General features: G+C 31.0%; 7 protein-coding genes and 1 non-coding gene across 13 annotated transcripts in view; 7 read left to right on the forward strand and 1 right to left on the reverse strand.

The window, feature by feature from the left end:
* Positions 1-495, forward strand: part of LOC108341919 (WAT1-related protein At1g68170) — a 3720-nt gene extending 3225 nt beyond the window's left edge. The window contains exon 7 of the mRNA XM_017579603.2: positions 55-495. Coding sequence (XP_017435092.1) covers positions 55-271 — 217 coding nt within the window. The 3' untranslated portion in view covers positions 272-495. The remainder of the gene's footprint in view (positions 1-54) is intronic.
* Positions 496-5679: 5184 nt separating this feature from the next.
* On the forward strand, positions 5680-7948 carry LOC108342672 (WAT1-related protein At1g25270). Of its 2 annotated transcripts, none has more exons than XM_017580465.2 (7): positions 5680-5926; positions 6033-6095; positions 6189-6305; positions 6389-6638; positions 6763-6921; positions 7199-7350; positions 7445-7948. In XM_017580465.2, exons 1-7 carry the CDS (start codon positions 5733-5735, stop codon positions 7728-7730), a joined length of 1221 nt encoding a protein of 406 aa, XP_017435954.1. In that variant the 5' UTR covers positions 5680-5732; the 3' UTR covers positions 7731-7948. The 2 variants fall into 2 exon arrangements, with proteins under 2 accessions (XP_017435954.1, XP_052735271.1); XM_052879311.1 differs by having other exon boundaries at positions 7577-7948.
* Positions 7949-26270: 18322 nt separating this feature from the next.
* On the forward strand, positions 26271-28441 carry LOC108340940 (WAT1-related protein At1g68170). Its single transcript, XM_017578516.2, has 7 exons — positions 26271-26520; positions 26655-26717; positions 26841-26957; positions 27061-27322; positions 27400-27558; positions 27644-27795; positions 27891-28441. The coding sequence occupies exons 1-7, from the start codon at positions 26318-26320 to the stop codon at positions 28129-28131; spliced, it is 1197 nt and encodes a 398-aa protein (XP_017434005.1). The 5' UTR covers positions 26271-26317; the 3' UTR covers positions 28132-28441.
* A 2234-nt stretch (positions 28442-30675) lies between these two features.
* On the forward strand, positions 30676-30749 carry TRNAV-CAC (transfer RNA valine (anticodon CAC)). Its single transcript has one exon. It is a non-coding gene; the product is annotated as a tRNA-Val (tRNA).
* A 7851-nt stretch (positions 30750-38600) lies between these two features.
* On the forward strand, positions 38601-42199 carry LOC108343217 (tubby-like F-box protein 8). Of its 2 annotated transcripts, none has more exons than XM_017581346.2 (6): positions 38601-38881; positions 39180-39247; positions 39800-40231; positions 40340-40427; positions 40902-41034; positions 41202-42199. In XM_017581346.2, the coding sequence occupies exons 3-6, from the start codon at positions 39884-39886 to the stop codon at positions 41914-41916; spliced, it is 1284 nt and encodes a 427-aa protein (XP_017436835.1). In that variant the 5' UTR covers positions 38601-38881; positions 39180-39247; positions 39800-39883; the 3' UTR covers positions 41917-42199. The 2 variants fall into 2 exon arrangements, with proteins under 2 accessions (XP_017436835.1, XP_017436836.1); XM_017581347.2 differs by having other exon boundaries at positions 38608-38881; positions 39883-40231.
* Positions 42200-46045: 3846 nt separating this feature from the next.
* LOC108342107 (protein ROH1) lies at positions 46046-48208 on the forward strand. 4 transcript variants are annotated; one of them, XM_017579813.2, is made up of 2 exons: positions 46046-46167; positions 46620-48208. In XM_017579813.2, exon 2 carries the CDS (start codon positions 46748-46750, stop codon positions 47897-47899), a length of 1152 nt encoding a protein of 383 aa, XP_017435302.1. In that variant the 5' UTR covers positions 46046-46167; positions 46620-46747; the 3' UTR covers positions 47900-48208. The 4 variants fall into 4 exon arrangements, with proteins under 4 accessions (XP_017435302.1, XP_017435300.1, XP_017435299.1 ...); XM_017579811.2 differs by having other exon boundaries at positions 46056-46167; positions 46616-48208; XM_017579810.2 differs by having other exon boundaries at positions 46068-46246; positions 46616-48208.
* Positions 48209-49256: 1048 nt separating this feature from the next.
* Positions 49257-55904, reverse strand: LOC108341158 (uncharacterized). Its single transcript, XM_017578812.2, has 15 exons — positions 55367-55904; positions 55186-55271; positions 54089-54243; positions 53062-53123; positions 52746-52940; positions 52586-52640; positions 52191-52406; positions 52019-52101; positions 51668-51863; positions 51483-51542; positions 51148-51393; positions 50292-50550; positions 49996-50201; positions 49859-49909; positions 49257-49778 (listed from the first exon to the last, which is right to left on the reverse strand). Exons 1-15 carry the CDS (start codon positions 55549-55551, stop codon positions 49488-49490), a joined length of 2346 nt encoding a protein of 781 aa, XP_017434301.1. The 5' UTR covers positions 55552-55904; the 3' UTR covers positions 49257-49487.
* A 14634-nt stretch (positions 55905-70538) lies between these two features.
* Positions 70539-72089, forward strand: part of LOC108342285 (bidirectional sugar transporter N3) — a 1683-nt gene continuing 132 nt past the window's right edge. The window contains exons 1-6 of the mRNA XM_017580036.2: positions 70539-70725; positions 70952-70988; positions 71071-71284; positions 71398-71559; positions 71643-71762; positions 71836-72089. The exon at positions 71836-72089 is cut by the window's right edge and continues 132 nt beyond it. Coding sequence (XP_017435525.1) covers positions 70674-70725; positions 70952-70988; positions 71071-71284; positions 71398-71559; positions 71643-71762; positions 71836-72089 — 839 coding nt within the window. The 5' untranslated portion in view covers positions 70539-70673. The remainder of the gene's footprint in view (positions 70726-70951; positions 70989-71070; positions 71285-71397; positions 71560-71642; positions 71763-71835) is intronic.

The raw sequence follows: 72089 nt of genomic DNA on the forward strand, positions 1-72089 counted from the left end.
CTGGCATATAGATGGTAATGGCTTCCTTTAACTATTTAGTTTTGTTGGTTTCAGCATAATTGGATCAGTGATGATTATTTGCGGATTATACGTGGTTCTGTGGGGTAAAAGCAAAGAGATGAAGAAGAATCAACCGGTTCCATCAGAAAGCGCCCATAAATTAGACACAGTAGAAATAATGGTCAAACCTCGAGTAGAAGAAAAGAGCAACAATAGCAATAGCCTGGTGAATGCAGTAAATGCGGTTGGGGAAAATGGAGAGAAGAAGTAATATCTCAGAAGAACTAAACATCCCTTAATCCAAGGCATTTACTATACAAGTAATGTAGATAGCTTGCCATTCTTTTCTAATTGCCCCCAACATGCTATGGCCATTTTTTTTTTGTAGTGTTGGAGAAGGTGAGGCATGGCTAATTATAATTTCATTTCTCTTGCTCCTTCATTTTCTATATACAAAACTTAAAAATGGCTCTGCTTAGGCTATTTCTAGTATCATTTCAATATTTTTCTTAAAGTTAGCTCAAATAACTTATTAACATGCTCTGCTCTAATCACAATATCCTTTATATGTTACAGTAATGGAATCGCTTGAGACGTTTTATTTCAACTACTATTTGTCTCTTTCCACTATAATCTGACACGTATTATGCTTTCTCAAAGCCTCGATTAGTGCCTAGGCTTTTGATCATTTCCTTATTTTTGATGTTTCACAACAAATACCCCATTAGGGAAGTGTACAAGAAACAACTTCATATGCAATTGATTCCGAATTAAATGTACTATTCGTTTTTATTACCTTTCTCTGATCGCCAATGATTTTTATATTTTTTCACTTATGTTCACCCTCTGTATAAACAAATAGATAAATGATAAATTACATCATTGATCTCCAAGATGGCTGCAATTTGTTTTGCTCACTCTGATGGAAAGAGGGCTTGGAGTTGTTTCTTGGATAATTTTAGGAATTAACATTATTGCTGTGGTACATTCCAAAATCTCACATTCTTTAACAGTTAAAATCAAAAGTCTTTAAAAGTCCAAATCATTCATAAATGGTCTTTTCAGTCTAACAAGTTAGGCTTATGGCTGTTTTGACGAGATCACATAAAAAGAAAGATTAAGCTTTTGGGATTGTCTGTGACAGAAGAAAACGTACAGAAAAAAACGTAATGCTTTTAATAATTACTACTTATGAAGGGATGAATTGACTATGATTACATATACTATCTTTTCCTCTGGCCTTTGTGCTTTTGACATTGAGCTAGTGAAACTGTATACAGTTAAAAGGGTAACAGTCAATAAGTCTGATTCATTCCTATATAGTTAATTGATTTGATTTGGATTAAAGTGTCTTTGATGCAAAATATGTTGTAACTGGTGTTTTGGCTTTGGTACGGGAAAAGAGACATAAAATATCTTTGATTGTGGATAAGGATGTCATGTGTCTCTCGGTCTTTGATTGTTTTGAGCATTGAGGTGATGATAAAAAGCGAGCACATCAACATTTTGCAGCCTAACGCCAATAAGTGTGAAAAAAGGAAGATGAGGAAGCTCTTTACTTTGTGTCTTCACTATTTTTCCCAATTTGATTGATTGATGTGTGAGTGTTTCTTTGTTGGATGCGTGCCACTAAATAACCAAGCCATTTCGGAATTAACGTTACCAACACAACAACGCGATTTCTTTTGTCATATGAAAGTTGAGATCAAATGAAAATGTTAAATAACAATTGAATAAATGTTAAATAACTAAAAAATAAAAATATCAAATTTAAAAAATAATTATGAAACTAATAATCAAATAAAAGTTTATTAAATTATCTAATAAATTGAAAGTATTTTAGTAATTTAAAACAAAAACAAATATGAGAACTATATACATATTCCTATTCTTATACTTAATTTAAAAAATTAAATATTATCATATTCGTATTTATATCTCTAATCATGGAAATTTCCGTCAAAATTGTAACTATTTCAAACTATAACCACATAAGTGAGTTCAAACTATACCTATTAAAACAAATTCATTTGTCTTTCCTAAAAGAAAATATAAAGAGAGAAAAATCAAATAATACTTTATGAATAACTATATTTATAGAATTTAAAATATATTCAAACCTTAAAATTTTGATATACATGATCATAAAAATAATGTTATATGATTCAAGGGATAAATTGATAAATTTTGAAAGTAATTTTAAAGTAATTGGTGTATTAAAGATTGGTGAAGTTTGTTTGATCTTATAACTTAAATAATTCAATGACCGAAAAATAAAATCCACGAAATATCAAAATTGAGTATTAAACAATAAAATTAAATTTATTTCAAATAAAATATTTAGAAAAACAAACTAAGAGCTATATTTTTTATTTGGAAGGAAAAATGTAATGACGTGGATAGTCGCGGTAGATGGAGTTTGGAATGAAGAATAATATACAGCAAACGTCCAAACACAGCCTAATGGAATGCCTGCGCGGGTTAAGCCTCCTTTAGTTGAATATATATATATATATATATATATATATATATATATATATATATATATATATATATATATATATATATATATATATATATATATATATATATATATATATATATATATAACGGTTATTAATTTCATCTCCACCCACTTCTTTTTCATATCCTAACCCCTATAATATAATATATAATTTACAATACATTTTTAATTCATATTCTTTTTATTTGGATTTCAACGTGAATTTGTGACAAATTTTTAACGATGATTTTATTTTTTTATGTTGAAAAGGAATATTTTTGTTGTTGAGAAAAAGAAAATTAAAAAAAATTGAAGTTAGTAAGAAAATTAAAATTTTTAAATAATAGTATGTATTAAAATTTATGATAGAATATGAAAGTATATATTTCTTAAAAAACACTAGTAATATTTATAGGATAAACATAAAACTCATATTCATAGTATAATAATATTTATATGGAAAATATAATAACATTATAGTAAGTAATAACTAAATAATAATTAGCATATTAAATTAAAGAAATTTAGTTATAATATATAAATAAATTATCTAAATAAGTTTAAATTTGAATTGTTTCATAATTAAAATATTTAAAAGATCTTATTAGACTATTTTTTTAATATATCTATTAAAATCACATTAAATTTCTACAATTTTCACCAAAGCCTGCTTCTTACCATTTGCTTCGATGCTGCAACTATTTGAAAACTATGGAAGATATACACATTCATGAATTGGTAGTTGTTAAAGTAACTAAAACTAAAAATATAGGGCGAATCTCAGTGGTGGTAGTGGCTGCGTTTGTGGTGTGGTGCATGGAGAGTAGTCAAAAACATCCATCATGCCCTTTTTCTCATTACCAATTAGCCACATGCAAGAGGCAGATAGAAGAATCAAGTCCAATTTAAAGTTAAAAATACACAACAGAGGAAGTAGTTGTTTCAATTTTGATTTCTGCTTTCTCGTTGCTATCCCACTAAAATATTGTAAGAAATTCCAACACACGTATAAATCTCCATACTAATAAGATATTGTTCGTTTTAAATCAATAAATATCAAAATAACTTACTATCACAACAAACATGATACTGTGAAAACATGTGTAAAAAGGTACTTTAGAACAGTGATTAAATTAAGGAATCTACGTGCTCAAAGACATGGCTGTGCGTAATTATTCCATCGCACTGCTATATAAACACTATAAAATAAAACATTTCTATGTGCCCACGAAGATGGGGATAAAAGGAAAACGGAATTGTCTTTTAACACTAAATAGATTCTCAGTAGTGGAGCCCAAGGAATTTGCTTCAACTTTTAATTCTTCTTTTCGTTTTGACAAGTTTGTTTTTTCTATTTTATAAATTAGTTTTATAAAATTAAATTAAATTTATATTTATTTTCTAATATAATATGTGATATGTTGATTCTATCGTATGTATGAGAGACACAAACATGACGTAAAAATGATTAAGAAAATGAGTTTTTTTTTTGTCAATTATACTTATCATTTCATAACTCTCTGTTTAGTTTTTCTAACACTAAATTATTTTTTAAAAAAACATGATATCTTTTCGTTCTATATTGTTGTGCAATGATCAATGTAAACAGCTTGTTGTGGATTTAATGTTAAATAATCTAAGTTATCAAGATATTGCAAAACAATGGGAACGCACTAATTTTATGGAACTTGTATTACACCAAAAGGAAAACTAGTCCTATACACAGATGTGACACTAAATTATGTTATTTATTTTCTTATGACAAAATTCTTTTTTATATAACTCCTTCAAATTAAATTTTAATAACAAATTATTTAGCAAAAGGAATAAGTTTCATTGACTTGCAACCGGAAATATTTATTAATCGTTTTGAATTTAACAAATGGTTGTGATAATTGGTATATTAAAGATATATTTAACAAATTTATCTATTATTATATTTTTTTTTGTAAACTTGTGTATACATTTTTTTTTTATCTTTTTAACTTGTGAATAAAAATGTTAAGTATCTTTTTTATACATTAGTACGACCGTGCTGATACAGGTAGAGTAACAAATACGGCAATTGCTTTTAAGACAAATTTAAGTAGTTTTAGATAGTTTAACAATTTTTAATTATAAAATTCACTTTTATAATTCACATAGTAAATATTTACATGTGCAACTTCATTTCTAAGATGAAATTTTATATCAAAGTTTTTATAATGAAACTCTAATTTTTATTGAAAAGTAACATTGAAATCACCCAAAAGAATAGTTTATTTTTAGAAATAAACATAAAAAACATTTAAATATATACATGTAATTTTTGCTTCGCGTTGCGATTATACTCTTGTTTAGACATATTGCCATGAATCCAAAAGTACGTATCAAGAATCGTTAATCTGTACAGAATTAAATATTTTAAAAAATTGTATAGAATTAAAACAGTTGTAGTAACTCTTTTAGGGAAAAATTATTAAATTTGACCATCCACTTTTTGTTTTATTTAACTGTAAATAATAATTACAAAATATTAAATTAAGTAATTTAATTAAAAAATAAATTAAATTATTGAATAAAATATTAATAAAAAGGGTTATGGAATGGAAGTATATATTCTAAAGAGTGTTAACTTAACACATTCTAACTTTCAAAATTATCACTTCAAAGAAAAGGAAAATTATATATAATTTGACACTCACCTTTATCTTTTTATATTATGTGACTATCTTACTATATATATTACAAGAAAAAAATTATTATTTAACTACCATTTAATAATTTTTGAAGGAATAAAATTATTTTATCAAAAAATTAACTTTTGTATTTGTAAAAAAAGAAAAAATAATAATATTAGTATTAAATGATAATATATGGCATACGCCCGAAATATTAAAGTCAGGAATGTCCCTGCTCCTAGTCTCGTAGCACCATGTCTAAACATAATCCTGTGAACTGTGCTATCTGACGTACATGCAAACACCATTAAACCTTAGTTTGACTTAACCTTTAACGCCATGAAACCAACATGAAATGCACTTGATGTAGCAAATTGACTATAACTCGCGGTGCTTCCTTGAATTTGCAGATCTCAGTGTTTTCCACCCACCATTTTTTTATATATAAACAATCCATGGTTAAGCTATAAATAACTCCATACCGCTTTCTATGTTCTTCAATCGCAAACCCTTTTGCACAAGTGTTAGTATAACAGTTGGTGACTGTGAGAGATTGCACTGTGTGAGCAATGAGAGATATAGGGAAAGTAGTGCATGGGTTGAAACCAGCCCTGCTGATGTTGATGGTGCAGATTGCATTTGCTTCCGTGAACGTGCTCTACAAACTTGCCATAAATGATGGAATGAGCGTGAGAATAATCACTGCCTACCGTCTCATTTTCGCTGCAGCTTCTACAGTTCCTCTTGCTCTTATTTTTGAAAGGTATCCATAGCCCCACAAGCTACTTACACAAATCATTGCATGTTTATGTCTTTGTCATTCTTTACGTGACATTGTTAAAATGGTTTTACTTTCCTACTCTTTGCAGGAAAAACATACGAACGCTGACTTGGAGGGTGATTTTAAAGTCATTTTTCTGTGGACTATTCGGGTAATTATAATTACGTACACTCATCACCCTCGATTTTAAAGCTTTCAACATTATTCATGTACGTTCTCACATGATGATGCAATAACGTGACAGGGGAAGTCTATTCCAAAACCTTTATTTCGAGTCCTTGAAATTGATTTCAGCAACATTTGCTTCTGCTGTTTTTAATCTCATTCCTGCCGTCACTTTTATCTTGGCCGTCACTTGCGGGTACGTATTACTCTTCAACATATTAAGATATTATTCAATGTTCGTATTACTGATAAATTAACATTCTTTTTTAATTTCCTTAGTTTCGAAAAACTAAATTTCCAAAGGGCAGCTGGTAAGGCTAAGGTGTTGGGAACGATAACAGGCGTTGTCGGGGCAATGATGCTGACCTTTCTCAAAGGTGTAGAAATCAACATCTGGACCTCCCACATTAACCTTTTGCATAAAAAGGGTACCACAGAAACGCTAAATGGTGACTCTGGAAGTAAATTGCTAGGAGTTTTTTGTGGTCTTGGAAGCTGCTTATGTTTTGCATTATGGCTCATTATTCAGGTGAGCTTAAGGATTAATCACCAACCACTTAAATTCGTCACTACAGATACAATTGAAACTAATCTGTCTGGTTAGTGGCAGTGTTGTGGTTATAACTGATTATAATATATATATGATACTTCAGGCTCAGATGAGTAAAGAGTTTCCAGGCCATCACTCAAGTACAGCTCTGATGTCAACAATGGGGGCAATTCAAGCCACTGTTTTTGCCCTGTGTATTGAGAAGGATTGGAGCCAATGGAGGTTGGGTTGGAACATTAGGCTTCTAGCTTCAGCATATTCGGTATGCTAAATACACAATTAACAATTAATTAGCGTATTAGTTTGGTGAAGTAATAAATTAATATATGGTTGACAATGTTGTAAAATTGTTGACAAAATCATTGAAACATTTAGTTTCATTGTCCTTAAGAACAGTTTCATTGTTCTTAACAACTTATCTTTAGTATATTATGCAAATTTTAACTTATAAAACACTAAATCAAGAACTGTAATTTTATTGTTCTTAAGAATTTATTGTGCAAATTCTAATAGATAAAACACTGTTGGTGTTTTTGCAGGGAATTGTGGCTTCTGGAATAATGGTTGTTGTGATAGCATGGTGTGTAAGGATGAGGGGTCCATTGTATGCATCTGTTTTCAATCCTCTACTGCTAGTGCTTGTGGCAGTTGCTGGTTCCTTGATGTTGGATGAGAAGCTATACGTAGGAAGGTATATATATATATGTACCAAAACATTGATATTCCATATAATGATGATTAAGTTTAGTTTATGATCTTGATTTTTTTCAAACATGTTTAATTAGTGTGATGGGAGCAGTGCTAATTGTGATGGGATTGTACATGGTGCTGTGGGGTAAGAGCAAGGAAATGAAAAGAGTGAGTGACTTAGAAACTACTCCAGAAATTGAAGAAATTGAGGTTGTTGTGACGTGTAGGGCAACAGAGGATGATAAAAGCAACGACAAGTACAACTGTAGTGAGAGGAACATTATTGAGAAGTGTAATGATAATGCATCAAAAAGCAGAGATGAAGGACAAGACAACGAAAGTAATGGGAAAGAAGATATGGGTAGCTCTGGGAAGCCTTGAAGACCTAAAAAGTACAACGAAGAATATAGAATGACAGAGGGTACATAGTTGGATGCAAAGCTAACTCATCTTTTTCCATTGCTGCCACCTTCAAAAGGGAAAGATTTGATAGTTTACCCACAAAACTTTATTCATAACCACTTCTGATAATTTCAATCTAAGCAAACATTTATTCTGCTTTTGAAATAATTTCAATCTAATGCAACTTTGGAACTGGATGAAGTACGTTTTCAATGCCATGCAAATTTACGTTTTGACACAGTTTGCTGTTATAAGTGGACACAAACAATCCTTTGGATCGCTTTTTGTTGTCATTAGAGGTGACTTTTGGGTTTTTTCTCTCTTCTTCTAGGCCCACATCGATTAAAATGACCGCAGAAAAAAAATATAAAATATATTTAATTTAATTTGATTTGTTTTAATTTTACTCAAATTATAATTGATCACGAAAATTGGGTTCGAAGATATTCATTTCTCTATTTTATTTTATTTTATTCTTTTACTTTTCTTTTATTAATGTATATATGAATTTTTTTTCTTTCTGCTTTTCATTTGGTTTCTATTCTTTTAATAATAAATGCTACCGTTATCTAATTAGAATTGGATTTAGTGTAAATTTATTTCTAAAATATTTGTAATCATAGTTATTTAGTGTTTGAGGATTTACCGGTTTTATCAGTTTAGAAATACTATTATCTTTAGTTTTGATTTTGGTAGTTTCTTTACTAGGCTTATTGAAAATTTGTTATAATTTCTACTTTTAGCTATTACTATGAATCCAAACAATTGCTATATAGCTATATAAGAAAAACCACCTTAAAATATGAGTGGCTGTGGATTTTATATGATGATGGAGTATATTGTTGTTAAAATTGTTAGAAATGTGTTTGATACGTTTTGGTGGATGGAATTAATTTTGAATTCGGTAAAGATCGAGTTAAAACCATATTGTTCAACTTTTTTGCTGATCAAAATAGTATCCATTAAAAACTTGATAGAGTTGTAAAAAAATTCAGAAAGTCTAAGATAGTTTTGAATAAACATGTGTTTCATTTTACTATTTATGTTTTTTTATCTAAATGAATGTAGTGAGCATAATTATTCACAAAAAAATATATATTGTTAAATTTGATATATAGTTACAATTTAATTAATTTCATTCTTACATTTAATTAAATATTCTGACTATATCCATTTTTTTTTCTGTTTTTAATAATGATTTTCAAAGTTGTTTATAAGTAATTTATTTAAATATATTGAAATCTAAACCAGATAAAAAGAATTATTTTATTTTAGAATTAAATATATTTGTAGTATTTGAACTTACGTTAATTCTAAATTTTGATATATTTTTTTCAAACTTTTAAAATAAATAAATATAATTTTTTAACTCAATTTATTTTTTAAATTTAGAGTTATATTTATTTTTTTTAAGTCTAAAACTAAAATATATTAAAGTTTTGGATATTAAACAAATTTTATTTTCGAAATTAAAACTATATTTTAGGTAAAGAGGTTAAGTTAATATATTCTTCCTACTTTTTCATCTGTACTTCTTATTATATTTTAATTATTTTAACATTGGCATATAGAAAAAAAATATCTACAAAGTTCACAATTAATTATTTAAATAAATTAAATATATTTTTAAAAAATTTAATGGCTTTTCAATTTTATAAAATAAATACCTTGTAATTAGTCATCTTTGTATTTTAATATTTATTCATTCTTTTTATATTTTTTGAAAATGTTTTACAAAGACGTTGAAGATTAATATAAGAAAAACTTGACTCAAATAACCTAACGGACCAATTTAAATCAATTAACGGAACTTATATATTAATCTAATCATATATAAGAACTTTGTTCTTATTATTGTCATATCAAAACTTTTAAAAAAAGTAGGTCGAATCTGTCACCAATAATTTGATTTAAAGCAAACAAATTGAGTATAGGACAACAGAAGAAATTTGAATAGAAAAAAAAAGGGAGAAAGTGCCTCTTATAAGGTAATATATACGGAAAAAGAAGACAAACAAAATTATATTATTTATAATTTTTTCTTTCTTTCTCTTCCGACCAAAATACAAAGGTATCATATCCTTTTTATCATCCCTAACTTTAGAGGACCATCTATTTTACTTCCTTTTCATGTACATAAATATTGCAAGAGTTGGCACAATATGCAACTTACATTGTGCTACTTTTAAAATGTGTTTTCAAAGAATAATGTTAGATGCCTAGCTATCAATATGATTAAATTTATGGAAAGAAAAAATATATATCTGGCTTCCAAATAAACAAGATAATATTCCAATTTCAATTTGTCACACCAAATGATAAGATTGTTTAAATATTTCATTTGAAAGTTTGTAATTTGTCAATAATTTATTACTCTTTATCTTTAATTGTAATTATTTTACTACTGAAAATAGAAAATAGTAATGAAATCATTAATGTAATAAAAAATATTTCGAATAAACATAATTACATTTCGTTTAGGTGTAAATTCATGTATTTGTTATTTTATATGAATGAATATAATCTACTTTCATAATTGATTTTCAATAATATTATGCATAAAATTAAAGCTGTCAAAACGGGTAATCCGGCTCGATCCGGCCCGACCCATCACGGGTTGGTCATTTGTGAGTCAATCTAACCTGTCTCATTTATTAGCAAGCTAAACAAATTTGAACCCGGCTCGACCCACCACTGCGAGTTAAACGGGTTGGTTCATTGGCTCACTTAACTATAAGGCTTTGAGAGCTACTCCCTCCACCACCCCAATTGCTCCCTACACCTCTCCATATTTTTTCTTATTCCAAAAATATCCTAGGTTAAAATTTTTTAACTTTTACCATTTAACTTTATTTACCTTTTTTAAAACCTAATTCTATAGCCCACACCCCTTCACTTTTCTCTTTCTCTGATTACACACAAACTTCACCCCCTCACTTTCTCTCTTCTTCACACAGAGAGCCCCCACCCCTCCTTTCTCTCTTCCTCTCTTCTTCGCACACACAAAACCCCCACCCCCTCTATCTTTCTCTTTGTTTATTCTTCCCTTGCACATTTTTGTGGTTACAACATTCTTCTTTTTGTATACATGCTCTGTTAATGGATGTATGTGGTGTGTTGTGTAAGAGGAAGAAGCAGAGAAACGTGAAGACTTGAACGGATGTGGGAAATCCATTCAGCTTCAACGGATCTTGAGATCCGTCCACGGATGTCGAGATCCGTTGAAGACTGACCCGATTTCCCACATTTGTTAAAATCTTCTCGTTTCAACTCTTTTAATTTTTTTTGTTTTTCCTTTATTAATTTTTTTTGTAGATTTTAATTTCTTAACATTGTAAATGTTTATTTATGTAGATTTTACATAATTTAATAATTTTTGTAATATTTTGTATATATAAAAAAATTGTTAAAAAATAAAACAAATCGTTGAAAAAGAAAAGTGGAAGGGTGAGGGCTGCAAAATTAGGGTTTTAAAAAAGTGAGGGAGTGGGAGATACATTGTTCAACGGATCTTGATTTAAAACTTTTAATTGTAGGGCAAAATAGAAATGGAGAGGTGCAGGGAGCAACCTGTGGTGATGGAGGGAGTAACCCTCTAAGGCTTTTTTAAAATAAAAAAATTATAATTTTTTTTAATTCAAATCTAAATAAATTTCACTCTAAAAGGATGTTAAACTTTAAAGACAATTCAGAATAAAAAAAAATCGTACAATTGGCGTAATCCAAAAACAAGCACAAAAGTCAAACAAAATAAGATTTTAATATTGATAATTTTTGTATCACTTGTCCGTTTGTAATATTAGAGTCTTGAATAGATAAATCTATAATATATTTCTCTCTTAAAACATCTTTTTTTTTTATCTCCATCTATAATATAATAAAAAAATGCTAACTAATAATATTGAAACAAAAAATAATAAATAATTAAATTAAATTAGGTGCGTTGGTGAGTCAACCCGACTTACCACGGGTTCAACCCGGTGAGCCACTAGTACAAAAACAACGTATAACGTAACGCGTTCAACATCAAACCATTGAATAGCCAACGTTAAAAATGATCGGTGACATTTTTGTAAATAAATGCAATTATTAAACGTCGTTTAGAATTGTAATTCGACGTAAAAGGATATAAAACGTCGAATGTTCCAGCGTTAGACGTTAAAAGGTTAGTGAATTCAATAAAAATTTAAGGGGAAGATTGAAAATTCAGATGTGTTGGGTTTGAAAAAATGTAATTTTTTTATGCGGGTTAGTTTTCAACCCGGTTCACTTAGAATCCGGCTTTCAACCCGGTTCACTTAGAATCCGACTCACTAGTACAAAAATTGCGTACAACGTCGAATATTTTGAGCTTTTAACGGCGAATAAATTTCAGTTTTTGGTCTTTTATAAAGCAGAAATTATGATAAATTATACTATAATCAATAAAATTTATATTTTTACTTTGAAAATAATAATACATTAAAATTAATTTATAAATATCTGAGTAAGTTAAAATTTTAAAAAATAGAAACTTAAAAGTATAATATTGTGAGGAGAAGTAAAATTAATATTGCAAAGAAGTAACTATTGATTATATAAGCAAAATTATAAAAAAAAATTATGTGGAACTATTTTATTTGCAAAATAAGGATAACTGCATTACTTAAATTAATTGAATACACACCAAAAATAATGTATGTATTTAATTGTAAAATATTAATTTATTATTTTAATTACTTTAATTAAGATGCTTTATATTTAGAGGCAAAGTAGTTGTAATTAGGACTGAAAAAAAAAACTAAAAAATATTAGGTATATAAAACTAACAAACAATTTTTTCTGAAAAAACCAAGTAAAATATATATTAACTTATCCATGAAACGTGTTTAATATTTTGTACAACTTCTAAATCCCTTATTTTAAAAAATAATTAAATTCAATATAATAACATGAAATAAATATATAGAGATGTAGAAAATGTTATCATGAGATTAAGCCTGTCTTATATTAAAACACGGCACAATTTACAAAACTAAGACTACTTAAAAAACATAGTATACACACGTATATATACACACTCATTCTAAATTACTACTTAAAATGCTACTAAAATAAATTTATATACAATTAGATCATGTAAGGTATGTTCATAAAAGTTTATATATATATATATATATATTCATAAAATATGATAGATATACATGACATTTAATTATTTGACTTATAGGCTAATGATTGATAATTTATTAGTGGAATGGTAGCTATGTTAGGAACATGAATGGTCCATTGGTGATACAATTTGCTCCCTCTTTTATAGCATGTATTATGCAATTGTTGTTGCATAATGAATAATAGGAGCTTATGGTTTGTTACTAACCAACTCTTCAACAATAGTTTCCTTGTCTCTCATAATTGTTTTCTTTCAAGTCCAATGGTCTAAAGCACCTTTTTCTTTTTAAGACTAATTATCTTTTTTTTAAGGGATAAGGAAGGATCACAAATTTCAATTTGAATGATAAGTTTAAAAAGAAAAATTATGTGAACAGGATGATAAATTAAATTATATTTGTAGGTATTATTTGTATCTGTTAATGTTTTTTAACGAGAAATCTTCACATTAATTGATTATTAAAAAATATAAATAATATTTGATATTTTAAATTAAGTATGTAAAGAATCGTTTAAAAAAAAAAAAAAAAAAAAAAAATAGAAGACAAGGGAGGAAGCAACGAGCGCTGCCACAAGGGACAGCAAACGTTGCTTCCCCTTAAAAACAAAACAAAAAGAAAGAAAAAAAACAAGGAAAGGAAAGAGAAGAAGGGGAGAATAAAGAGTAGGGTAGGGGTTCAGTTTTAGGAGGAATTTCTTGCTGCAAAACTGAGAGAAAGGTGAGGTGAGCTGCTGTTGAAGCTGCAAGGAGACTTTGGTGGTGCATTTGGAAGAGTTGAAGAGTTGCTGGAAGTTCTGGGAGAGAAGAAGAGGAGAAATTTTGGGAGTTGGAAGTGATTCAAGGAGATCTTCAAGAGGTAAGGGGAGCTAGATCTTTTGTTTAATTGTTGTAATAGATTGAATTTGATGCAAATATGAGGATTTAGAGATGAAATTGGAGTTACTGGGTTTCTGGAAAACCAGATGTGATTCTGCAGAATTCTGCAGAAACACGTTCGTCCAAAAATGGGGTTCGACCATTTAGGGGTCGGCCAAATTATGAACGTTCGGTATCTTTCTGAACGTTCGCACCAAATTCAGAACGTTCGGTTTTTGTTCTGAACGTTCGTCCTCGTAGCTCGGTTTGCGCGTTCGTCCGAGTGTTCAGCGTTCGTCTTCGGCCTGTTGCTGAACGTTCGTCCAAAGAAGTGTTCGGCTTAAGCGTTCGTCCAAAGTGTTCCGTTTGAGCGTTCGGTTTGTAGGAGTTAGTTAGCGTTCGTCCTTGTTGAGTTTTAATGATATTAGGGTTCGGTCTTAGTAGATTTTGTTTCTGTATGTGTAAATAGTCAGCGTTCGGTCTTGTTCTGTTGAGCATTCGGTTGTAGTTTAAATTCTCATTTTGAGCGTTCGGTCTTGGTTTCAATCTGATTGTGAGCGTTCGGCCTTAATTCGATTTCCAATCTTAAACGTTCGTCCATATGGTGTTCGGCCTTGATATTTAAGCGCTAGGTCAAATAGTGTTTAATTCAATAGGGTATTCAATGGTTTAGCGTTCGACCCTGTAGCGTTTAATCTCATAGCGTTCGGCCCAAGTACTAGATCTCAGCGTTCGGTCTAAGTTCTCTATTTCAGTGTTCGATCTTAAGTAGTATTCTTAAGATTTAATCTTGAACGTTCGGTTTTGATGTATTAGTGTGCGTTCGGTTTTAAATTCAGAATCCTTAATTTAGATCTGGAACGTTCGGTTGTAAATTGATATTCGTAAGGTTGGATCATGAACGTTCGGTCTTAGTGTACTAGAAATTGTAGCGTTCGTTCTTTTAGGATTCGGATTTAGCGTTCGTCCAATATGGTGTTCGATAAAATAGCGTTCGGCCTAAGTACTCGATCCCAGCGTTCGGCCTAAGTATCAATCTTAGCGTTCGTTCTTAAAGTGCTTTCGGTGAAATAGCGTTCGTCCTAAGTATCAATCTTAGCGTTCGTTCTTAAAGTGCTTTCGGTGAAATAGCGTTCGTCCTAAGTATCAATCCCAGCGTTCGACCTAATGGTGTGATCAGTGAAATAGCGTTCGGCCTGTTAGTAAGTAGCGTTCGGCCTGATAGTATAGGGTTTGATATCGTCCGTCCAAATAGCGTTCGGCCTATTGATTGGTTATTAGCGTTCGTCCGATGTTTGGCAATTAGCGTTCGTCCATTTGGCAATTAGCGTTCGTCCGTGGTGTTCACTTAATAGCGTTCGTCCTGGGTGGTGAATAGTGCTCGTCCAAATAGTATTTTACAAATAAGTTGGATTCCGAGTTCCTTTGCTCTTGGGTTGAATTATGTGTACCAATGGTTGGAATATTGTCTGTGACGTGATTTATTTGAAATATGTGAATGTATGAAATATGTCAGGATTTGTTGTGTTAATATGGCGGTATCTGATTATTCATAATTGTGGTTAAGTTTGAGAGTAACAATATGATTCATGGACGTAATTCCATGATCCTCAAGGAGAGGATACATGGTGGTGTTTTGGGGGGTTGTATAAAATGATTACATGGTAGCTCAGTTTTGGGGGTCATCCTGAAACTCCAATGGTCTTTCTTCTCAGGTAGAGAGGATTGAACATGTGGTGAGGAGTAGCAGGAGGTCCTAGTCTTGGGTGCTTCCATATGACCCAAGGTGAGTGATAACGGATTAACCTCGTGATTGTGGCCGGGCGGGAGTGCCCAAAGTTTCACCAGGCGGGAGTGCCAGAGCGGGAGTGCTCAAGTTCCATAAAGCCACCACGAGTGCAAGACCCGCCATAGCTCGGTAATCATTCTAGTCCGGACGAGTCGGTCTATAAAGCAACGAGTCAGGGTATCAAGTAACAAGTCTTGTGATGTCAGTTTAACATGTTTGGATGAATGTTTACATGTCATGGGAGTGTGTGAAATATAAATGATTGCATGAATTAACTGAGCTGTATGTATAATATGCTTTTATATCTAGCTCACCCTTGCATTGTTTGTGTTGTGTGCTGTTTGGGTATGTTTCTTTGGCGATGATCATCCACTTGGATGGGAGCAGATGGTGGAGAGGAAACTTTGGGAGCAGCTCTTGAAGGAGACGGCAGTGCTGCAGCGTAGATTTACTAGTTTTTATTTCGTGAACTCGATTAATTACATTTGGTGTAATTTAAGTTTTAAATTTTCCGTAATTTCCATGGGAGATTCCAATAATCGTATTGTCAATTCCGCACTATTTATTAAGGATGACTGTAATCCTTAATTACTCTTGACTGCTTTCCTGTATTATGCATGATGACGTCCTTATTATATATGCATGATGTATATATTTGGGACGTTACAAAGTATGACGATGAATATGTATATATATGCGTATTTTTATCTTCTTTATAAATTATTAAAATATTTATAATTTATGAAGTAATCTAAATTTATATATATATATATATATATATATATATATATATATATATATATATATATATATATATATATATATTTTGATTTATTTTATATTTATAATTTAGATTTTCAAAATATTTTTTTAACACAATTTTAATTATATTTTTTTCATTGAATCAAATATATTAAAATGATTAAACTTATGTTATTTATTTTATTTAATTCTTAATTTTTGTTTCATACCCTTGTTTCGATAAAATAATTTTCAAAATCTATCATGAATATGAATGATAAATCTAAAACGTATGTTTTCTTTTTGTCATACTCTTAATTTTATATTTTTTTTTGTGTAATTTAGTTTTTTGAAGAAATTTATTAGTTTTTTATGATGTAGAATATAGATTTTATGATTCTTTGCACAATTCTTTTTGTTTTTTAATTCATTCAAATAAGTATAATTTACTGTAATTGTATAAAGACCCTTCATTATAATATAATATTTTATTTCTATATTTTTTTATCAATATCTGGAATAAATTAAAATTCAAAAAATGAAATATTTATGTTTGAATTTGAATTGTTGTTATTAATATTTGTTTTACAATTTTATCAAAGTGATGTATTATAATATTTATTAGTATAGAAGAAGAGATCTTGTTAGAGTTAAGAGAAAACCAATAAAAAAGAGTTTGAAATATTTTTAAACTTTATTATTTGTTTTTTTATGATTTTTTTTAAAATAATTTTCAACTTGTCTTTCTTTCTATTTTCTTAAAACAATGAGTATCAAGATTAAGATTATAAGTATCAAATCCAAAATTTTCACAACAATAAACTCTCTCAATATATTTAAAAACTGTATTAATTAAAATTTAGAATAATAGAAAAATAGAAACGTAGTTATACATGTTACATGGTGAGAATAAAAATTAGACAAAACTTTCTTATTGATTATTTGACGAGGACTATAATTTACTTTGAGAATAAAGATAAGATAATGAAATTCACCTCCATTTAACCAACTTGTCATCATCTTTAACAAAAGAATAATGATATTTTGATAACATTTTAACATTATCTACGTGTCATTCTTTGATTGGTCCAAAATTACTTCACAATCAATAATAATAACCATGAACACCAACATTGACCAATCACAGAATGACACGTAGATGGTGTTAAAATGTTGTAAAAAAAATAGTCAAAGTATCATTATCCTTAACAAAATGCGTGAAAAGTGAATGAAAATTCACAATGTTATACTTTTTTTCTCTCTTTCAAAATCAATATAACCTACAAATTCATCACACCTTACAATTCACCACAAATGTGCACCATCACCATCATACTACCCAAGTGCACAACTCAATGTTATTTTCATTGAACAAGTCATCCATAAAAAAAAAAAAAATAGAAGGAGAAGGAAAGAAGTTACACCACCTCGTACAATCGCCACCATACCCCGTCATTGTCGCGCTGTCAGAGCACCTGTAATTGAAGAACAAAACTAAAAGAGTTGGGTATAATGAGGAATTAAAACGGGAAAGTATTTAAGAGATTGTTACTTAACAACCAAGTTCTTGCTTAATTGTACAGCCAATGAGAGAAAGAAAGATTGAAAAGGACATCATAAAGAGAGAGATGATTTTTAGTTTTAACTCTCAAATTATGCAACTTCTAGGAAATTATATTAGTGAAACTTTTTATATATTAGGAAAAAAATAAAAGAAAATTATATCTTTAAGAATAATTTTATACACTGTTTAAAGTTTACTATTTATAATAACTGTTAAATTTATTAGAAAATACGTTTATCATATAAATATAATATTAATAAAATTTGAATCTAATTACATAAAAAATTAACATTATTTTTTATTGAATATTTTAAAAAATTGAAAACAACATAATAAAGAGCGAAATAGTTTTTAATTTTAACTCTCAAATTATACAACATTTAGAAAATATTTATTGAAACTTTGTATGATATTCTATTTTTTCATTTTTATCTAATAATACTTGAATTTTCTATAATAATTTCATAATAAGTGATCACATATATTTATTTTAGTGAATTGTTATCTTGAGAAGAAAACGTTTTTAAAAGCTAGATAAACTTAAAAGGTAGCAAATGAGAAACACATGTAATCCTTATAAAAGGTAAAAACAACTTTTGACTTAGTTCATTACATTTTTATAGTTATTCTACAAGCGAAGAATTTTTGTTTCACGTAGTTCTTTAAATTTTCATTTTCACATTGAAAAATGGTCATATACATTTTAAAATTTTGTTACTTTATGTGTTTTATTTATTTTCATTTGTTCATTTCAAGTTAAACAAAGTAAAATCAAGTTATCTGTTTATTAGGATTTTAAGTGTAAGTCTAAGTTTTACATTAAATAAAAATGAGAAAGTAGAACATCATAACGTCGAAGATTCATAGGTTTGCACCTCATTTATATATTACAATTTGGCCTTATCTCTAGTCGATGTGGGACTTCCAACACACCCCCTTCACGCCGAGGTATAGACATCTCATGCGTGATAGTAGAAATTGGGTGGTCCAATAGCGGCCCGCTTACGGGTGGAAGAGAAGAATAGAATGCGGTTTGCACCTCATTTATATATTATCATTTGGCCTTATCTCTAGTCGATGTGGGACTTCCAACACACCCCCTTCACGCCGAGGTATAGACATCTCGTGCGTGATAGTAGAAATTGGGTGGTCCGATAGCGGCCCGATAGCGGGTGGAATAGAAGAATAGAATGCCCACTTAGAACTCGCTAGGATAGGCTCTAACCATGGCTCTGATACCATATTAGAAAGTGAGTTTATGCCTAACTCATCCCCACAAAACCGGCTTGTAAGGTGAGGTTTGCACCTCACTTATATATTATCATTTGGCCTTATCTCTAGTCGATGTGGGACTTCCAACACACCCCCTTCACGCCGAGGTATAGACATCTCGTGCGTGATAGTAGAAATTGGGTGGTCCGATAGCGGCCCGATTGCGGGTGGAAGAGAAGAATAGAATGCCCACTTAGAACTCGCTAGGATAGGCTCTAACCATGGCTCTGATACCATATTAGAAAGTGAGTTTTATGCCTAACTCATCCCCACAAAACCGGCTTGTAAGGTGAGGTTTGCACCTCATTTATATATTATAATTTGGCCTTATCTCTAGTCGATGACACACCCCCTTCACGCCGAGGTATAGACATCTTGTGCGTGATAGTAGAAATTGGGTGGTCCGATAGCGGCCCGATTGCGGGTGGAAGAGAAGAATAGAATGCCCACTTAGAACTCGCTAGGATAGGCTCTAATCATGGCTCTGATGCCATATTAGAAAGTGAGTTTATGCCTAACTCATCCCCACAAAACCGGCTCTGATGCCATATATAAGTGAGGTGCAAACCTCACCTTACAAGCCGGTTTTGTGGGGATGAGTTAGGCATAAACTCACTTTCTAATATGGTATCAGAGCCAGGTTAGAGCCTATCCTAGCGAGTTCTAAGTGGGCATTCTATTTCTTCTCTTCCACCCGCAATCGGGCCGCTATCGAACCACCCAATTTCTACTATCACGCACGAGATGTCTATACCTCGGCGTGAAGGGGGTGTGTTGGAAGTCCCACATCGACTAGAGATAAGGCCAAATTATAATATATAAATGAGGTGCAAACCTCACCTTACAAGCCGGTTTTGTGGGGATGAGTTAGGCATAAACTCACTTTCTAATATTTATATCTTTCCAATAAACTTTATCTTCCTCCTAGATATACCCAATACTATTATTACTTGATACTTTTGGTAGAAAGACTCATATGTGCAAACATGGCCAGAACATTACTATAAAAGGTTCGTTCCAAGATACCGAATAGATTCTCATGTAAATTGTATCGTGGCAATGTAACTACAAAAAGTGTTTCTTCCATAAGTCACCAAGTCTGAAGCTTGTACTTGTAAAAACAAAAGTTGCTACGAATAAAGAATCCTATGTTTCACTCTCTGTTCAAACCAAACTGATGTATGCTATCACTATTTAAAATATGTTCTGAAATATGGTTTCTTTGTGGCTAAAGATGACTTAGATAGTGAAATAGTTTCAGGAATTTAATTGTAAGGGGTAAGAGTGAGTGTATATATATATATATATATATATATATATATATATATATATATATAGAGAGAGAGAGAGAGAGAGAGAGAGAGAGAGAAAAAAAACAAGGAGATAAGTATGAGTGTGGAAATTGAATCAAAGTATCGAATGGTAAGAAATGTAATTTTTTAAATATCATTTTAATTTTGGTTATATGGTTAAAGTAAATTATTTATTGTTAAATATCCAAATATTTGTCTTAGATATTTGCTCGATGTAATTGGAAGATTACTTGCAAAACATCTCAATGTTATAATAAGTAAAAATTTGATCATTAATATGTATTAAATATAATTACTTATAATATTTATAATTTTTGGAATGAATTTTTAATTTTTAATTACAACTAAATTACTAGAAATCATACTTTGCATTAAATTAATTAGTGTTAATGATAATTTCATGATACTTATCCCATTCTCTCTAGATAATAATCATTCGATCTCTAGTATATATCTGATTCTATGATCTTACAATATAATTTCCCATTCATTATTAATATCTAGTTAAATAGATAAATGGTAATGAATAGAATCAATTCATATTTATTGCAATACGATAAGTATATAAAAGAATATTAATGAAAAAATAAAATATATTTAAATGAATTAATCCATTTAATCCACTCAACTAATATTACAAAATTTCTTATTCATAAAAAGTTAAAATGAATTTAATTAATTCCTGTAAGGCATGATTAGTTCATTTGAAACCACTGCTTATACATGTAATTTATGAGCTGTAGTGGAAGGACTGTTTACTGATAGAAAGAACATGCACATTCACACATTTTTGCCACCAAAAGTTATTCCCTTTCAAATCATCACTTTGATTCATTGAATCATGCTGCTTTTGCACTTTTAGGGATATATCTCAACACCATCTCCATTCTTCCTTTACCAAAAAAAAATAAAAAAAACTTTAACTTGTATAAATTATCAATATAAAAGTTAAATTGCTAGCCATAAAAATCATAATAGATAAAGTTATTTTAAATCACTATTATTAGCTTGATTTTATTAGTTATTGATTATCATTAACGCGCTTAATCTTATCTGAATTATTTGAAACGGGCCTACAAGGTTTGCAATGTTGAGAACACTGAGAAGTTAGTTGTAAAACACTTCCTCGACATGTCCTGCTTCAACCTTCCTCGGCAGCACACAGGCACCAGTGTAAACCAGTCAAACTAAGATCACTATTTCAACTTTTAGCTTAATTTATGCAAAACATTATCTAACATTATTGTTTTTCACAAAATTTCTATTTAACAATCAACTGTTCGATTAGCGTGTACTGTTTTGCTATAATATATAAAAAAATATAATTTTATACTCGTAGAGATAACTTCAAATTAAAAATCTAAGATCATTAACACTTTTATTTCTTTTAAGAAAATTATGACTACCAATTTAAAATACGAATATGAAACTTAAGAATTCAAATTAAGTACATCACGTATATTGGATATAATAAAAAAATACTATAACATTGTTGGTAAGATAATAAATAAATTTTCAATTATCTAAATAAGACATATAAAAGAGATTTTTTTTAAGAGCGTAAGCCATTAATAAGTTAATTAAATTAAATTTACAATATTTAAATTTGACAAATCGATGATTAATAAAATTATGTTAATTAATATTTTAATGAATCAGATTCTGACAATATATGAATAGTTTAAGTCACTGGTCTGCCATGAAATAATGTAAAGTGATGAAAAAATATTGCTCAAACACGAATTCGCAAATTCAATGTACTACATTAATTATGGTAACACATCAACAACTAATTTTATAGTATCGTCAATATATAATATATTATTTGGTTATATAAACAAAATAACTAAAAAATAAAATAAACTCATGACTTACCACTTAGGATAAGATTTACTATACAAATGATTATATTGATTAACATAAATATGGGATAACATTTTTCTAAAGAGTGATAGTTTAATTTTAAAACGATAAAAATATCACGTCACAAAAGAAGAATATATAAAAAACATAACAATAATAATAAGACGAGTTAAATATGTTTTTAGTTCATAAACTATTAGTCGTTTTTGGTTTTCGTCCTTCTTTCAAAATAAGATACAATTTAGTCTTCATTATTTTCGAAACGTTCGTTTTAGTCCTCAAAACTTTGGTTTTAGTCCTCGTTTTGTTGACTAAATGAGAACCAAATTTTTAATGGTGTTAGTTTTTGAGAGCTAAAACGAACGTTTCGAAAAAAATGAGGACCAAATTGTACCTTATCTTAAAAGAGGGACGAAAACCAGAAATGGCCAATAGTTTAGGGATTAAAAACATATTTAACCCTAATAAGATTTAACTTTAATGGTACAAGAGATTGATATGACTCAATTTTAAAAATTTGTAAATTTTTTATTTTTATATGATATTTTATTTTTTTTTATTTTTGTTTAATTGTGAGAATTAAATTTATATTTAGATTTTCGAAAAAAAAAATGATACGAAGAAATAAAAAATAGAATAAAGAAATAGTGAATGGCAAATACATATACCTAACTAATACCAAAAATAGTTGAAATGTTAGAGTGTTGTGAAAAGGAATATTAAGAAGGAATATATTGTGAGGATAAGGGATATGGTGCTGCCAAAAGACTTTGTTCCTTTGATTTTGTGAAGTATGTGTGAGAGAATCCGAGAAGGAGCATGGGAAAGTGGCTCCACGAACCACTGCGAAAGCTATGCTCTCAACACAGGTAGAGTCAAACATACCACATGTACTCTAAATGTTTATAACAACTTGTGCAATCACTTTGTGTGGATTATAAATTCATAATTTTTGTTTCACTTTCCAATAATCTTCAACTCCTTTTTCTACCAAATTCTCCCACTTTTCAAACCTTCTAAAAATTAACAATTTTCCTTTATATTTATATTCGCCTTAATTCATTTCAAGCTCCATTATGGGATTTTTCTTTTCCACTTTTCTTTCGTATATTGCCAGATATCATACACAAGCTTCTCTTTCGGCTACGATTTGATACGATCGAGTTAATAATAATTATTGTCTAAATGAACAACATAATTGTAGTAATTAACAAACATTAATCAAACAATACGCAAACCGAGTGATGCATGATCAAGCCTTAAAATATACTTAACAAAATCAATTTAAAAAGACGAAAAGATACATGGCAATTTCCATAAAGCCATAAAAGAAGACATAACCCAAAAAGACAAGCGTACGAGACTTTTCAAATTTTGGTAAAGCAGTAAAAGAAGCGATTTGCCGGAGCCGTGAATTTTAAACATAGAAACAGATTTTTCGTTTTTGTTTTTCGTGGCAGTGTATGATTATATGAGTGTTTAACATATTCTGAAACATGATATGCATACGAGAACCAATGAGTATGAATGTAGCATATTCTAAAACATGAAACGAGAAACATTGAAGGAGTAGTTGGATAAAGTAATGTGGTCGTAGGCCATGGTTGAGCAGCAACATTAATTGAATCTGCTGAACGGTTCAAGTAATCTTCGCACAGGAATTGGTCCAGTTTGTCTTCCACTGTCCTCTGCATCTGTCAGCTTCAAACCAAAGCAATGCCAAGCCAAAAGCGTAACATCCAATTGGCAAGACGTCCCGATTGACCTATTATTTTATTTTACTTTTTGTTATATTATTATTTTATGCCTTGCACGTGCCGATAAAAGTTAAACCTAAAATAAATCTTTATATATATATTATCTACTTTTCTAATTTCATAATTTTAGGATTAAATATTATTAAAGTGGACTGTAAGTGTAACTCAATAACATAAAATTAGTTTGTAGGATGAAATTTACAATTATTTATAAACTATGAATTGGTCTTATCTCTAATTGATGTGAGATTTTGAATAAATATGTTTCTAGTATCTTGATTACTAAACATAATTTAATTTTTTTTTAAATTTATTTCATTTTCATCGTACTTAATCATGTGTAAAGGCAAATTCCAATTTTGTTTTGACTGTAACTAAAATTAAAAGAAAAAATATTACATTATTTGGATGATTTTTATATATAATTTAACTTTTATATTTTATATTAGCTTTTTCTTGATTTTGTTGTGTTTTTAATTACTTGAATAATTATTATAATATATTTTAATCGTTTATTTATCTAATCACGCCACGTCATGTTAATTAATATGATGACACGAGTGATGAATGTTATGTTTGGTAAACATGTTAAATCATCAGCTTCTGATTAACTTCTATCATTAAACCGAAAAAAAGTTGTTTGACTGATCAGTTGTGTTTGGTACTATCTCATTACCTTGTAACTTTTTTGATACATTACTTTAAATATTTTCCTTTTCAGTTTCTTCTATTTTATTTCTATTTTTGTTATAAAGTAATTATCAAATTTATTTTTCTCTTTTTATATAAGACTATTTTTTTTTTGGTTTTGTATTTCACTTTTTATTATTATCGTTATTTTATTTATTTTATAAATGTATTTCAAAATATTAATAATAAATTAGCGTGACAATATTAATTATCTATGATATTAAAATATAATAGTATGTCCTTTCGAGATTACCAGTTAGCATAATTAAAGTATAACTTTTTCGCTATGATATTGGAATAAACTAAAATATAACTTTTTATTTAAGTGTACGTTGTACTATTATATATTTGTTTCACATTTTGACACATAATACAGCAGGATGTAGAACACATAAAATTATTGATTGAAAAAAAAAATTATTTTAAATTAAAACTTATAAGATTTTTAAAGCTAAATTATAGACATATAAGATTATATTTTTTATGAAATAATATTAAAATATCATATAATATGTTCATTTACATTACTTTTTATTTATCAGCTAATTCTACAAACAATATCATTAAGTATTTATAATTCAATAAACTAACTTAATAACTTTCGCTTAGCCACACATCAACTAACTTTCTTCTTAATTAGCTTATAGCTATGTTTGTTCAATACAGTCTAATTTTTATTAAATATGTATATATACATGTTTAATTCTTTTAAAATATATATTTAAGTTATGATAACGATTTTTTCATTATCAAAAATAAAGATATGTACATCGAAAGGTTCGAAAAAAGAGGTCAAACTTTTTTTTATATAAAAGTAGTCGTTTATAATATTCCACGCTTCTTATTGTCACGTTTAAAATCCCATTTCTGAATAATAAAATTAATAAATGAATATAAATTAGTGCTAAAAATTGTATTAGTATTAGTATTAATTAATTACTGAGGTTTTTGGGTTTGTTTGGATTGATTTAATACATATGAAATTAAATTTCAAAGATTATGCTGTTTTATTCTTTATTCGTTTGTGCTAATTTGTAAATATATCATTTTAATACAATAATTAAAAATATTTATCTATTTTTCGTGTCTCTTTATTTACATTCAAATCGTTCAATCTCATGTATTTTATATTTATAATTTTTTCCAATTAATTTAAATATTCTCACTCGTCAAAACAATATATTTTTCTCTCTCTTTCTTCTGTAATTCATTCACTTTCTTTTATTTTCTTTCTTCCCATCGAAATGCAATATTATTAAAGGAAATTTGGTAAGCAAAGTATGGAAGGACGTATAATGCAGCAAAGCAAAAGGAAACAAAGTTTTGTTTAAAGAAGAGATGATTGAGTATATTATATAGTTTTCTTTTGTGAGTTAAAGTTGCATAAAAATAATAGAAAATAATCAGCGTGGTCCTTAGATGAGAAACACTATTTGGAATCTGCATCTTCATTATTCATGTATTCATCCCAGCCCTCATCATAAGTATAAATACCCCTTTGCTGCTCACTCTATTATCTTCACATCGCTACCTATTTCCCATTTAAGCTTACTTTGAACCGAAAAACAGAATGGTAGAAATGAAGGGAGTGATGAATGCAATGCATGGGTTGAAACCAGTGTTGCTGATGGTGTTAGTGCAAATTGCATACACTGCTGTCAATGTGCTTTTCAAACTCGCCATAAACGACGGAATGAGTGTAAAAGTTGCCACAACGTATCGTCTCGCTTTTGGATCTGCTTTCACTGTTCCTCTCGCTCTCATTTCTGAAAGGTCCATCATCGTTTCCTTACTTCCACCTTCTTCTCTTTGTTACTTTAAGCTCAAGGGACCTCATGTTATAATAATACGCAACAGATCAGCTTAGCTGTGGCTGATATGGTTTCTCTTTTCTTTTTTCTGTGCAGGAAGAAAAGACCAAAGATGACTTGGAGGGTTCTTTTCATGGCATTTCTCTGTGGATTATTCGGGTATGTCTTCTCCCATACCATAATGTCTAAACTGTAAAACAAAACATATATGCAGTTAGTTACTGTTAACTGTCAATGGTGGTTAGTTAGTTAATTAATTAATCATCAACCATGTTATTATAGGGGAAGTTTATTTCAGAATCTTTTCTACCAGTCCTTGGCTTTAACATCAGCAACGTTTGCCTCCGCTCTCTACAATCTCATTCCGGCTATCACCTTTGTGATGGCCATTTCCTGCGGGTAATCATCACTTGCCACCATTAACGCTTTTTTTTTCTTAATATTATTCATTAATCATTTAATTAGTGGAAATTGAAGTTAGTTTTGTTTAATTTTTGTGTAGTTTCGAAAGGTTGAATTGGAGGGCAGCCGCAGGAAGGGCCAAGGTGTTGGGAACTATAATTGGGATTGGTGGGGCAATGGTGTTGACTTTTATCAAAGGTGCAGAGATTAATATCTGGCCTTTCCACATCAACCTTATGCATCCACGTCAGCACCAAGATGGCCACGTGGCACAGTTAAATTCTGACTCTAGCAATACATTGTTGGGGGCTCTTTGTTCCATATTAAGCTGCTTCTCTTTTTCTCTCTGGCTCACCATTCAGGTCATCTCAAACTCCTTCACTTAACATTTTTAAGCTTTTTTTTTTTTCCGTTTGTGATGTGAGCTCTTGTGGCACAGGCTAAGATGAGCAAAGAATACCCTTGTCACTATTCAAGCACGGCTCTGATGTCTACGGCAGGAGCAATACAGGCCGCTGCTTTTGGTTTCTGTGTTGAGAGAGATTTCAGCCAATGGAAGTTGGGTTGGAATATCAGGCTACTTGCTGTGGCTTATTCGGTATATATTCATATTTTAATTATATAAAATAGATGCATGAACGAAATAAGAAAGTTTTGATTGGAGTTAAATTTAATTATTGCAGGGAATCGTGGCCTCTGGAATAGTAGTTATTATTACTGCATGGTGCATACAAATGAGAGGGCCTCTTTTTGCGTCTGTTTTCAACCCGCTAATGCTTGTGCTTGTGGCTATTGCTGGTTCTTTGATGCTCAACGAGAATTTGTATGTAGGAAGGTATGTTGTAGATCTTAATTCACTTTGAAGAATTTGATTATCTGGGTCTTCATTATATACGTATTATTCATGAAATGGTTTTGTTTTGTATTTAGTGTGGTTGGAGCAGTGCTGATTGTGTGTGGGTTGTACATGGTTCTGTGGGGTAAAAGTAAAGAGATGAAGAACATCACTCAGTTAGTGCCATCGGAGACCATCCGAGAAGCTGAAGCCGTAGAAGTTGTTGTCGTGTCCACCCCAATGGATCATGATAAATGTGACCACAACAACCGAAGCGAAATCACTGCTATTACAAGGAATCTTGACAAAGATTGTGAGGATTTGACAAAACAATAAGGAAAGCTGATGAAGATATTCGAGTATAGAGGGAGTAAGGGATTGGTCACACTTGTTTTTGTGTTTGATTCTTTTATTCCACTACCAGTCAATCAACTACGTTTCACTTTACAGTTTACTGTAGCATAAACTTTAACATAAGCCCACTACCAATCAGCCCAAACTTCTGCCTGACGAAACCGACGGCCTAGTGTAACAAAATAATTTAATATGGGCCTCTACTTTGGGCTTTTAGCCCATGAATTGTAAGCATTAGAGAGGTTATTGTTTTGTATTTGCCCACCAAGATAAATAAATACAGTTTACTCTATTCTGAACTTGCATTCGAAACAGATTGCAATGGCTATTTTGGAGCAACGTTTTTTATACTCTCGTAATACCTATTTATTTATTTTTATAAAATTAATTAAAAGTGAGTACAGATATAATGTGCCTTATTTTAAGTGAAGAAAATTTTTAAAAAAAATGTCGAAAAGGATGAGGCATGGTTTTTGGATGCGGTCACACGCAATTTAAGTTACGGGTAGCAAAGAGTAGCTATCACAATCTGATATAGTAGAAAGAAACATATGCGTGAGAAACATGACTACGAAATTATCAATGGATATAAATTCAACCACACAGATACCACAACCGAACGCATTAATTGACCTTTCTTTCATCTCTCAAAAAATTGTCTGGGCCTTCAAGATAATTTCAAAGAAACTAAAATACGCATTCTTGCTCTCAAACTTCAACAGTTTTCTGTGCATGTGCCTATGCCGTTCAGATATGGCATGGCATATCCGTAATTTCATCGAATAAGGATGGTCGTTTATTTAGCGTAAAGTGGATAAATATGAAGGCAAAACCTACTTTATTTTATTAGAGTGAAAGGAGAAGATGAAGAAGATGATGGCTGCGACGATGCTTTTTCTTCTCATCGCTTCGCAAATGGAGAGCGTTGTTCCCGATGCTGCTGATTGCCTCGACGGTTGCTCGACTGCCTGTGTTCAAAGAGACTGTAAGTCATCATCTTCTCATTACCATTTCTCTTTTTTTTTTTATCTTTAATAAATCTTCATTTATGATCAAATATCTTGAGTCATTTCTTTTACTTCTATTATAACTGTGCTTTAAACCTGTTGAATCAGCTTAATCGTGTAAAATCACACTACACTCTAAACCTTAATGGAAGAATTTGCCTATCGTTTAATCACCTAGCACAAACTACTTTTACATCTTCGATGTTTGGCAAAATCAGAAGAGGAAATTAGTAAAATCAAATTAGATGTAGATTTATTCAGATGTTTATGATAACGAGCGGTGAAAATGTGACATGCAGCGAGGCTTACACAACGATGTGAACGCAAGTGCAGCATTAGATGCGGTCCAGGTAATAACCACCATAAATATTTTTTTCGTTGTACATTAGTGTAATACGGTTTGTCTTATCAATTTAATTAATCAATTATGTGTGTTTAAATTGATTAAATAAATAAATAAAACAGAGTCTTAAATCTTAAGACGTTGGAATTGTGTAAATGGAGTGATGCAGTAGGGTGCATCTCGTTTTTTTTTAAGCTACAAAGTAGAGTTATTTTATTTTTAATTTTAGATTCGTTAAATTATACTTTTATTTCTTTAGAGAGTGTTTGATCCTGGTATTTCCCTAAATGTTATGTTTGTGTTATGCCATAGGGCTCCGAATTCATTTCGGGATTTCTTACACTTCTGGGCTGGCATAAATTATTTGACCGGGTTACCCAGAATTTAGTACATAAAATTAATTTCAAGCTTACATCATTATATTTTTTATGAAAATTATTTTTAGGAACAACGATGAAAACTTTTATGGTATCTTTTGTTCATGAAAGTTCTTTTTAGGAAACAAATAAAACTTCAGCTGTATCTTCTTTTTTTCTAATAACGAGTGTTTTTGTTTCAAATAAATACAGAAAAGCTACATTTACTTGAAGCGGATTTGTTTGCGTTGAACAAAACGACTTAGATAAAACTTAGTAGGTGAATTATAGTCTCGACTAAGATTTCACATACGTGGCTTTTTTTATGTGTTAACAGAGTTGGTTTTTGTAATAATTACTTTCAAAGTTTAATTATATTCAGAAATGTCTTTGTATTCTCAAGTATCACTGGTATTTCCTTTCTATTATGGAGCTTAAGAAATTTTTCCATCATATAAATTAGAATTTAGTATCTCATAGATGATTGTTTTTCAGTGAAATTAAACTACAAAAGTTTATGAGCATTTCAATATTTCCTTTTGTTCTCCTTTATCATAATTTTTCCTTTTTGCCAAATTTACAGAGTTTAATAACAAATGAAAATTATTGTCAGTAATCTATTGATTTTAAAATATTGATATTTTATATAAAGTGATTTTTCAGAGTTTATCTATAAACAATACACGAGTTTTAGAATAATGGATTATTTTTTATTCCTTCTTTAAATCTTTGTTTTCAGAGCACAAAAAACTGGCATCTAAATAAGAGGTGCATATGGGTTTAACGTAATATATAAATATATCCCAAAGTTTACATGTCTGTCTGGGTGGTGTAGTTGGTTATCACGCTAGTCTCACACACTAGAGGTCCCCGGTTCGAACCCGGGCTCAGACAACGTAAATTTAGGTCTTTTTTAAGATTACATTTTTTTAGGTTTTGTTTTAACCCTTTTTTATTCAATTTTACAGATTCCACAATCAAGGAGGAAATGGGATGATTAAGTAAAGCAAGGAGCGAAAGCTAAGCATGGTTGTTTCTGTGTTTGTAATAACATCTAAATAAGCTTGGTTCTATGGACAGCTCTTTATGATCAAAATTGTTCTGTATAAGGAATGTTTTATCGTGTAAGGCAATAAATACATCACCACCAATGTCACTATACATTTCAATAAACTACTGTCTATGCTACCAATACTTATTTTTATGAATTAATCGCAGTACTGACTATTTCCATTTTTGATATATTTAACTAAACATATTCTCAAATGAAAAGTTTTTCTGTCATCGCACACAAGGGAAATTGGGAGGGTCGTTCTTATATGAAAGTCAGAAAAAACAAATTTAGATTATACAATTGTCAATGGCTTTAAATTTTGATGTCACGTGTGGTCCCTTGAGAAAAAAGTCGTATGACATGTGTTTTATGTTCTATCATTTATATAAGATCAAGGTTTCTCACTTAATGTTTCTGAAACCTAAAGGTGTTTTAAGTTGATTTAAGACTTGTATACTTTCATTAGAGAATAACAGTTGACTTAAAATTAAAATATGATTTTCTGATAACATAATTAGGGTAGTTATTGCATTTATTTTAATAGAAGGGATTGATCACACTTGTTTTTTGTGTTTGATTCTTTTATTCCACTACCAGTCAATCAACTACGCTAAAGTTATTCATCATCATGTATAATGTAACTGTACCATAAACTTTAACATGAGCCTTCGTGAATTTCCACTACCAATCAACCCAAACTTCTGCCTGACGAAACCAACAGCCTAGTGTAACAAAATAATTTTATATGGGCCTCTATTTTATGGGCAACTAAGCCCATAAATTGTATGCATTAAGCAGAGGAGACGTAGTTTTCGCGCAAGCAGTGGTGGTCTCTGTCACTGTTGCGACGGAAGTCTGCTCCCGATGTTATAGTATTTTCCGAAGAGTGCTTCTTCTTGCACCTCGCCTATATCATTTGCACATCCTTATTTTTTTTTCATATGTGTCCTTGTTAGAGAATCTTTGAGTGTTATTTTTTGAATTGACCCATTAAATAATAAAAGTCTACACCACCCATTCGTTTTTCCTGATTATCACATTTCATATTCCCAAACCTTACATCTCTTTCTTCTCTCTGAGTGCTTCTCCTCTCCTTCTCCCTCATTTGCTTCTAGCAGTCTCTTCTTTTCTTTCATTTATTTGGATGTCCATATTGGTTATGATTTATCTAAGTTTGTATGTAGTATTTGTATGTGTTTCTATATGTTGGGATGCATTTTTGAGCTGAATCGAAGGTCAATCTTAACTTAACTATACTTGGAAATGCGGTTGAGAACATGTTGGTATTAGAAAAGCGGTTACATAGCTTGTCGCACTTAAAAGTGCGGTTCTCGCCGCAGTTGAAAATACAGTCCACGGTAACTATACTTGAAAGTGCGGTTCATAGCTCGTCGAAGTTGGAATTATGGTAACCTCACTTGGAAGTATAGTTCATTCTCACCACAACTCCAGCTACTATTAAGTGTGCTTTCATTCTCAGTGCAATTCACTGGTAAGTGTATATAAAAGACTCTCTTTTATTGGTCATGTCTTTTACTTGTGCACCCGCTTTAGAAAAAATAATTTAGGTCCTCTTTTTATTTCTTTTAGAATAATAAAATTAAAAATACTTATTTTTTTTCTTTTTTTTCGGTCTCATTTGCTTGGGTAAGCATAAAAATGTCCTGAGAGGGAAGATAATTATTTTTCGTAGAATTGTGTAAAGTTGACGTTAAATATTTAAGAATATTTATGTAACTTTTTGAAAATTAAATAATAATTTGATATATTTATTATAAATGTTAATTATTTATTATATTAAATTATGGTATAAAATTAATGTGATATTTTTACTCCATTAATATTTCCGAAAACAACCTTTCAACTCAGTGAAATAAAGAAACAATGAAGAAAATGACAATTTAACAGTGAAAAAAATGAGAAAGGGATCCATGTAAGATTTATAGAAACAGGAATTTAGGATTGTTGGTCACTGGAACACCATTAAATCATCATTAAACTTAATCAATGAAGGACAAAATTGTAAAATGGGAGGTGTAGAATGATATGGGTGAGGTGCAGGGAGAAATCCTATCTTCCGAAATGTTATGTTTGTGTAATGCCATGGGGCTCCGAATTCGTTTCGGGATTTCTTTGCATTCTTCTTCTGGGCCTTTTAAACTTTTAGCTACATAAGAAAATGTAGTTATAATGCATTCACGTGGTTTTGGGTGGATACATAAAATTAAGTTCAAGCTCTTACATCAGAATATTTTTTATGAAAATTCTTTTTAGGAAAAAAATTAAAATTTTAATGGTATCTTTTGTTCTTGAAAACTATTTTCAGGAAAATAAATAAAACTTTAAGTGTATCTTTATTTTTAATAACGAGTGTTTTTGTTTCAAATGCAAATACTGAAAAGATACATTTACTTGGTTTTATAAATTTTAGTCACATAATAAGCGTATGGCTGGGAACATTGGTCCATTATACAAGATAACGCAATACCTCAGTACTTATATAACAACAAAGGTTTTAATGAAATTCGTAAAAGTGATTTTAAAGGTCCCCTTCTATTCTTTAGATTTTACTTTTCTTCTTCCTCGGATGTTTGTTTCTTCCTCATTTTTTATAATTTTCTTTTTTCTTCAAATTTAACACGATTAAAAAAATATGAAAATTGTATTATACACCTCAGTCAATTAGTCAACATAGAACGACAAATCGGTTGACTAAGTGACAGAACAGTTTATATAAACCAGTATTATCAATAATACAAATTACTTAACAAAACATCCTTAAGAGCAGTTGGACTGCAATTAGGTCAATAATAATCATAAGTTCACCACAAAATCTATAAATACAAGTTTGACAAATAATGTTAGGTGATTTATAATCAATTTACATTCAATACTATAACTCTCTAAGTTTGAATTGATTTTGGTATCATAGTGTCTTATATAGATAACTTTTGAACAATTTAGACTTAACGGGACCAAGAAACATAAGAAAAGACATGTTTTAGACTTGTGGGATCGATCAATAATATCTTCAATCGTTAATCTCGACCACACACCCAAAATATCTGACGTCCACCGTAGAACCTAGACATCAACAACGAGTATACACAATAATTACAAGAAACATTACAAGCAATGTAGTGACACAGTAGACAGAGTCTTTACATTCAAGTTAGATGGAGATGTTGAGAACTTTGCAATAGTAGATAAAGACCATGAAGAGGAAGTAGGAGAAGGATAGCGCTTGACAATCTATGCTTAATAAATCTGGCAGCAGATCCCTTATGGACCAAATATTATAATGTTATTAAATGATATTTAAATAGTTTTGAGGTTTGATTTATTTGTTTACTTGATTGTATAAGTTTAAACTTTAGTTTTTAATGTTTAGTGAAATAAATAAATACTAATAAAAATAATTGAGTTATGTCAATCTATTTTAATTACATCACAATAAATATTTTAAAAAATGGAATAAAAAAAACATCGTTAAGTCATTAATTCTGTGACATCCGGGCACTGACGAGGGCGGGGAGTGACGCCGGTGCAGGGAGCACTGACAATGAGCGGCTCCTGGCAGACTTCCAGTGGAAGGGGCACATGGACGGATCGAACATACACCGGAATGAGAGGGATCTGGAGACTGTATAGGTATGAGACTATACAGTTGAAAGATAGCTTAAAGGGATTGATTTGACTACTTATATCACCAAATGCATTTGCTTTTCGGTAGCCTGACTCATAAGAACTTCATAGTTAAGCGTGCTTAGCTTGGAGTAATTCTGGGATGGGTGACCAAAGTGTGCGAGTGAGGACAAAACACACTGAAAAGCCTGGTGGTGATCTGATGAGGGCGGGGAGTGACGCCGGTGCGGGGAGCACTGACAATGAGTACCTCCTGGCAAGCTTTTAAAATAAATTTATTTTTAACACGACCTATACCAGGCTAACAGTATAAACCAAATTAAGTTTTCTTCAATTAATTATTTACAGCAAATAACATAATTTATATATCAATTCAATTATATATATTTTATGAATAACACATAAGCCCTTAATCCTTATATCAACCTTTACATCAAACTTAAAAATTACACTTTTGATCTTTTAAATTATTATTTGTACACATTTCTAATAACACCAATAAACTACAGTGCATTTTGTTATTTATACACTTACATATTTTTTTATGAATAAGGTAAAACAAAGGTAACCCAATAAATTTCAATGTGAATTGTTGCAGCAGAAAAATATAAAAAATGAATCGAAGTATTAATTTGTTAAAAAGCAAAAATTGAAGTCGATGATCATTAATGAGTGATGATGAATGGTTGGAAGATTTTGACGAAAGGCAAAAGTTGTTGGGTCTATATTTCAGTCTTCTTCTTCGCTCATAATGGTGCCATGAAATGCAACTCCCAAATACCTTCGCAAACAGGAAACGTGGACCCCACACCTATCTTCAAACCTATCAGACTCTGCATCCACCTAAATTCTGCTCTTTCATAAATCACAATCTATTTCTCCATTTATTTTTTTCTCAATTTTCTATATCTACTTTTTATCAATCATTGCTAGAAAATTATATATAATAAATGAAGTTTATAATCGTTTTGGGTATCTCATCGAGATTAACTTTCTTAAATGTATTTTAGTTGTCCGAAGTTTAAATGTTATTATGTATTTGGTCGAGTTAATTGTTTAAACAATTTAGAGGATATTTACAAAAAAATCAATACGATGTTAAAGTCAATTTAATATTGACAGTTGACAATTAATAATTAATGGTATATAGTAAATACAAATCATTTATAATTCAACTGTGAATAAACATACTTTATATTTAAATTGATAACATTAAGATTAATGTGCTTTAATTTATGATCAATTTGTTTGTTTGGTGACCAGAGTTATAAAATAATTATAGTAAGTTTAAACTAAAATTGAAAGAAAAAATAATTAAATAAAAAGTATTTCATAAAGCATAATAATTATGGTAAGCTTAAATTAAAATTAAACGAAAAATTTGTTAAAAAGAAAGTGTATAAAACATAATAATTATGGTAAGTAGACCAATAATAATTGTATGAAGGATAAATAATGATTAATGAACGTTGTCTCGTGGTTGGTCAAAGTCAAACTTTCAAACCAAAACTCTAACCTAAAGCAATCAATCATTAAACTTAGTTCAGCAAATATTATTTTCCTTGGTCATAAATAACACCTAAATTAAAATGATTTTAAATTCATGAGATTGAAATGGGAAGCGTAGTTTATGAAAATATTCAAATACCGTTTCGAAATATTTATTTAATTTTACTATCATTAAGAACTTTGACATTTTCCCATAAAAACGGAGAAAAAAAATTGCAGTTAATGAAAGTTTGGGTGGGAAGAAAAAAAGTAAATGAAGTACTAAACTTTGACATTGATGTAAAATCATTTTATTGTCCAAGCTACCCAACCTGCAATATCAGAAGTTCTAATTTATTACTATATTTGTTTTCCAATAATGAGTATCATGCATTTCATGTGTTTTTTCTTTCTATTTTTAAGTTTAGTATAACTTAAAAAATATAAATTAAAGAGAATTTATTTAAAAATCTAGTTGATAGCTAAAATTCTCTACTTAAAATTCGGAAAGTATTGAGTCATAAATGTTTGATATTTTGTGTTGTTATAATTTGATTAGTTTTTGAGATATAGATCATTTATTTATTTATTTAAGGATGAATTATTTTGGTTACAGCTTTTACTATTACAATTGTTTTTAGTGAAACCTTAAAATAAAGCAAACATAACATCTTTTTCAATAATTGTGACACTTTTATTGTTTGAAGAGACAAAGAGAATAAGCTGTGAAAGATGTTGCTGCATCAATCTCAAAGAATATTGTGTTGGAAATGTAGAAGGAAGAAAAATACTATTACTTCAAACATATTAAAAAATAATGCAAATCAGATATAACATCAAACGTGTAAATGAGTGAAAGCATACAAATAAAGACTTTAGTAAATTTATGCTGTGTTTTAAGCGAAAAATGTAAAATTAATAAGTGATTAGAAGGAAATAATATATTAGAATTTTCACCTTCCAACACCAAAAATATTTATAAAAAATTATAAATCAAAGGTAGTATATCAGAAAAAAAAAACACAGTATTGATTATCGTATTTATTAACTTTTTTTAGTATTTAAAAATTGAATTTTAAGAAAAATAATAATTTAAATTATTGTATTTATATAAATTTTAAGTCTAATTTAATCTTATAAAACTGAATTATAAAATTTAAATTTATATATATATTTTTTAAATTAGGTTTATTTTAATTGATATGAAAATTTTGTCAGTATTTACATCTTAAAATTTTTAAATTATAAAATAAATCTGATTTCATTTAAGATAAGGATAATAATTTTAAATTAAAAAAAAATAAAGAAAAAAACCTTGATTTTACACCAACTAAAAGTATTAATTCCAAATTATAACAAGATTAATAATACACTATATACACAAGAATGAATATATGAATTACAAATAAAATCTAAAAATTATAGTACTTCATTTATTTACGACGAGTTATTAAAAAAAAGTATATGTTATATATATATTAATCAGTTATACCGAGGGAGGTTCCCACTCAAAGTCACATTCTAAGTTTCTTCTATAATTATTCTCTCAAAAAGGCTAAGATGAATTTGTTCTTCTTGAAGGTTTACACATTATTGTGTCACCTTTATATCAATTAATTAACATGGAAACAGGAAATATTATTATATCTTTGATGATATAATTCCATCCTAATAGACTTATTATATAATTGAATACCACATAATTAATTTATTTTCCAAGTTGTAATTTTGAGTCAAACAATGATTTATTTTCTTTAGTACATTAAGATGACTATATGTAATAAATATATAAGTATCTTGATATTATAAAGAACTTCAAACAAAACAATGAAGGTGAAAGAACATCAATAACGACAAACTAGAGTGATAAAAGATAATCAACTTTATTACGAATTTTCGATATCATTTTAACATAATTTCGATGTATTATTTTTCAACTAGTAAATCAAATTTTAAACAATAATAAAAAATTTAATGTGTTATTTATAAAAGTTATCACCTGAGATGTTCTAAATAAATATAAGTAAATAAGACATAATTATGGTGGTGGATAGCTAATAAAATAATATTTAAAAAACGTATGTAATATTCAATCGGTTTAAGGTGAAAATAAACATGATTTTGTGTGTCTTAATAATATATAAGAACCGATAATTTAGAAACCTCCATTTCAGCTGCATTTAAATATTCATTGAATCCATTTCCATTACACGATCCTATGTTTTAAAAAGTCGTTGGGGGTTTCCTTCAAATTAAAATGATGTGATTAGTTTGAATTTTCATAAACTATTGATAGAAGGAAAAAACAGCAGAAGAAATAGAAATTGTTAATGTTTGGAATAAGTAAGAAGAAAACATAAAATAATGCTAACGATAATGGCGGAGAGAGTGAGCACATGACATTACTTGCTGCTTGGCGCAACCTTTATGGTACCATTTCTTCACGGAGACCAAGTGGCTACATTAAACAGAATTACGTTCGTTGTTTTAAAAAAAAATTCAATATTTTATATTCTACATCTTTTTTAAATAAATAAATAATTGAACTTCATTGCTTTTTGTTTATTTTTTACATCAAGAATTACATTTAATGAAAGTTTGGAGTCCGGACATGAGAGAGGAAGCGTAAGAGAGAGAGAGAGAGAGAGAGAGAGAGAGTGGAGGGAGGTGTAAGAAACTGGGAAGAGAAGATGTTGCTGTTGCCATTCTGACCTAAAGCTCGTGTCTTTCTGCTTCGTTGTATCTTCTGCTGTGTAAAAGTGATTCCTTTCTGATTCTTATGTAGATTTCATATCAGGAACTAGTGCTAATACTTCACCTACAGATCTCTGTATTCTGGGTATGTTCTTTCCCAAATTCTTGGTGTTTTCTCTTTTGTTTTGTTTTGTTCTTTCGTTCTGATAGTTTGTGGAGTGTTTCTTCAAATCGGGCTATTTTTTAATTGTACTGGGTCTCTGTTGGGAATGCTGGGGGAAAAGGTCGCGGTTTTCAGTTTTGTTAAGTTTCTGGAAGGAAAATGGTGGGGGTAGAAATGGGGTTATTTTGTTTCCAGTGTTTGTGGGAGGCAAATCTCAAATGATATAGTGGGATTTGAAGTTTTCGTGACTTTTCTTCTGACAGTTTGTTGTTGTTTTCAGATGAAGGTTGGCTTTTGATCCGGCTTGGGAGTCTTGATCGACTTGATTTTAACTCCGAGTTTAAAGAGGTAGTTTCTTCTGGTCCTTGGTGTTGACAATAATGGCCAAAGATAAAGAAAATTGAAAGCTTTCCATTTTGTGTACCTGCAAAATTGGCCGCTGAATTGGTGACAAATTTTCCAAATTTTTTGTAATTAATTACTTTTATGTGCTTATTTGCGATTTCCGTATAAATTCCAAATACGATTTATAGGATAATAACCAAACGATGGCTTTCTTAATAATGGTGGACACAAAATGATGGCGTTTTTGCTTGCGTATTTGTTACCATCTAATCATGATAATGCTATTTTGAGCTACCCTTTCCGATTGGGAGTGATGATCAAATATGTAGTCTTTGACACGCGTGTTGCTTCTGGCATTTCACTGTCTGCTGTCGAACCCTATTGACTTAAATTGTTGGCAATACATCTTTCATTAACTTCATTCCCGTGGATGCTTAAATTGGAGAGTTTGAAAACTGTGGTTGATGTATAGGAGTTTTTAATTTGGATTTTAGTCTTAAGAGAGTATTTTGGTTGCAAAGATGAAGATTAATAACTGTATTTGGTGAATGACAGCCATTTGCTGACAGTGGTTGGATATAGTACATCAGAAGTTCACACATGAGATATATATAATTATTGTTGGGATCAACCTACAGAATGTCATTCCGCAGCATAGTTCGTGATGTGAGGGATAGTTTTGGGAGCTTGTCTAGGCGTAGTTTTGATGTCAGACTTACGGGTCATCATAGAGGAAAATCTCAAGGATCGGTGCAGGATTTACATGATCAACCTCTAGTGATTCAAAATAGCCGCTGGGCGAGTTTACCCCCAGAATTGCTATTTGATATCATTAGACGGCTAGAGGAGAGTGAGAATACATGGCCTTCTCGAAAGCACGTTGTTGCATGTGCTGCAGTTTGCCAGTCTTGGAGGAACATGTGCAAAGAAATTGTTAAGAGCCCTGAGTTCTGTGGCAAGCTTACATTCCCCGTGTCCTTGAAGCAGGTTAGCTTTACTTTTTTGCTGAAGATCTGTTAATTTTTATTAACCAAACAATGTTAGTTGATGTTAGCTGAAGCAACACCCTGATTGTTTGCTCCTTTTGCTTTTCAGCCTGGACCACGGGATGGAATCATTCAATGTTTTATCAAAAGAGATAAATCTAATTTAACATACCACCTATTCCTGTGTCTCAGCCCTGGTGAGTTTTCTATTTTATACATTTAGTTAATGCTTGGTTTTGTATGATTGCGTCGATCTTTACTCGCCGTACAAGCTCGTGATTTGTTTTGCAAATGTTTATTCTGTATGCATGTGTGTAGGTCTTTGCATGAGTGTATGGTTTGAGATCTGCATGAAATGGAACTTACAATACTGTAATTTATACTTGAAGCAAGTACTGCTAGTGTTAGATGATAATTTTGAGAATAGGGTTTATAGGTTGAGTTTCTGTTCATATTTTCTCATTATTTGCTAAAACCAGCCTTCACTCATTGCTCTGTGAATGGAAATCTGTTAGTTCTCTTATGATTGGTTTCTGTGTTTATTATTTCCCTTTATGGCTGATTTGAAGAGAAAGTGTCATCTTGTTTGATAGTCGTTTCTGTGTCATCTGGTTGCAATTGCACAGGGAACTCCTTTTATTTTATTTTATAAATTACTTTGATTTTTGCAGCTTTGTTGGTTGAAAATGGGAAATTCCTTCTTTCTGCTAAGAGGACTAGGAGAACAACTTACACTGAGTATGTTATTTCCATGGATGCTGACAACATCTCTAGATCAAGTAACACTTACATCGGAAAGCTGAGGTGAGTTAGTTTACTGTTTGCAAGTGTTTAACTCCTGCATCCTACGTTGTCTTTGACTTCATTCAAGAAGCCTCTCTTCCAAAAGAACTGTTAAAATTAAAACATAATTTAAAAGTTTAGAACAGGGAAAATGCATTCTAACTCATGAGATTTTGTTGGACTTCCAGATCAAATTTTCTTGGTACCAAGTTCATTATATATGATACGCAGCCTCCATACTCTTCAGCTCATATATGCCCTCCTGGAACTGGGAAGACGAGCCGCAGATTTTATTCGAAAAAGGTGTCGCCGAAAGTTCCATCTGGTAGTTACAACATAGCTCAGGTAACATATGAATTAAATGTGCTCGGGACTAGAGGCCCCAGAAAGATGCACTGTGTCATGCACTCCATACCAGCTTCAGCACTCGATGCAGGCGGCACCGTTCCCGGCAAGCCGGAGCTTCTTCCCCGTTCCCTCGAGGACTCGTTTCGGAGCATCTCGTTTTCGAAGTCGCTCGACCGAGCCATCGAGTTCAGTAGCTCGCGGTTTTCTGATATTGGGGAATCCATTCTGGAGGACGATGATGGGAAGCTGAGACCCTTGGTTCTGAAAAACAAGCCTCCAAGGTGGCACGAACAGTTACAATGTTGGTGCCTTAATTTTCGCGGCCGAGTAACTGTTGCGTCTGTTAAAAACTTTCAGTTGATTGCTGCCACCCAACCTGCTGCCGGTGCACCTACACCCTCCCAACCGGCTCCACCGGAACATGACAAGATCATTCTTCAGTTTGGCAAAGTTGGGAAAGACATGTTCACGATGGATTATCGGTACCCTTTATCTGCATTCCAAGCTTTTGCAATATGCTTGAGCAGCTTTGACACCAAACTGGCTTGTGAATAAGATAAAATCACAATGAAGCAGTGAGAGCTAATGAAACAGTGATGATGGCATATTTCCCTTTGGTTTTCTTTCATTTTCCTATTTTCATTACATGGGAGTAGGCAATTGTTGTTACTGAGGTTCTGTATGACTCAATTGTAACCGTAGTGCATTTCTGATGTAATAGGATTTCAGAGCATTTTTAACATACGATGTTGCTATGTTTCATTCTGAGTTGATTCTGCCAACAGACCGTGATTTAACATATTTTAGTATGTGCTGCTGTCTGGTACATGTTCGGTAATTGAGAGTTACATGTAAACTGTCACATGGTTGTGTATGTGGTTGTAGCTTCTGTGGTGGGCACCGAATAGATTGGTCTTGGGAGTTGTTTGGGAATGAGGAAAATAATTGTGCGTAAGGAGAATTATGAGCATGGGTTGTCTCATTTTTGGACCCATTCCAATACTCATATTTCACTTGTTTTTCCAAGATATTCATCACAAACAACTCACCGTGTCAGTAGGTTTTATAAATGTACCATATATTCGTTCGGTCGTTCGCTCAACTGCTGAACTCTCAACGTGATAAGGAAACATTTCAAACTCCTTCACCAGTACCCTTCCTTGTGTAACTGACTGCTCCCTAATCTATGTCACAACCGATCAGGAAAGTCAATATAAAATCATCTTCATATATTCAGCATGTTTAAGAAAGGAAATCATACTTACGCATTCTTGAACTGTAATTAAACCAATTCTAATTAAAAATTTACTTAGAAACCTATAAATATTGCTGATTTTATATTTAAGACAGTTAATATATAAATACTTAAGTAACACTTTCTTTTATCTCTGAAGGAGTTTTAACTTTATACTTCTAAAATATTTTTCGATTTTGTTTTTATAAATCAAACATTTAATTAAGTTTTAAGTTTTTGATAAATTTGAATTTTTACTAAAAAATTTGATTTATTGAGTTTTCAAAATTTTAATATTTTTTTAATTGAGCTTCTGTTGTTAAATTTTATTGTTAATTGAAACGATGTGGCTTTTACTTTGTATTGTCATTTGTTTTTGGGTCTCTACATGAAAAATCAATCTCCTAAATTAATCGAGATTTTATGAAAACTTATAGTTCTATTCAACGTTTAAAATTTTATATTTCTCATTTTATATATGACCATTTGGTTTTATAATTCAAATAGAGTACAATAAAAAAAATAAAATTATGTAATCTTAATTATCTTTGTAAAAATAACATTGTTTCATTTTGTAAATTAAATTTTAAAATAATGAATCGACTATGTGGTCCACTTAAATTTAATTGAAAAATATAAAAAAATATGAATGTTTAATAAAATATTTTTTCTAATCAATATTTAATAAAAAATAATTAAATGTATAAAAAACATAATACTAAATTAAACCATATTTCGATTTTTTATAATATAACCATTCAAAATAAAATTCGCATAACCTCAATTAATTACAGATTTCAACAACAAAGACCTAATTTAAAAATATAAATATTTTAATTATTTAATAAAATAAACAATTTTAATTTCATGTTTATCCGTAACTGAGATTGTTAACCTTCTTTTATTACGAAAGAAAAACGTTTAGTTTAATTATTGTTTAAGAAATAATACCACTTTATATTCATGAACTAAAACGAAAAAGAAAATGCAGACAATAAGGACAAAAACATGAAACTTTTTTTTTCAACTATTGTTGTGAAAATTGATTGAGCAAATTTAATAAGACTGTTCTCGATTTCGAGATTGTATAGTATATACTCAACGGTTAACACTAAGTACTGTTTGATCCATCGGCTACAACAATGTTGTGCCATAATTAGACCAGCGTTTAAGTCATTACTGTTAAACTATTATTGGACCAAAAGTTCAACAGACAATTAGAATAACCAAAGATATCTGATTAGAGATATTCAACACATACTCTACGAGATTCAAATATTTAATTGTGATAAACAGTTCATTAAACTGCTCATAACTTGAGTGTCAAAGTGTCTTTTATAGGTACTCTCCCTACTAGTCTAGAATACAACCAAATGGAACAGGTGACAACCGAGCGGTCCAGACTGACAGCGAACGGTTCAGACGATCCAAGCATTCAGAAGTAAGATGGGCAGGTCGAAAATGTTAGTCTCTCGGTCCTGAACTAATCCCTACCGAAACAGAGATGAACTTGAGAAAAAAAATTGTTTGGATTAAGAGAAAAATAATATAAATTGAGTAGGTTTGAAATAAAAGTTGGTTGAAGTTTAGGTATGAATGAATATAATAAAAAATAATATTTTAATTGATAAAATTAGATGGAATATTTTATTTTTAAAGTAAATATAATATAAATGTATTATTATTATTATAAAATTATCATTATTTATTATTAATACTAATTTTTATTATTAAAATGTTTTATTTATATTATTTCTATATTTTATTATTAATGTTTGATATTAATATTTTAATTATTTTATTATTGGGGAACGAAGCACACTCATCTTCCTCTTCCTTTTTCTACATTGGGGAGGGAAGCCTTGCAATTTTCGTTTCAGCTTGATCTGTCTCCATTGAAAAAAAAAGGTTAAAAATGTAAATATGATAAAACACATGCTAATTTTCGCATTTTTCTTTATGCACCCATAAAAACTCTTCCATGAACACTAGTGTTCCACGCCATTCCAGCGATAGAATTATTAAAGTATTATTATGATACTTTTTTACATTTATTTGATTATAAAAGAATAAGTTATATAATTTTTTTAATAATAAAAATAAAAGATAAAAAATATAATGTTAAATAAATGTTTTTATGTGTGTGAAAAAATATATATTTTTTTTTACTAAAATTTTGATAGAAAATATAAACTCAAAAGTAATTGTTCTTTTTAAAAAAAAATTGTGATGATTTGGCTAAGTTAAAATAACTTATACTTTTTGTTGCCTTCTTATAATCTTAATAAAGATTGGAGCGTTGAATTGTGGCATGAAATTTGGATAATATGATTGAAGATAAGAGACATAATTGTTGGAAATTGTTGGAAGTCAACAAAACATGTTGAGGGAAATGGTGAAAACATCAAATCCGATGGAGAAAGTCAAACAATTATTAGCCACCAATGAAGAATCATAGAGTTTCTTATCATACACATCAACCACAAAAAATTAAAGCAACAAATTTACTTTGATTTATTATTATATTTTGGGAAAATAGCACCATACCCCCAACCTCCCAAAGCTTTTACATTTATAAAAAAAAGTCATAAATATTAAATAAAATGTAGCTGATTCAAGTCTACTCCAATAAAAAATAGCAAACAAAATCGAAGGTGCGCATTTTATTTTGTGAAATATATAATTTATTATAACTATTAGTTTCTACATCATTGTAGTTTTATTTTTGTGAGCTGCAAATTAAAAATAATTTCAAAAATCACATGAAGTAATTGTTTTATTAAACTGCGTAGCCGATCTAAATTCAGTTTTGATTGAATTTAATTTTATATTAAAATTAAATTAAACTATATGATATATTACTTACAAGTTGGTGATCTAGGTAATGTTGGACTTTATATTTTTAGTAAGCTGTGAAGTTTACTTAAACTTGATTAATTGGGTTTTTCGACAAGAAAATTTATATATTTTTTTCAATTGCGTTTTCTTGAAAAAATAAAAAAAATGCATTGCCATTTCTTCTTATTTTTAGTACTTTGTTTTACTTTTGATAATATCATAGTTAAGAACAATATTTTCTTTACAATAAAAAACTAGTATAAGTGTTTTTATAAGTTTATACATAAAATAATTTTAATTTACACAAAAAAAATTGTTTTATTTTGTCTTTTTAACCTTTTCTTAGAAATAATTATAAAAAGTTTACCCAATCGTATTTTTTTGCCCATTTTTAATTTTATTTGGAACATCAAAATAAGCCTAAATATTTTTAAGAGTAATGGTATAGTAACATAAAGTTAATACATATTGTAGAAATAAATTAATTATAAAAAAATTGAATTTTTGTATTTACGAAAGAAAATAAAAATAATAAAAAATAATGTCAAAAAATATAAAAAATTTATGTGTCTCTTATTATTATATCTTTATCTTTAATTTGAAGTGGCAATAAAATGATCTATTGCATTCTCCTTTTTCCCCAAAGAAAAATAGTATTTTTAATTTTTCTTGCTTCAGCCAGCATCAGGCAAAGCGAGAAGTTTGTCAATTCGCCATGTCCCATTGTCACTGCTGTACGCTTCCTTTCCTTATCTGCTTCCAACTTCCTATTTTCTTTGGTTTTTCACCTGAAACCTGATTTTAACGATAAAGGTACTTCATTTCTTGTGTTTTTCTTTTTCTTCCTTGCATGGTATTCCTGCATTTTATCTCTGACGTTTAATTGTGTGATGTTTAGAACATAATTGAATCTGGGTATTAGGATATTAACAGATTTTAGCGTCGGGTGGGATGTTAAGTTTCACTCTTGTTTGTGATGTTGCTTGCTTTTCAGTGAGTTTGAAATGAAGGAGATCAAGATCAAATGATTGGAATTGAGATTTTTTAAATTTGGTTTCTAGTCCACGATCGGTGTTTGTGTGATTTGATTGCTTAAAGGGATAATTTGATCACTTTAAGGATTAACTAGTAGCACCTTCAATCTTAATTATGCTGAACATTTAGCTTTTTTACTCGTTGTAGACAGTTACTTGGGATGCAAATTGAATCAAGGAGTGTCAAGGCTACTGTTTTTGATTGGTTCTATGTGATCTGAGGTGTTTGTCCACTGTTTTTCTGGAGGGGAATTTTTGTGAAGAGTTGTGACGTTTGACAATGTCCTCTACTGATAATAATCACGGGCCTTCTCCACAAATTTCTTCCTTTGGCCGCTCTATATATCGTCTCAGGCAGGAACAGGTTCATTCTTTGGAAGAGAATCACAGATCCAGTACCAGGGATTCGGAGCTTGAATCATTCCAAAAACAGGTTACTGATCGATTTGAGGACCTGTTCAGGGCCAGTGATGATGAATTGCTCTCAATTGATTGGATACAGAAGCTCCTGAATGCTTTTATCTGCTGCCATGAGGAATTCAGAGCTATTCTGTTGAACAACAAAGAGCAACTCTCGAATTCCCCTTTGGACCGATCAATCTCTGAATTCTTTGAGAGGCTGGTAAAGGCACTTGACATTTGTAATGCAAGCAGCAACGGGATTGAGAAGGTTCGGGCGTGGCTAAAGCATTTGGAAATTGTCTTGTGTGCGTTGAGTTCAAATCAGAGAGCATTGAGTGAAGGCCATGTCCTGAGGGCCAGAAAGGCACTGATGGATTTGGCAGTGGCAATGTTAGATGAGAAAGATTGCAGTTCAGTTTTTCCTCAGCGTAACAGGTCTTTTGGGCGGCACAACACGAACAAGGATCATCGCCGCCACTTCACAGCTCTTTCTCGATCACATTCGTGGAGTGTATCAAGATCCTGGTCTGCAGCCAAGCAACTTCATTCCATTTCAAGCAATTTGATTCCCCCTCGTGGGAGTGAAATTGTTGCAACAAATGGGCTTGCGATTCCTGTTTATACTATGAATTCTGTTCTCTTGTTTGTTCTGTGGGCTCTTGTGGCAGCTGTTCCTTGCCAGGATAGAGGCCTCAATATTCAGATGTCAGTTCCACGGCAATACTCGTGGGGCGTCCCAGTTACTTCACTTCATGATCGGATCAAGAAACGAGAGCGCCGAAGCTCCAATGGTTTGCTGAAGGAGATAAATCAAGTTGAAAGTTGTATTAGGAACATAACTGATTTGGTAGATTCAGTTCAGTTTCCACTGAGAGATGAGCAGAAAATGGAAGTCGAGGAGAGGCTGAAAGAGCTAAGAGTTGTTTATGGAGCCTTAAGAGATGGATTGGATCCATTGGAGCGCCAAGTGAGAGAAGTGTTTCGGAAGATTATGACTTGCAGAGCTGAGGGACTTGATTACACAGGCTAGGTACGTTATGCATGCAGATGCAGTGCCATGAAAGTGTTGCATTGCATGCAAGGTACCATTGATTATCAAATGTACATTTTACATCTTACCACCATTTTGGAAGGAGGAAGAGTGATTAGATCCGTTTAGCAGAAAAATCAACCTTTCTTGCAATGGATTGTAGTTATGTCAATACTAGTGAAAAATAACGATGATATGATTATTTGTATCTTTATGATTTCTTTGCTCAATCACACACACCCCAAATGTTTTTCTGTGGACTGTTGTCTGAGAATTTGTTTAAGCTTAACTATATTTTTAATCCTTTTAGTTTTGATTACATGTGATATTAGTATTTTGAATTTGTGTTTAGTTAATTAAGTTTATTGTTAAGTTTTTTTATCCTTATAATGTTTGACATGACATGACTTGCCATTAGAAAATAATTTCTTTTATCTTTTTGCAAATAAGGAGATTTTAATTTAGTTTATTCCATGTAAAATATAGTAAATTTGTTTCTAGTGACTTCATAGCCACGGAAGCTTTCTTCCTGCCATAGCAAACAGGTGAGTAACGAATATTTAAAATTTCAAAATCTTCTTAAAAAAATAGAGGGTTTAGAAAAAAAATGGATATATTTATTAAAAAACGTATCAACTATTTCCATTTAAATCCTAATTTCATATTTTATAAAATCTTTTCAAATTTTGTTATTTGCTATTTTAAAGCTATTTTGTATCTCAAATACGTCATAAACCTAAAATATTTGAACGAAAAAAGAATTTGAAAGATTATATGGAAGAAAGTTGCTGAAAGGACTATATTAATTTAATATTAAAAAGATAAATATAAATTATTCTAAGAAAACTTGAAGACCAAATTCATACAACTAAAAGAATGAAAAGTGCAACTAATATTTTTATTCTAGAATATTTCCTTTTTGGTACAAAGTTGGGAGTAACTAAGCATACTAAGTGTTGCGGATAGCAACTTTATATATTTTATTTGAAATAGAGAAGGAAAAAAAGTTAAAATTGAGCAGAAAACGTGTGGGGGTATCAAGAACTTTTTTGAAGTTGCCGCCATTAACAAGTCAAGCAAGAAAATTTTGGAAAGGAGGACAATTCTGCTTTTGTCTGTTGGGTGGTGATGAATCGTTGAAAACTGAAGCAAGAAGGAAGAATAATTGACCCTTTTTTTGGCCTTTATTTACGTCCAGTACAATATGCTTGTACAGTAAAAGACAAATTAACGGTAAGCATGCGCAAATTGAGGCAGCTGATAGAATCAAACTCTTCTAAAGTGAGATAAAAAACCGCAGACAACGGCAAAACATTTGGCATAAAAACAGTTGACACGACACTGGACAACTTTAAAGTGTATAAAAGAGATAGTTTTGACTTTTAGAACAAAATTCTTTGAATTCCAATGGTTTTGTATACAAGGTTTTGCCTATTTTCCTAATCCTACACATGGTGTTGGTTGTGCATGCTAATTCCAACGCAAAAAATAATTAAGTAGTGCTATGATCTCAATGCAGTATTCACAATGAATCTATTCACTGAGTTGTGGAAGTGATGTGTCATGCAAATTTCCTGGTATTCTAATACTAACAAAACAGCTCTGGAAAAGACCACATTATGAACTTGACAAAAATGTCACACTCCAAGAATTCAATATGAGCAGCACGTCCAATAAGTGTGTTGAAGCTCCTCTTGCCGTAGGAGGAGGTTCCGAAGTTAATGTCACAGCGCATGACAACACGATGGTCAGAGTTAGTTCTAAGTTGGTCCAAGCAATTATTTAACATCTCCAGAAACACTTTCCCTTGTTTGGAATAGTCCAACGTAGCTGCTGGACTCAGTTCTATTCTGGCAGAGTGATATGGAACATAACCATCCTGACACGCCATGTGCAGAAAACATTATGATATGATGATAACAAGTTCTGTATTACAAACGTTTAAAGAATGTTTGTTACCTGAGGTGAGGATAAAAGAATCACATTCTTAAAGTTTGTCAGTGTCTTCTTCTGTAGTACAAGATAAAGAAAAGCATTATATATACTTTGACAAAAACCTCGTAAATAGATAAGGCAAGGTGATATGAATTCAATACCTTTGAAAGATTGTAGATGAAGGTGTTCTCAAGATCATGATCATCAGTGAAAGTTAGTTGGTGGATGCATCGTGTGCCCTTGATCTTCTTCAAGAGCCACAATCCTGAATTGAATAGAGAGTTCGAACTATACATATAACCCAAGTGCGGACCAGATATAGAAACGTATGTACACAAGTATCTTAGATATGGCTCCATGATGCTTTCTGAAATTAAAAATAAATGAAGGCATGTTAATGTACTAGTTTAAATTTTGAAGGGTATTATTCTTCATTCCTTCAAAACTCTGTAAATACCTGCCAAAGCTGCTCTCACAATGAGGTTTCCAATAGAATGACCAACAAAGCTAATCTTAATATCTTTCAAGTTTCCAACTCTTGAAGCTCTATCCATCTTCTTTTTCAAAAAAGAGATCACTTCCTGAGCAAGCCGCAATCCCATTTCTCTGAAGTCTTCAGATGTTTTGTCTTCGTTTGACTCAGACATAAGAACATGTATTTTGGGGTCTAATAAAAGCCACTGGTTCCGAATAAGCCGTAAATCTAAATGATGTCCCTGCTTGTTGAAGATGCAGAGGGTGCACTTGGTCAGACAAAACATTAAACAACAAATTTAATCAACTTCTATTAATAGTAAAAAAGACAAAATTATTAAAGCAAACACCAATAACCAGAGTAAATAAGGAAGTTATATTGCATGCCTCCACGCTTCTCTTGAATTACTGATCTACATTTCATGTTACTCGTAAATTTTGAAACTGGGGATTGATTGATATAATATGTACTTGAATCCAAACAAGGTCAACAATCGAATTGTTAATATGTCCACACAAATCTCGTTAGGATAGACTCTAACCTATCTATGATATCATGAAGTAGACTTTAAGCATAATTTAACTCCACCCAAAGGTTTGCATCCACTTATATACTATAAATTGACTATATCTTTTTAGTTGATGTGGAACATCCAACAGTTACCATGTTTAGCAGGTAAGCTGCTATAGCTTTCAAATGAAAAAAGTAGTTTTCTTTCAAAGATCAAAAAAGTAGTTTGTTAACCCCAACAAATTAAACGCCACTGGGTAAAATGAAACCAGGAAAGAAATGTGAAATTGAGGTGATAAAAAGGCTACTGCAAGAATGTGAAGCTTGCCTGAAACCCGTGAACAAAAACAACTACTCTCAAAACATACTCATTTTGTTGTGGGTGATTCCCAGGCAACTTAATTACGGCTTTAGATCCATTTTCCAGGATATGTTTATCTTCGTCCTCAAAAGGAAGGAAATGCGACTTCACATTGGTAGAACGGTACATGTTCTCCAAGCGTTCTACAATAATGATAGGAACACGCAAAGGATCTTCATATATATACATGTCTTGAAGTGATCGATTGTTGATCTGCATTGAATACACACGACAAAAATACAAATAATCAGGAGAAACAAAAGTTGTCATCATAAACATTCCACAAGTAAATAACTACTTGCCTTCATTTGTGCTATACCACGTCTATGAAGTTCGGCTCGCATTGTTGCAGTCTGAATGGGCTGAAAAAGTAAATAATTTGAAGAATTTGATAAGCTAATTCACATGAAGCCTAAATTATTAGTTTCAAACTCATGAGATAATTTAAGAAGTTTAGCATCAGATATAGTGTATAGTGTATAATTACATCATCATTAAACCTTCTTGTACTTGCTAATCTACCACCACGTAAGCTACGATACAATGATGTCCCTTCAACTCCATTACTCATGTACTGGTGAGGCATATCAACCTTGGAGTACATCATCCATATTGACCACTCAGTTCTTCGATCGTTAGCCCATGAGTTACGCAGAAATTCCATTATCTTTGTTTTATTTTCCCTGATGAAGGAATGAGAATAAAAGCGAAGAGAAAAACTGATTTCATTGACTAGAGAGTGCTTCAAGTTATGCTCGAAGATATTTATATGAATTCATCTTTTCTCAGAAAATACGTAGCAACCTTAATTGTATTGGTAAATTACTACATAAAATACCTGTGGAATTTCAGAAATGTATTCCAGATATATAAGAGCTGATTCCCAATAGACTGGAATGAGTTTAGCATATCATCCCAAGACTGTTGAAGGCAAGAAGTATTATTGAGTGCAAAAGAATCTAAAGCATTAAAAAGGCTAATAAAGCATTCACTTTGCCAGAATTATGAACCTCAGCATTGGCTTTTGTCCCATCAGACAGTATAAGTAATTTCCCATCATCAGTATTTTTCTCATGAGCAGGAGAAGGAGAATTTAATGACTTAGTGACATCTGGCTCAAAATTAATTCCAACTAAATCAATAGCTTGTTTAATTCCTCTGCTTATTCTTAAAAGGTCATCAAGCAGGATATCATGTGCAGCCATCAATTCTTTGACGAGCGCAGCCTGGTTTGAAAGAATTAGATACAACTGTAAGCAAATGTATATTGAGATAAAAGTTGAAAGAAATTAAGAATCTTATTCAATACTGTAAATCACATTTACAATATCAAATCAAACACTTTAATGAAGCAAGGACTGCTGCTATGAAGTTATAAAATATTTTCTATCATAAAAGAACACACCTTGTTTAACCTAAGGTAGTCTTCGCGGTGAGTTCCTTCAGAAGCCAAAGAATTACTGGTACAATAAAATTAATATTTTTCAGAACATAAGTTATGTTACTATCTAATAGAATTTATGGCAATGCAATGGTTGCTACTTGAACCATAAAATATGACAAACCTTGGTACCTTCAGTTGTGGTGTGCGATAACCAGATTTTAGTAGACTGATATGAACACTAGTATCAATAAGAACTGCATGGAATGCATCAAAATATACAGGACAATATGAATGCAATCCCAGAAGAGCTTTAGGAGGGATTCTATACTCATGAGCTGAAGCTGCACATGCATTCAATGGACTTTGTATCTCTGGCCTGCTCAATTACATAACAGTTTAAGAAGTCAGAACCTCTAATCCTCATCAAGTCCAGTTCAATCTGTGTCCCATCTGTAACTTTCACTAAATAACAGAGCGGGAGAAAGAGGATAACTAACCCCATTTCAGGTGTTGGAGTGTGAAAGAGCTCAAACTTCAAGATAACAGCAGAGGATTTCGCCTGTGGATAAAAATAATCATCAGCAAAAATATTTGTTATAGAAGAATTAAAAAAAGAAAACATGGCACTTCAAAACATGAATAAGTCATAACAGATTTACATTTTTCCACATTATCAAAAGGGCAGAAGTATAATTGGGTGGAGGACCTAAAATGAAATGAAAACATCAACTCAATAGTGCAATATAAAGCTGTACAGTTCATTTGCTAATTAGTAATAAAAATTCCCTTGAAAAAAAATTATCCTCTGAAGGTGACATATACAATGATGAAGGGTAAAAGACACCATAGAAAATATGTCCTCCTCTACAACCCAATGTTTCACGCAATTGCATGGCTTCTGATTTTACAACTTAAGATATTTGGATTTGAGGAAATGTTTTTTCTGTTTTACAATATATACTTATTGCTTCTGCCATCAACTTATTGACTGAGATGAACAAAGGTGGTAACTATCATCAAATGTCAAGGTAATTTAATTAAAGCTTAATGTCAGGTGACCTGCACCTAGGTACACAGCTTTGGATAAGCAACTCTAGAGAGATCACCACACATAATAGTCAATGCATGTTTATGCACTGATTATGACACAAATATAATAATACATTAAACTTTTCATGTGTCAAAGATCAAGATCATGTATGTCTTTAATCTGTAATGAGATCTTTGTATCAGTTCTCACTGTATTCTGCTTCTTTCAAGAATTTTAGAAGTATGTCAAAAGAACAATAAGTTTGGTCATTTTCAGCGACACTGTTATTGAGCACACAGAAAGCTTCACAAGATCATATGGTGCTTAAATTTGTGTTGGTTGTGATAAGACTGTTTCTAACACTTCTTTTGTACTTGACTGAGACTGTTGCTTGGGTTGGTTAGATGACAAATAAAAAGGTCATCCTTCATTGCTTATGTATAATACAGGTTATGGTTTACATGGAAAAATAACAGCGAGAAATTAGAAGTTACCTCATGTACGCCATAAGATAGATAGAATGAGATCATTATAGAAAGAAATACATCCTGCCTCGCATATCTGATCCGGAATGATGGTGTTGAAAAACTATTATCTTTATCATCAATCATCCAAACTCCACAAAAATTGTCAGCGCTAACTTCAGGAGCTGCAGCTCAAAGAAAAGATGGGAACCAAGATTTTAGTCAGTCTAAAAATATTGTGCAAGGTGGCAAACTAACTGAGCAAAAATGTAAACGCCCAACATATCCAGCATGCTAGTTCTAATGTCTCACAAAACCAAGGGGTAATGCAGTTCAAAATAGTAGACAAAGAATTTGAGAACATATCCCAATCAAGAATAATATGAAGTTGGATACAGAAAAATACACAGGCACTGGAATCCCCATTCCATATTTGTTTGCACACAGATATCCTTGTCACTAGCTGACAACTTCTCCGAGAAAATGAACAACATTAGCAAAATCATTCAAGGAACAAAAAGAATAAGCTCAAAGAATCAAACCTGATTTGCTTGTATGATAAATTAAAAAAGAAAACGGAAGAAAAAACAAAAAAGTTCTGTTCCTTAGCCCAGAAAAAGACATTAACAAATCAGTATCAATTTGTCGCTCATTGATATAACCTTTTTCTTGGAAAGTCAAACCTAATTGCAAAAAATTCAATCATTTGTTTCCAAACGAAATAACAAAATTCCGCAACTTCAGCACAGCACAATGAATGAGACATATACATACGAGTGATGCCCATGTTAAACTCCATTCAGCAGCACAAAAAGAATACCACACTCATCAATCATCACAACAAATCACTTTGGTGTAAAAATTGAAATAGATATAAAATCAGTAGGCTCCATGTGAGAAAATGTTTGTGCAGAACCCAACCCCTCCACCCAAAAGGAGCCCTTGAACATCACAGGCACAATATCTCAGGACCAAAAAACCTAAAGTCAACAATTACAAAAGCCTTATCCCATCAAGTAAGGTCGGCCACATGAATAGCCCATCTGGTTAAATACCAAATTCTCAAACTGAGGAGCATAACTGCAACCAAATACTAACATTTCAAAATATTATGAAATTTTTTTTACCTTCATACTGAACAACCCGTGCAGGAATCCCGGGATAGGAGTCGTCATCGTCCTCCCATCTCATGGTAACCTTGATTCTGTACCATCTGCACAGCAACAACAAGAATAAAAAGAACTTGCAAGATAAGTTTTTTAATGTACATAAAACAAAACCACATGAATGACAGAAATAAAAGCTTACCCTTGTTCGAAAAGGTCGAGATTGTGAAACCTGTGAATGTAAACAGCAACTTCGTAAACAGCATCCAGCATAGGGAGTTGGTGATTTGACTTATCAGAGGGAGGTTGGTGGTGGACATTGGACAACCTTTTGGTTGACAAATTGGTTTGATCCAAACCCACAAACCATCCTAGTCTCCTAAACATATGTAGTGTGTGGTGCAGGCAGACACAGTGATACCGAATGCCCAAATGATCATCACTTAGAATTTCAATGGAAGTTGAGCAAAACCCATTAGGTGTGAATAAAAAAGAAACAACTTTGTCATCCCCACCTCAAGGTTATTTCAAACTTTACATGGAAAATATCAAGGCTGAGAAGAGAATTGCAATGTGCGTGGGATGAGGGGATTTGATTAGTTATAGTTGGAAAAAGTTGGGACTAAAGTGGAAGAGGGGAAAGGAGTGTAGGCGTGGAAACAACAAGAATAAAGCATAGTAATAGCAATTGTTTTTCCTTTTTTCATTAATATTAAAAATTGATGATTTTGGTTGGCAATGGTGCGCAAGAGAGGGACCCAAAGAGCATCATTTTCGTCAACCCTTTATGGCAGGTGATGTTTTGCTGTTTTCTAATCCTGAAAAAGATCAAAAAAAGGTAACTTTGAAAATGGCACCAAGGCATGTTGTCGTGTCGGTGCTGACACACCCCATTTCTACCTTTCCTTTCATGAAAGTTTCAACTTTGCAGATCGAAATTAACTGGCAGTTTCCTCTTCCATCTTCTACTGTTACTTTACCCTATCTTCCGCTGTCTCTCTTCTCTGGCTTCAGTTATTGTTGTTGATATCATTCTTGCTGATGATATTATTGTTGGAGATATTTGTAGCATGATACTGTTTGGATTTGTTAGGATAATATAAAGGATTTTTACAATCAAAATATTACTGACTAATTAAAAAGAATAATTATATACTTAATTATTTTTATTGTATTTAAATTAAATTTTGTATTACTTATAGTTTTAAAAAAATTGACTTTAAAAGAAAAGATAGATGCGACAGGATAACTTACAAGTATCCATGTATTCAAATTGATGTACATGCACAACTTTAGAAATATAAATTCATATTTTTCCTCACTTTTTCAACTGCTCAATTTTGCTGGGATTGAGAAAATATAATTTTTTATCATTATTTTTTCTAATTTCAAGATATTGTTATTGTTATAAGAAGTCAAAGAGAAAAAGTTTGTCTGTTTTGTTTCCATTTATTTACATAGTGCTGGGTTGTCATTGAGTCAGTGCTAATATTTATGAAGTGGTTTACTTTCCTTATTTTTAGTTGATTAATCTAAAATCAATTTTAAATAATAAAAATTAAGTTGAAAAGTATCTTCTTAAAAAGAATAGCAATCTTAATTTTTTTCTAATTTTATATATAATATTTCTATTTTGTTTAAAGTATATTAAGAAAATAGAAAAGTATCAATATTTTAAAGTGTTTTTTATTATCAATAATAAATAAATTAATAAAGAGCACATTTTGTAACATCCCGATTATATAATGACCAATATTATATAATAAAGACGTTAACATCCAAATATAGAGAACAGTCGGAGTATGACGTGTAATTAAATGTGAAATTACAGTCATCCAGAAATAAAAGAAACAGAAAATTTAAACTTGAACAGTTGAAAGGATTAAACACTACAAGTGTTCAATCAGGAAATTCTAAGAAGACTACTCCGCAACATCAGTAACCTCCAGCTCTTGCTCCAAGGGAATCTCCGCGACAACATCTGCTCCCATCCAAGTGGATGATCATCGCCAAAGAAACATACCCAAACAGCACACAACACAGACAATGCAAGGGTGAGCTAACATGCAATAAATCATTTATAAAACATGCATAATTACTTCAGTACAAAATTCATATAATAATTAAGTCAGACACCCTCATACCATCGTACCACAATTCCTATTGGACACTCGTCCCACAGTACCCAATAGACACTCATCCGGATGATACGTTGATGAGCGGTCACGGGAGGTTATGCATTTGTAATGACTTCTATTTTTTCTTACAATTACACTTCCAAAATACTTCATACCATACACAAGGTTAGTCCCCTCACTATGTCCAAAACCGGCACATAGACCAGGACCTCCTGCTCCTCTCACCACATAATTCATCCTTCTCTACTTGAGACTGGATGATTATTAGAGTATCAGGATAACCTCCGACTACAGGACCCTCAACATCAACATATACACTAATACCATAACATTACAGAATCTCTCCAGGAGATTCATACCATACTCATATTCTACAACTCACATTATACCATTACAAAATCTCCCCATAATACTCATATCATGATCAGATACATAAATTCAATTGCAATATGATAAAATACAATCATTACAATTATAAATAATCAGAAACTACCATATTACCACAGTAAATCCAACATATCTCTTCCATTCACATAAATCACATCACAGTATATATTTTCCACATGCATAAAAATCTGTTAAGCAAACAACACTAATCAATCCAATACACATTACTAAACCGTAACAGTCTCAAGAGAACCACTAAACAACACAAATTCCCGTAACTCATACTTAGACAAAGAAAATGGCTTTGAAACCATCACCAACAGTCCCGGAAGGTTCCAAAACCTCCAAAACGACTTAAGAAACGTCCAAAACGGACACCTGGAACCCAAAAACTATCAAAAACAAAGACAAAGCCACTTTCTACGAACAACTCGCGCCCGGGCGCGAGATGAGGGGCGCTGGGCGCGATTTTTCCCGAGAGTCTCGCGCTTGGGCGCCACTGAGGGCGCCGGGCGCGAACCAGAAGTCGTCCAACCCCCTACCAGTTGACAGCAACCATTTTGCACCTGTTTTGATCAGTTTGATGACTCTAACAAGTCACAAATGACTTACCTAAGATATCCCAATAGCCCAAATGTACTCAAAATCCTTACTTCCCAAAATCACTACCTCACTTCCTCTCAAAGTGACCCAAAACTCTATCAACTTGTTCAAAACAGTGTATACTTTCCTTACCTTCCACTTGATCACCCCTCCAACAGAATACATACATCAACATACCAATCTCAAATATCATTTCAACCCAACCACATCCACAGTCACGAATTTCCAGCATACAGTTCATACAAAGATGAACACATGTATTGTTCATACAACTCATAGAAAAGATCTAGCTCCCCTTACTTCTTGAAGACTTCCTTTGTAAAATTTGTGATCCATCTTCCTCTAGACGTGCAGATCAAGATCTCCTTGCAACTTCAATAGTTCTCCACTTCTTCTCCCAGATCCTTCTGCAACAACTCCACTCTCACAAGAAGCCCAACCCCAGATCCTCCTCTCAGCTCTTCTAAAATTGGTATTGCTTCCCTTGGGTGCTCTTGGACAGTTGAAAATGGAAAGAAGAGTTCCTTCCTTATGGAAGCTCTCTCTGGTGCCAAGAAAATGAGGCCCTTCTTTTGCCAAGCTTCCCCCGTAAAAATGCCCCTCTCCTTTTCTCCCCTCCCCTCATAATTGCATTCCAATAATACAAAAGGTGGGTGACCACCGTGTCCCCACCACTCCTAAAAAAAAATACGGGTCTTACACATTTTGTATGTGCATAAAATACATAGAAAAAGAATTATAGGACTAAAGAGGATGAAAACATATATTTTGATAAATAGTATATTCCTTTCATTTCAAAAGTTTTACATATTTGTAAGAGTATTTTTTTCCATTATAATATGGACATCCTACTGTTATGTACTATTTTTTATTTTTATTCACATTATTAATATTCACTGTTATTTTTATTGTCCTCTTGGTCAAAAGTGAGTTCTATGCACATGGTTTTTATTTTATACAAAGTTATAGGAAAGAAATAATTAACAAATAAAAGATAATAGTCTTTGATTTTATATATGATCCTTTTATTTATTTTTTAATATTAATGAAAGGTAAAAAGTAGGTGTATATGTATGTGTGATGTTCATTAATTTTAGATAATGATATATTAAAAGAGATAGACAAATATTTTACTATGAAAGTTTTGTATACTAAATTGAAAGTAAGAGTTCATTTAAAAATGTAAAAATCATTTTTGTCACATAAAAATATGATGTGGTTACTTTCCTTATTTTCATTTGATTAATCTAAAATCAATGCTAAACGATAAAAATAAAATTAAAAGTATCTTCTTAAAAAATAGAAATTTTAACTTGGTTTTCTAATATTATCTATAATACTTTTATTTTTGTTTAAAACATGTTAAAAGAATAGAAAAAGTATCAATATTTTAATGTGGTTTCTGTTTTCCTTCTCAATAACAAATAAATTAATGAAGAGGACATTTTGTATATCTATAAAATACATACCTAGAAAAATAACTATAGTATCAAATAGGATCATGACTACATGTATTTTTATAAATGGCATATTCTTTTCTATATAAGATTTCAAAACGTTTTGCATATTTGTAAGGGTATATTTTTCTAGTTATAATATGAATGATCTTGTTGTTATGTATTGTTTTTATTTTTATTCACATTATTAATATTTACGTTGCTATTTTTGTTAGCATCTTCTTCAAAAGTGATTTCCTTATGGTATAGTACAATGTACATATTTTTTATTTTATACAAAGATATTGGAAACAAACAATTAACACTAAAAAAAATATTTTTGATTTTATACATGATTCTTTTATTTTATTTTTACATAATAATAAAAGGTAATATATATATATATATATATATATATATATATATATATATATGTGACGATATTAATTTTAGACAATTATATATTAAAAGAGATAAATAAATAATTATAAAAGTTTTGTATTCTAAATTGAAAGTAAGAGTTCATTTAAAATATAAAAATCATATTTTTCACAAAAGATTGTTAAATGTAATTTACACGTCAAAATATGATATAGGTTACTTTCCTTATTTTCATTTGATTATTCTAAAATCAAGTTTAAACAATAAAAATGAAGTTATAAAGTATCTTATTAAAAAGAAATTAAATATTATCTATATTGCTTTATTTTTGCTTAAAGCATATTAAAAGAATTAGGAAAAATATCAATATTTTAAAGTGATTTTTTTATCAGCAATAATAAATTATAAAGAAGAAATTTTTATTTTATATAAAGTTAGAGGAAGAAAACTATTACATATAAAAAAAGTATATTTGATTTATATATACATAATCCTTTTTTTTCATATTAGTGAAATGTAAAAGGTAGAGATATATGTACGTGTGATAAATATTAATTTTAGACAATGATATATTAAAAAGATAGACAAACATTTTTCCTTGAAAATTTGTAACTAAACTGAAAGTAAGAGTTCATTTAAAAATATAAAAAATATTTTGTCACAAGATATATAAATATAATTTACAAGTCAAGATATAATAGTCTCACGTACATATTTTGTTTCACGTAGATACCTTCTTTGATAAATATTTGTTTTTCAATTTGAAGTTATTTATATTTTTCTTAACGTGATTATTCTTTCCTTTTATTGATGTGTATGTGATGAATGTTAAAAAAATCAGACTTTTATTTTCATATGGATGTTTTAATTAAAAATAATAATAAATAAGGATGTGATGCTAATAATATTGTGAACGAATTCATTCGTATGAAGCCATGATATATATATATATATATATATATATATATATATATATATATATATATATTCAATTAATAAATATTAATTTTTAAAAATGTATAATTACAAATATTATCTAGTTTTAAATTAAAGTTAGCCATTGTATTTTATATAAAATTGAAATGAAACAACAATAAATAATTTTTTTAGTGATTTTGTATCTTAAATAAGAAACATTAATTTACAAAGAAAACGTAATATTATTTAACATTTATAGAAGTAAAGAATGATAGTAAATAAAATACTAATTGTTTTATATTAGTATTAAATGTTTACTTTGTCCTCATGTTTTCTGTTTAAAAAATGAAGACATTGGATCTTAGATTATGAAAAGTATATGAACAAGACCTTACTTAATGTTGATCAAGATGAGAGAAACAAAAAGCTGCACATCAGAGGAGAGAGGAAAAAGAGTTAACGTCGTTATTGTCAACTTAATGGACAATACCTTATTCATACACTTTTCATAATACATGGACCTTATTCATACACTTTTCATAATACAGGGACTCAATGTCTTCATTTTTAAAATTGAGTGTTAAACAGAAATTCACTTAACGAAGTAAACATTTAAGCATTTAAATGAAAAGTCCTATATTTAAAAATTGAATATCTCCACCAGTTTCATTTTCTATAACTGTTTCATAGAAAAGAAAATTGTTTCCAATAATTGGATTTTTAAAAAAAAGTAATGATGCATTAAATGATTTTCTGAATTATTCTTAATTAATACTGATGCATTTATTAATACCTGTATCAAAACCTTAAATTTAAAGGAGAGAACATTTATTAAATGCAATATATAATACTGTTCAAATAAAAATAGTTATTAGCATTTATAAAATTACTGTTCTCCCTTTTTTTAAATGGCTTTTTTTTTGTTTTTATTTATTTATCATTTCAAAGTTTAAAATAACAATTATATCCTTTCCTTTTATATAATATATATATAATTTAGTAAGAGATCTATACTTGACCAACACAATTAAAATTCAAAGACTGTAAATACAACTCAAAATTGAATTACCTGCATTAAATCAGTACCATAACAACTCTACATCCTACCAGTTAAAAAGTTTCCAACTTGATCCTCAAACAAATTCACATTCAAAAATTATAATTAACAAATACTACAGCTTCTCTTACTCAAGTTTCCTTTTGCTTTTCAAAATATTCAAAAAATAGAAATGGATAAGAAATAAAAATCATTCAAAAAACTTACTGATTTGTTTAGACTTTAAGGAAATTACAAAGGGAAAAAGAAAGAATAATAGGAGATGAAAGAATGTAGAAGATAAGAGTGAAGACAGAGATAATGAATTCTTCTATTAACACCCATCAAATTCTTCTATTAATTTTCAAGCCCAAATTCATAAAATTTTACCTTACGCACCACTCCTAAAATTGTCTTCAATCTCAAACTAAAACACTCATAACTACATACTAAAACTACACATCTAACACATATTCTAAATACATCTTTGATTAAAATAAAAATCACACCTAATTTAAATTTAAGTATCTTTTTTCAATTCATTCCATTCACTCATATAAGAACAACTCATCACCATGCTATTAAATATCTATAAAGTATATTTTTTATTTTATATATCACTTGTTTATTTTTAATCAAACATCTCCAGTTAAAATTGTCTTCTACTCCCACTAGCTCTTTACCATCAAATACTCGTTCTCCAAGTCTCATTCATCTCCTTCTGAATAGTGGAGTGCATGCAAAAGATCATGCTTAAGTTTGGATTAATGCAAAAAGCTAAATAATGATTAGAATAATATTTATAGGCATATCTAGTTGACCACGAGACCCATTTGAATAGATCACAATTATGGACTCCATTTGAATGAGTCACAATTATGGACCCATTAACCTAGAAGCCCAATGACCAACTTACTTGTGAGATACGGACTTTTTGTTAAGTTATTTAATGTGAGGATGTTCCCAACGGTCACAAGGAGATACCGACAGGTGATATCCTGGCTTAATGGCCAACGCTGTTATTAAGTATGCATAATCTTTGGTGTAGGAAACACAATCCAGTACCTAGTATTTGGTGTTCGGCTAAATAGTCTATTCATAGAAGATCCACTCTTATTGATTACGAGCTATCCAACACTAGATATCCAATAAATAATATCATATATTCGTCATAAGTAACTCAATCAAAAACTATAATTAGTTGGGTATTCGAACACCACTCTCATATATATATATATATATATATATATATATATATATATATATATATATATATATATATATATATATATATATATATATATATATTAAACCACTCAAACATATATTTCAAAAAAACAAAATTAACAATCACAAAATACCGTTACTGTTAATTTATTTGATTAAAATTATTAAATGGAGATAATTTAATAGAGAGAAACAAGATATATTGGAACCCACAGTTTCTTTTAGATTTGAAATTCCCAGATACGATATAGAAATGCATGTGAAACAAGATTAGAGACGAAATTTCATTTCGATTTATACGTACAATCAATGGAATTTGTGTTTAATTGTTGTGAAATTCTTATACAAAATATATAAATGTCAAAGTGAAATAAAAATTGAACGTAAGATATGAGGTTGATCTTAAAATAAAAGTTAGACCGAAAAGTTTGTCAAACCAAAAATGGGGAAGAATCTGATAGAAATTTGTCTTGTATATGAATAAGAGGATATAGAAGAGAGAGGGAGAAAAACACACTCAACCTGCACAAAACCTCCTTTTGAATAAATAAAAGTCTTCTAAATTCAAATAATTCCAACTTTTCAATTGTGTTTGCCATTATCGTGGAATCGGTAATTATGGTAACAATCTCGCTCAAAAACAAATTCATTAATAAATTTTGTCATCGTCTTTCAATCTCATTCTCATTACTCATTTATTATCTCTTACTTACCTATTCAATTTGGATTATTCCCCCTAGTATAACATGCGTGTACGGTTAAATCAAATTTAAAAAAATCATTTATCTTAATCAAATACTTATATAATATAAAAAAATGCATAATTACTGCCAGAGAGGTTGTAAAATAAAATAAAAAAAAAGATGATACTAGAGTTAAATAATGTCCGAAAAAGAAAAAACAGATATGATGAAAATGTAACGCAATATTATTTATTGAATGAATATAATTGCAATTTTCAAATAATGTGATGTTATATTTTTACATGTTGGCTTTGTGTATTATAATTGCAATATCACGATATTAAATTAATCATTGTCGCGTGTAATATTTGAGTATGGATTCTTCATATTTGAAGATTTAAAGTTGGTGTTCCTATTCTTAAAAACGGTAAAATATAATGATTTCACATGACCGATCGGTAGTGTTATGCTATAAAGAATAAAAATTGAAATTTAATATGCTTACGGCTAAAAACTTATTCCCTTCATCTACTGTGACTGAGATTTAATATTCTTTTATATAAACTTAAAAACAACAATAAATATATATTTTTAAACAGTTTTAATGAAATAATCTTTCTTTTTCAATAGAGATGTTATGTTTAAGAATGGATAAATAGTTTTAAGACAAATTGAAAAAAATATGGTTCGAAGTGAGAATACTAAGTAATTTAATTTTTTTTAGATAATTAAAACTACAGTTGTTTTTATGAGGAATTGTTGGACGAAGGAAACATAATGTCCTATAAAATGATGTTATATGTAAAAGTGTATGAGTAACTCTTTAAGTTGTGAATATGAATAGTAGTAATTGCGTGTCTTCAATGCATAACATTCGTGTATTAACCAAAATCGGCAGCACCTATCTTTAATGCATACCTTGCATTGATGTCCTAAAAATCAAAATAACACGAATGTAGCATTTATCAAGATTACGTTATTATTTTTTTCATAATGCACACGGTTGATATGTATTAAATTAGGGTGACAAGATTAATGGGGTGTGTTTGTCAAATAACAAGTCTTTCATAAATACCAAAAAAATATATTTTCATTTGATATCACATGAACATAATTTTTATTCGTATGTAAAACTCCAAATAAATTATTGTATAAACAGTTATATATATATATATATATATATATATATATATATATATATATATATATATATATATATATATATATATATATATATATATTAATGTGTACCGGGTTTTAGTAGACAAAAATACCCTTATATATCATGGATTCTAAGTTTTAAGGTTAAGGGTATTTTAATAATTTTCATTCTCAAAACTAAAAAAAAGAAACCCCAAATCCTTCTCTCTCATTCCTCTCAACCCTTTCTTTTTCATCTCTCTCACTCCAACATTTTCTCTGTCATCCCTACTGTAGTCCAAATTGAAAAAATCAGAAACACTTGAGGCAAAGGTTCATTCAAGATCTCTTCAATTTCACCATCTTAACCTTTCTAATTTCATTATCTGCATATGTTGAATCATCATCTCTAAAAAAAACCCTCCAGGCCAATTACTAATTCCTTCGGATGTCATTATGCTTGTGAAAATTAGATAAAATTATATACGACAAAAATTATAAAATGAAAATTCATTATAAAATCATTTTTTGTAAGAAATTATTTAACCGCGAGTATTTCTGATTTTTTCGAGGTCAATTACCAATTCCTTTATGCTTGTGAAATTTGGATAAAATTATATAAGACAAAAATTATAAAATGAAAACTCATTATAAAATCATTTTTTGTAAGATTGTTTAACCGCCAGCGTTTCTGATTTTTTTTCAGTTGGGGCTACATAGGATGACAGAGAAAAATGTTGGAGTGAGAGAGATGAAAGAGAAAGGATTGAGAGGAATGAGGGAGGTGAAGGGTTTGTGGGTTTCTTTTTTTTTTTTTTAGTTTTGAGAATAAAAATTATTAAAATACCCTTAACCTTAAAACTTAGAATCCATGATATATAAGGATATTTTTGTCTACTAAAATCCGATGCACATTTCTAAAATGTACTAACTGAAAAACAGGCCTACACGCATTAGCAAACCCCATATATATATATATATATGTATGTATATATCGTATAACTGGACTGTCAACTATAAACAAGTAACTAGACGATCAACCATTACTGATGGATCGAACAGTCTAAGTATAAAAAAATTACTACTAACACCAATTAACTTAGAACAAAGTGTAATTATTAACAATTGGATTATAATTAGATTTTTGTTAATCTAAAACTTATCCCAAAAATTATAAATACAATTATGAAATAAAAAGGCAAGTGATTATATTTAATATATATTAATTACTTAAATGGTTACTTTGACGTATCTTGTTTGACCTAACAAACCTCTAAAATGAACAATGACAAAGAGAAATATTCAAATATTTAACACGCACATGACATAATAAATAATTAATAAATAATTGATATAGACTCCATAATGAAACAATTCATATAACTTTAAAATTAATGTAACATAATGTACAAAATGTGCAGTAATAAGACAATCTTTACCTTTTGCTAAAATGAATAAATTTCATCTTACCGATATCAACTCTAAAAAAAATTAGTAAAATAAAATCAGTGTAAATTTTCAAAGTTTAATCAAGACATGGACCAATTTTATATGAAAAAAAATCATAGGAATTTATAGGTAATATTTATTTCTTTATTAATTATTACTAAAACAATTTTTCTTACGACAAAATTAGCAATATTTGATTGAAGTTTACACGATTAAACCTATCCTATCCTATGTCTATGAAACCAGAAATTCCATGAATTTTCATAATCAATAAGGGAAATATTCTAAAATATTTGTGCAGTTTTAAGGTAATAAGATAAGAAAGAGAGATTAATGAGTTTGTTAGTTGATTACACCCTTGAAGGTAAGTAAAATATTGTATGCCAAACACTAATGATATGTAGCAGAACACTGAAAATCACCAGTGTCACTGTGAATCAAACGACAACATGCATGAGGGATGTTTCATCCTAGAATTCAATTTTGTAACAATTGAAACTACACCGAACTTTCTTCGTATTTCCATAATATCAGCTTTAGTAGAACCATGGTTAGTCACAGCTACAGAGTTCTTTTTGTTTTCTAAAGCATTGGTCAAAGCATTGTTAGTATGAAAGATGGGAGTGAGAAAAAGGGATTCAACAACAGTAACAATGAACTGTTGATTGAAGAAATAATAACAAATATGTTGATGGGGTATCTTATTTTGTACCTTTTGCATAACCAGAAGAAATGGAAGCCTTCAAAGGGAAAAAAACCAGATGCCTCTCACACAAGAAAACCTTCAATTTTCACACATTAACAGCTACCTCACACTATCAGACAAAACACCAACACAAGACCAAAGAAAGTGTCAAAATCTCATGCTAATTTGCTTTGCTATGGTTTGAATGCAAGCACTGTGATAGAAAGAAAGTATTGAAAGTCTCACATCAACTAAAGATAAAACCAATTTATAATATAAATATTGATAAAACCAATTTATAATATAAATATCACGTTACAAGCTGGTTATTTGGGATGGGATAAAGCTTAAAGTTCATTTGTAAGCTTAAAGTTCATTTGTAATATGGTATAAGTAAACATTTTTGTTTTCACCAGTTATTGGACGCTATCAGATTACCCAGTAACTTTTACTAATATACATGAGATGTCTATATGTCGACACGGAGTGTGATGAAAGTGTTGGGAATCCAAGTGTGAGTCTAAGTCCCACATTGGAGATAAATGAGAAAGTAGAGTGGTTTATAAGTGGGAAGATCCATTAACTCATTGCCTTAAGGTTTTGGGTAAAGAGTGGTGTCAATCTCTTATAAGGTTGGACTCACATCTCATTGCTCATTGACTCCCCGGTCAAAAACCGTGTTGGTAAAATTCTGAGTATGCTCTGTGGTTGCGGTTTAATCCGATCTTCCACATCAGAAAAGAGTTATTACTGGAGAGCAGAAGTGGAAAGAAATTGACAATAACGCCATCGCGAATTTGCACCTATCAATGGCAGATTCAGTGTTATCCAGTGTGGCGGAAAAAGAAACAGCAAGGGAGATCTGAACACTTTGTTTGCCCAACTATCAGCGGCTGATTTCAACATAGTTGAAAATGAACGCGCGGAGCTTCTACTGCAGAGTTTACCCGACTCTTATGATCAACTCATCATGAATATTACGAATAATAATATTGAAGGTAGTCTACACTTTGAGGATGTTGCCGGAGCAATTCTTGAAGAAGAATCAAGGCGAAGGAACAAAGAAGACATGCTGGAAAGTTCAAAGCAAACACAAGCTTTGGTGATGATGAGAGGAAAATCAATGAAATATGGGTCTAGTGGGAGTCAGTCCCATGATATATCTCAAAGTAAGAAGCATCTCAAATGCTACAATTGTGGTAAGAGGGGGCATGTCAAGAAAGAATGTTGGCACGGGAAGAGTGGAAGAAAGAACTCTGAGGCATCAACCTCACAAGGTTGTATGGCAAATACCTCAGAGGATGAAAATATTCTGTGAGAAAGAAGGGAGGTCTGGTAAGTCATAAAAGCTCAGAAGATCATGGCATATGCTTATGGGAGATACGTTGCAAAAGGCTAATGCAATGGTTACATCGACAAGTCAAGAAGAAGCGGTGTTGACGTGACATCGTACTTGGACAAATGTCAGAGTGAAGTTTGCAAGGCAGAACGTAATCTGTACCCGGGCTTAAACATAGATCGAGGTTTACTAGTTTGACTACCAGAAAAGAAAACACAAGAAGACTTGGTTCATTCTGATGTAAGGGAATCACCGGAGTTATTCCTAGGAGAAGCAAAGTTTATTCCAGGAGTTTGAGTGTATTACATCAAGAGGAAGTCAAATGTGTTGTTACCAGTTCAAGGAAACTAAAGCACAAGCTTGAAACTGGAGAAAGAATTAAGTGCTTGGATATGCTAACAATGTGAAGGGGTATTGCCTGTGAGTTTCACCGTTCACAAGGTTATTGTTAAGCAAGAATAAAATGATGCTCCAACCAGAAGGCTTTGAAGAACAAGAAAACTTGGTTTGTAGGTTGAACAATGGCTAGGGAGTTTGATATGAAAGACTTGGAACCGACAAACAAGATTTTAGGGATGCAAATTTACCGAGACAGAAAAAGATAGGAAGATTTGGCTTTCTCAGAAGTAAAACTTACTGAAAGTCTTGCGGCGCTTCAACATGCAAGAGTGCAAGCCAGTTTTACCCCATCTCCTATCAATTATCCTCAAGTATGAGTCCTAGCAATGAAGCGGAAAGGATGTAGAAGTCTCGAGTACCGTATGCATCAGTGGTGGACAACCTTGTAATTGCTATGATGTGTACAAGACCTAGACATTGCACAAGCAGTGGGAGTGGTTAGTAGGTTCGTAGCAGGTTTTGGTGGAGAGCAGTGAAATATTGATCGGGTGTTGTATTGCGTTTCGGAGATTCGATTCTACTGAAAGTTTAACGAGCAACGTGAAGGCAAAAATGGTGTGAAGATTTGATTAGTTTCATCAAAATCTTCAAGTGGGAGATTGTGAAGAATGAAGTCCCACATTGGTGGGAACTTCTTAAGTGGTATGGCAAGGTGGTTATAAAAGAAACCCCTTGCCCCCTTTGTAACACATCCCATTCTCTCATTTCTTATCTCCTTTCTTGAATTCTCATAATTTTGAGAAGTTCTTTAGTGAAAGAGAGATGTGCTGTAAATTTCTTTCAGTAGTATAAAATTTCCATTTTGTCTATCATCGGTATTTTTTTTTCTCTTCTCTATTTTAGTTGTGTGTGCTTGTGCTGTATGACTGATACCCAACAGTGGTATCAGAGCCGATGGTTGGTGTTGGTGACCAAGGCTCAGACGAGGGTAATGATCCCTATATCGAAAGTCTTCCTGGCAAGGGTTCCAGGAAAGCGAGACCCGTTAAGATGAACGGCGGTATAGAGGGCGACTCGTGGTTGAAAGGGGATGCTTCCGCTGAAGGGGGAGCTGTAGAGGGAGTGTACCAATGACTCACCCTTGAGGGGGAGATTGTTGGGAATCCAAGTGTGAGTCTAAGTCCCACATTGGAGATAAATGAGAAAGTAGAGTGGTTTATAAGTGGGAAGATCCATTAACTCATTGCCTTAAGGTTTTGGGTAAAGAGTGGTGTCAATCTCTTATAAGGTTGGACTCACATCTCATTGCTCATTGACTCCCCGGTCAAAAACCTCCCCCTTGATACTCCTAACAGAAAGCATATGCTGTCGTGAATACATCCCTTTAGAGTTTGCATGGCAGGTGTCACCATGTTATTCACGGGCTTTGCAAAATTTATACAGATGTCAAATTTCTCACGTAGAGAAATGAACTGCCACCAAGGCAAAATGGTTTTTGGGTACGCTACCTACTAAAACAGATTAATCCCTCACGAACCCTGAATGACTTCATTACGCAGTAGTAGCTTCTCACTCATTCCCCTCACCAATAATACCAATTTCCACGCCTTTTTTTTTTCTTATTTTCTCACTTCTGTATAAATAGAAGGAGTTGCAACAACACATCCTCATTCCCAAACCTGCACCAGATTGACAGATTGAGGGTTGCTTTGGGATAAACCCTCACAACACCTCCAGTCAGTCATATCATGGCCATCTTGGGTAGTCATAATCCTCTCGCAGCCACTTTTGGCATATTTGGTAACCACACACACCATAATCTTCATCATCTCTATCTTTCATCATCACTTGCTTAATGTCTTTCTTCTTTTCTTGCACTATGTTCTTTAAGTAAATGATAGTTGAGTTATTGGTTGATCACAGATTCATTCCCACATATGGTTGTTGAGAATACCATATTCCTCAATATTTAGAATCATCTCTGATAAAGACAAACTAACACACATTCTCCTTTTGAATTGTTCAGGAAACATCATTTCCTTTATGGTATACCTGGCTCCGGCGTAAGTACACGATTATCTCTATCAAATTTCCTGATTCTGTTTAAATATATTTAATTTGATTTTCCCTTACCTGAATTCTCAGGCGAACGTTTCAGAAAATCTACAAAAAGAAATCCACCCAAAGTTTCCAATGTCTACCTTACTTGGTGGCATTATTCAGCTCTTCACTTTGGTTGTACTATGCATCATTCAACATCAAACATTCCATTTTGCTTGTCTCGATAAACTCCTTTGGATGTGTGATAGAGATCATCTACATTGTCATCTTCATAAAGTATGCAGATAAGGATGCCAAGGTATATATGTATATATATATTGATGTGTGCCTCAACCCAAAAAAAGTAAAACTTTTTCCATAAATTCTAGCTTATTGATTACCCATCACACCTACGCCATTCTTTAATCACAGAAATTAACCATTAAGCTACTTGCTGCAATGAACTTTGGGTCCTTGGCCTTGATCGTTTTGGTCACGCGTTTCGCCGTCGATGATTCCGATCAAGTGAAAGTCCTCGGATGGATTTGTGACGTGGTTTCAGTGATTGTATTTGCAGCACCTCTGAGCGTAGTGGTAAGCAAAATTTTCTATTCCACCAAGAGATGAAGTTACACGGCAGTCAATTTGCAATACTCTAACTAATTATTGGCGTGCAGTTACAAGTTATAAGAACGAAGAGTGTACAATTTATGCCCTTCTGTTTGTCATTTTCCCTCTTACTGAATGCCATAATGTGGCTCGCTTATGGTTTCTTTAACAAGGACATGTGCGTTGCCGTAAGTGCCTATACCATTACATAAAATTAGTAACAACTTAATCAGATATATTAATTTGATTACTATATTGCAGCTGCCAAATGTGGGGGGTCTAGCTCTGGGACTGCTTCAGATGTTGCTACATGCCATTTACAGGAATCGTGGTGCGAAGGAGAACGTAACGACAGACGCTGCAGTGACAACCTTTGTGGTGGACGTGAATCCATTGGGCCCTCCAGAAGTGTTCTCAACTGCAGTGAAAGATGAACTATCACTGGAAGATAATAATAAAGGTGGAGAGGACGATGCACAAGGGAAAACCGTGGAAACCAACGATTGCCCTCTGTG

This window comes from Vigna angularis, chromosome 6 (assembly GCF_016808095.1).
Source record: "Vigna angularis cultivar LongXiaoDou No.4 chromosome 6, ASM1680809v1, whole genome shotgun sequence".
In the NCBI taxonomy this organism is placed as follows: Eukaryota; Viridiplantae; Streptophyta; class Magnoliopsida; order Fabales; family Fabaceae; genus Vigna; species Vigna angularis.

Bases quoted from the DNA above. Each gene is read 5' to 3' on its own strand.
- LOC108342672 (XM_017580465.2), top strand. From the start codon at position 5,733: ATGAGAGATATAGGGAAAGTAGTGCATGGGTTGAAACCAGCCCTGCTG. The intron at 6,639-6,762 runs GTGAGCTTAAGG...ATGATACTTCAG, and splicing joins CATTATGGCTCATTATTCAG to GCTCAGATGAGTAAAGAGTT. The intron at 7,351-7,444 runs GTATATATATAT...ATGTTTAATTAG, and splicing joins GAGAAGCTATACGTAGGAAG to TGTGATGGGAGCAGTGCTAA.
- LOC108340940 (XM_017578516.2), top strand. From the start codon at position 26,318: ATGGTAGAAATGAAGGGAGTGATGAATGCAATGCATGGGTTGAAACCA. The intron at 26,521-26,654 runs GTCCATCATCGT...TTTTCTGTGCAG, and splicing joins CTCGCTCTCATTTCTGAAAG to GAAGAAAAGACCAAAGATGA. The intron at 27,559-27,643 runs GTATATATTCAT...TAATTATTGCAG, and splicing joins TACTTGCTGTGGCTTATTCG to GGAATCGTGGCCTCTGGAAT.
- LOC108343217 (XM_017581346.2), top strand. From the start codon at position 39,884: ATGTCATTCCGCAGCATAGTTCGTGATGTGAGGGATAGTTTTGGGAGC. The intron at 40,428-40,901 runs GTGAGTTTTCTA...TGATTTTTGCAG, and splicing joins ATTCCTGTGTCTCAGCCCTG to CTTTGTTGGTTGAAAATGGG. The intron at 41,035-41,201 runs GTGAGTTAGTTT...TTGGACTTCCAG, and splicing joins ACTTACATCGGAAAGCTGAG to ATCAAATTTTCTTGGTACCA.
- LOC108342107 (XM_017579813.2), top strand. From the start codon at position 46,748: ATGTCCTCTACTGATAATAATCACGGGCCTTCTCCACAAATTTCTTCC.
- LOC108341158 (XM_017578812.2), bottom strand. From the start codon at position 55,551: ATGTTTAGGAGACTAGGATGGTTTGTGGGTTTGGATCAAACCAATTTG. The intron at 52,941-53,061 runs GTTAGTTATCCT...GTAATTGAGCAG, and splicing joins ACTCCAACACCTGAAATGGG to GCCAGAGATACAAAGTCCAT. The intron at 52,407-52,585 runs GTGTGTTCTTTT...CTTTCAAACCAG, and splicing joins ACTACCTTAGGTTAAACAAG to GCTGCGCTCGTCAAAGAATT.